The sequence below is a fragment of the Trichosurus vulpecula genome, chromosome 2 (genome assembly GCF_011100635.1).
Source record: "Trichosurus vulpecula isolate mTriVul1 chromosome 2, mTriVul1.pri, whole genome shotgun sequence".
NCBI classification, from domain to species: Eukaryota; Metazoa; Chordata; class Mammalia; order Diprotodontia; family Phalangeridae; genus Trichosurus; species Trichosurus vulpecula.
This window is the reverse complement of record NC_050574.1, coordinates 184,449,227-184,521,315: the sequence shown is the minus strand read 5'-3', so window position 1 is coordinate 184,521,315 and position 72,089 is coordinate 184,449,227.

Genomic DNA, 72,089 nt, shown 5'->3' with positions numbered 1-72,089 from the left:
AACTGTCTTTTGCCTTTGTTTGTATCCCCAGGAATTTGCGTAGTAGGCACTTAATAGATGCTATTGATAACTGAACCACGTTCTCTATGTGTGAGCTCTATGTATATTCACTCTTAGCACTGATTGTGTATATTTGTGGGATAATATGTCCCAGCTTCACAGGCATATGTTTTATTTCTACTTTTTTTATTGAGGTATTTCATCAGATGCCTTTACTTTTAATTAATTCCATCCCTTTAGCTAAATAGCTAAAGTAAATATACCAGCAGGTAGGGTGGGGGCTTACCAAGACAGATGGGGGCATAGTGGGGCACAGTGGGTAGAGCGATGGACTTAGAGTTGGGAAGACTTGAGCTGAAATCCAGCCTCAGAAACTTACTAGATGGGTGACCCTGGGCAAGTCATTTAACCTCTGCCCACTTCAGTTTCTTTAACTGTAAAATGGGAGTAATAATAGCACCTACACCTAGAGTAGTTGTGAGGATCCGATGAGATAATATTTGTAAAATGCCTAGCATGGTGTTTGACGCATAGTAGCATTTAACAAATGTTTATTTTCCTCCTTCTTCCCTACCTCCCTTTCTTCCTTCCTCCCTTTCCTCCTTTCCTTTCTCCCTTTCTTTCCTCCTTCCTCCCTCCCTTCCTTCCTCCCTTCCTTCTATCCTTTTCCCTCCCTCCCTTCCTTCTTCCCTAACTTTTTTCCTTTTTTCATTCCTCCCTTACTTCCCTCCTTCCTTCCTCCCTTCCATCCATCCATCCACCCATCTTTTCTTCTGTCTTTCCTCCCTTTCTTACTTCTTCCCTTCCCTCGCTCCTTCCCTTCCTCCTTCCCTCCTTTCCTTTTTCCCTCCCTCCTTTTCTTCCTTTTTACATTCCTCCCTTACTTCCCTCCTTCCTCCCCTCCTCCCTTCTTTATTTTCCTCCTTCTTTCCTCCCTTCTATCCATCCATTCATCTTTCCTTCTTTTCTTCCTTCCTCCCTTCATTCCTTCCCTCCCTCCTTCCCTTCTTCCTTCCTTCCTTTCCTTCTTCTCTCCCTCCCCCTTTTCCTTTTTTCATTCTTCCCTTACTTCTCTCCTTCCTCCCTCCCTTCCTCCCTCACTCGCTTCTTTTCTTCCTTCTTTCCTCCCTCCCTCCCTTCCTTCCTGCCTTACTTTTTCATGAGCAATGGGTGGTTATGGATTATAATGCATAGAGTATCTTGAACTTGGAATAACTTTGCTGGGAAAAAAAAGGAATGGTATGCTAGGAGTCACACACACATGATCAAAAAAATAAGGCGGACCAGTTTATATAATAAGAATAAAGTATAATAGATGGGGACAGCAAAGGTGTTGTCCTGGTATCGATGAAAATGAAGAGAAATAGAGGAAGGCCTCAAGTACACTGAGGGTTATGTTTCTGTAGCATCTAAAGGAAGACATGGACTAGAATCATTCCAGAAGAGAAGGTACTGATGTGTTCATGATGTGCGCCAGTAGAGAGAGTGCCAACAGTGATGAAATCAGTCAACCAGTCAACAACCATTCACTAAACAGTTACTACGTGCTACGCCCTATGCTTTAGGCAAAAACACCAACCCCCAAGGAGCCCACCTTCTAATATGGGAGACAATGTGTAAATAACTACATAAACATAAGATATGGATGAATTGGATGAAAAGTTTCTCCTGAGAGAAGACATTATCAGTAAGGGGGATTGGGAAAGGCCTCCTGCAGAAGGTAGCATTTAAGCTGGGGCCTTTAGGAAGCCAAGAGCTGGAGGGGTAAGGGAAGAGTATTCCAGGCCTGGGGAACAACCAGCACAAAGGTATGGGGAAGTGAGATGCAGTAACCCGTTCAAGGAACTGCAAATAAGCCAATGTAGCAAAGAAGGGGAGGAGAATTAAAAGATGAAAACCAGTGGGAGCTTTTTCAAGTATTGTAACTGAGGAGGAGAGGAAAGATAATGGTTGCTAATTAGCAGGGATGGTTGGGTTTTAATGATGGGGTAAATAAACACTGGCATGTTTGTAGGCATCAGGGAAAGAGAGTAGATGGAGAGAAATTGAAGGTGGGAAAGAGAGTGGGGACAGTCTGCCGGAGTAGATGGGAAGGGGTGAGATGAGGGAAGTATGTACAGAGGTTTGTATTGCAAAGAGAAAGTCCACTTCTTTGTAAGAGACAGGGATGAACAGTGGAGCCAGCAGAAAGATGGGGTACAGCAGTTTTTTAGTTCATGAGGCTACAGGGATTAACTGGAAAAGTCCCTCTTGCTGTGGCTAAAGGGGCCCCGTACAGGATGGGAGGCATCCCAGCAAGCTAGCAGCAAGACCCACCTCAGCAAACTAGCGGCAGATCCTAAGCCCCAGGGTGGTGGAGCCAGCAAATGCCAACACCAGGCCACCACCACTACCCTGCGTATGCCTTCACACAGACAGGAGAACTGGCAGACACCAGCAGGAAGAACCACCATTTGCAAGGTAGGTGGGCATCTACTAGCGACTGAGCCTACCTGTGCTCTAGTGCAGGAGGCAGCCCCCAGTGCCCGGGCCACTCCCATCCCACACCTCAACCTGCAAGCTTCCGTGTAACCCAGGAGAAATGCAGTAAAACCCCACACAGCATCTGCACACACAAGCCAACACCACCGACTCTAGCTCAGCACCAGGTAAGCTACAGCCTCCAGCTGCTAGAACCCGAGGCCCTGGCACCCAAAGCCAATAACCAGGCCCCCAGCCCTCAGCACAAGAAGTGTGGCTCAGTGCCCACTGTGCCCCAGAAGCAGAGATCAACTTTAAAAGCCAGAAAAAAGCAAGCACAATGAGTAAGAAGTAACAAAGAAAATCAAAGACCATAGATTCTTATTATGGGGACAGGGAAGATCAAAACACAAGTTCAGAAGAGGACAGCATTGTCACTATACCCACATATGAAACCTCAAAGGGGAATAAGAACTGGTCCCAAGCCCAAAAAGCCTTCATGGAAGAGCTCAAGAGGGATTTTAAAAGTCAAATTAGAGAGGTAGAAGAAAAATTGAACAGTTCCTTTAAAAATACAATTGACAAAATGGAAAAAAATACACTGAAGAAAACAACTATTTAAAAAGTAGAATTGGCCAAATGGAAAAGGAGGAACAAAAGCTAACTGAAGAAAACAATTCAATAAAAATTACAACTGGGCAAATGAAAGCTAATGACTCTATGAGACATCAAGAATTAATCAACAAAATCAAAAGAATGAAAAAATAGAAGAAAACATGGAATACCTCATTGGAAAAATAACTGACTTGTAAAATAGATCCAGGAGAGATAATTTAAGAATTATTAGTCTACCTGAAAGCCATGATTTAAAAAAAGAGCCTGGACAGCATTTTCCAAGAAATCATCAAGGAATATTTCCCCAACGTTCTAGAACCAGAGGGTAAAATAGTCATCAAAAGAATCCACCAATCACCTCCTGAAAGAGGTCCCAAATTGAAAACACTATATTATATTATATTATATTATATTATATTATATTATATTATATTATATTATTATATATTATATTATAGCCAAATTCCAGAATTATCAGGTCAACGAGAAAATACTGCAAGCAGCCTGAAAGAAATAATTCAAATATCATGAAACTACAGTCAGGATTATGCAGGACCTTGCAGCTTCTATATTAAAAGATCGGAGGGTTTGGAATATGATATTCCATAAGGCAAAAGAGCTTGTATTACAACCAAGGATCAACTATCCAGCTTTCAGGAAGGGAGATGGACATTCAATGAAATAGAGGATTCCAGACTTTCCTGATGAAAAGACTAGAGCTCAATGGAAAATTTGGTCTTCAAATGCAAGACTCAAGAGAGGTGTAAAAAGGAAAGGAAAGAAAAAAAAGGGAAAAAAAGCAAAGCATGTTATTCAATAAGGGAAAACTGTTTACATCCCTGTATGGGAAGATGATACTTGTAAATCTTGTGAATTGTATCTTTATTATGACATTTAAAAAGGATATATAGAGGGTATGGGTATAAATTAACCAATATAATGATAAAAAACCTAATTAAGGGGTGAAAAAGGATTGTAATGGGAGAAGAGAAAAAGAGGAGGCAGAAAAGGGTAAATTACATCACATGAAGAGGCACAAAAACATATTACAGTAGAGGGAAAGAAGGAACAGAGATGAGCATTTTGTGAACTTTATTCTCGTTGAATTTGGTTCAAGGAGGGAATAACCTATGCAGGTATAGAAATCTAGCTTGTAGGAGGGGAAAGGGGAAAGAAAAGAAAGAGGGTAGTTAGAAGGGAAGGAAAAAGTAGTAAGGGAAAAGGGGAAAAAAAGGGAGAGGGCTGAAAGAAGGGAGGGAAGATTGAGGGAGGTGGTGGTTAGAAGCAAAACTTTTTTGAGGAGGGAAAAGGAGAAGAGAGAAGTAAAAACATAAATGGATTGGGGATAGGATGCAGATAAAGACACAGATAGTAATCATAACTGTGAATGTGAACGGGATGAACTCTCCCATAAAATGGAAGCGGATAGCAGAATGGATTAAAAACCATAATCCTACAATACATTGTTTACAAGAAACACGTTTGAAACAGGGGGATACATAGCATAAAGGTAAAAGGCTGGAGTAGAATATATCATGCTTCAGCTGAAGTAAAAAAAAGCAAGAGTAGCAATCCTAATCTCAGACAAAGCAAAAGCAAAAATAGATCTAATTAAAAGAGATAAGGAAGGAAACTATATCCTGCGAAAAGGCACCAGAGACAATGAAGTAATATCATTACTAAATATATATGCACCAAGTAGTATAGCATCCAAATTCTTGGAGGAGAAGTTAAGAAAGTTACAGGAAGAAATAGACAGCAAAACTATACTAGAGGAGGACCTCAACCTCCCCCTCTCTGAACTAGATAAATCTAAACTTAAAGTAATAGACAGGAATGAAGGAGGAGATAGAGGGGTTAGTTCTCTGAATGATGTCACCAGAAGAAGGGAAAAGGGGGAACTCTCAGTAAATGGTCTCAGTTTTTTCAATAAAGCATGAGGCATGGTCCTTAGTTGAAAGACAGGAGAGTATGCCATGGGAGGCTTGAGGAGAGATGAGAAGGTTTGGAAAATTGTTGTGGTGAGTAGGATAATAAATCAATTAGGACATTGTCTTGTGGCAGTGAAGGCCCAGTTGAGATAGGCATGTTCTGAAGTGTAAGCATATCTGCTTTAAGAAAACCCAATGTAAAAGGAAAATCCATACTAACAAAATAAGCAAATATATGGATATTAATTCATAGCTGTTCCTTCACTTTATAAGAATGATCCACTGTGGGATTCTCCTAAATAGAATCACAGAACTGGCAATAATCTAATGATTTTGCAGATAAAGAAATTGATGCAATGATCTGTCCTAGTCTGAATCCAGAGTTTTTGCTTCTTAGTCCAGAGCTCTCCCTATTGGACTACACTGTCTAGGGTACATCTCTCCATTTCAAATAGGATTAAATTGACAAAAATTCAATTTATATACAACTTGTCTGGAACACATTTAATACACGAAGTAGGTATACTTGTAATAAATAACTGCTAACTGTGAGTTCATCATTACCAATGTGCTCTGAAGGCCTGTTTCTCATTAGCAAATGTGTCATACAAGTTCATAAAGCTTAGTGAGAAATTTCTAGCTGTAAATGGAATATGGGACCATAACAATGTGCTTTTTTTTTTGAGCAACACAAATGGTGCCCATGTGGGGTGGGGCTGGGATGCTGGACCTGGCAGCTCTTCATGAATTCATAGCTCACATAGTTCTTTCATTCTTATTTCATTTTCAGAGTTCCAGACCTTGGAAACAATGGCATCTCCATGCCTTGTGACATTAAGGCATTTAAAATACAGCTAAACCAGACATCAGAAGGTAATTCCTGCTGGATAGACTGTATTTGCTACATGACTTTTTTTTAGAAGATTGAGCAGTTGGTGATAATCAAACAATGTATTATATGGGACAATTCCATCCCAGTAGGAACATGGACTCAGGAAGCTTAATCAAAAGATTTTCCTTCCCCCTTCTCAACTGTCTTTGATTCCTTAACTGTAACAAATGATAGTCAGTAGATTGAGGCACCAAAGGGCTCAAACCAGAGGTGTAGGGAACACAAAGTCAGGCGTTTCATACTGTCATTGTGGTAGCCCCTTTCCCTGAATGTACTGTCCTCCAATCCCACACAATGATTATTATATTAACTGACAGACCAAATGATCTGAAGAAGCAGGATCTTGTCTAATGTTTGTTAGTAAATAAAAGACATGTCAGTTTCTTCAGGAATCCAGCAGAAGGCTACCAGGTTCTTAAAGCAGGGTCTTTCAAAAATAATAGAAGGGTTATATAAAAACACCCCTCACCCCTAAAAAAATAACAATAATCACATATACACAGAAGAATCAATAGAAGCCTAAGAGTCCATTTCAAGATATATTTTTTCTGTTCCATGATGCTGTGTCACTTTGCAACAAAATTTATTAACTTGTCCAAATGGTCAAGTCCAAAATGTACATAGACAAACATTAAATCAGGGTATGAAAGACAGCTTATGTGGAAACTCACAGACAATGAATAGAAAGAGGATCAGGCTTGGGGCCATTCTCATCCATCACAGTCTTGTCAGTCTGGTTAGGGATTGTAGAATAAATGTGTCTAATCACATTTTGTTAAACCAGACTGGAAAACAAAGGTTACAACAGTGTTCTTTGATTACACTGATGATCTGTTCTCTCTGGAGCTTGGGGGTGGGAGTGGCAGACTATATCCATTCTCTCTCTTTCTCTCTCTCTCTCTCTCTCTCTCTCTCTCTCTCTCTCTCTCTCTCTCTCTCTCTCCCCTCCCTTTACATTTTATTGGGAATATAAATGCGCATGACATATTATTGTGTATGGCTAATTTCCTATGATTGAAAATAAACTTTACGTGCATATTGAAAACATCTTTCAGATGTCTGCACACAGCAGTGACTGGTGTAATTCCCAAGGATAGAGTGAATGGCAGCCGGCTTAGTGAAGGCAGCCAAGGATAGATCAAACATGAATGCATTCTACATTAGACAAATACACCTGCTTCAAGCTAAGCCTGGTTTTTTGGCAATAAACTAATTCTTTTATCCTGGACTTTTTGAAGGCACATAGAGCTTTCTCACTGCTAGAAAACTGGGGAGCCCCAAACAATTGTTATGTTGTGCTTCTATATCTTCTTCATGCATAAGAAAAACAGTGCATTTTATAAACAATGGGCATTGAATACTCACATCCTCTTTGTGAAATAGGAAGTGTAGGATTTGGCATAAGAAAGCCTGCAGTTAGATAGAGTTCAAGCTCTGATTCTACTTTCCTTGTGAATCTGGGCAAGTCACAACCTTTCTGGGACTCAGTTTTGTCATATACAAAATGGGGTAATTAAGCAAGCATTATCTATTTCCCAGAGCTATTGAAGAAAGAATTTTGTTCATCTTAAAGTGCTACAAAATGTGAGTTATTGTTATTATAGAAAATGTAGGGACTACTTAGAAGTTCCTGGTCCTAGGACAGGATGTCAGGCCTATTCCTGTCTCTTCATTCTATTCCCTGCTGCTGATTCAGATCTCTCCTGACTTCATTTTTTCTTCTCGAGGTAATCATCCCCTGCCCTTCACTTGTAAGAATGGTAGCAGGTCATCATCTTCAGGCCATGTGACTCTTGTATATGACTGGAGCATATGGATAGATGGGAGAGAAAATCTCCCTGAGTGGCCCAACTTTTTTCCCAGTTCCCATTCAGATAAAAACAGGAAAGGTTCCACAATAGCCACCAACTTCAAACTAGTGTGAGCTACTTGAGGGCAGGGTTGATTTCATGTTCATCTTTGCGTCCCTATTACCTAGCACAGTGTTTGGCATATAGTAGGTAGTTAATCAATGCTTCTTGATAGATTGGTGGTGAAGAAATGTTTATTCTTCTTCTTTAGTTCCCCACTAGATACACCTCCACATACATCCAATTGTGCTATAAACAGCTCAGCTGAAATGCTGTCCTGATTCAGTCTCCCTCTTGCCCTACCCAGAGTGCAAATAGCATCCTCCTTCTGTGACCCTGTAGTGGAAGGTCCCTAAAAGTGCAAAAAGGAAAACACAACAAAGAAAGAAAGGAAGAAAGGAAAGAAGGAAAGAAGGAAGAAAAAAAAGGAAGAAAGAAAGTGAAAATAGTATGCTTTGACTGGTATTCAGAAGACGTCAGTTCTTTCTCTGAATGTGGATCGCATTTTTCATCATGAGTCCTTTGGGATTTGTCTTGGATCATTATATTGTTAAGAAAAACTAAGTCATCCACTGGCTCAGTCTGCCCAAAGCAAGAGGTAGAAAGACAAAGGAGGTTGGTCCATTCACAGTGAGATGGTATGAAGATTCCATGAAGCACATTCTAGTGGCTGTGCTAGTCTGGTGCAGCCACTAGAGCGTGCTTCACTGAATCTTTTAGTCGTAGATATGGCACATTGTCCCAAAAGAATACATCAGGACCCTACACTGGGAGTGGGAATTCATAAGCAACAAAACTCATGGTGGTTAGCATCTAATGAACCCTTTTTGTAAGCCTAATGTAGCTGCTACAGCATCCCACTTTCAATAAGGTCTCTCTCAAATTGCTAAGAATTCATCTTTAAAGTGCTCATAGTCTTTTACTGGGAGAACCACTGAATAGAGAATCGATCATACTAATCTTTCTATCATATAGGCCACCTGCTCTTTATCTATCTCATTGGTGTATGGCTGTGCTGTGAAGGTTAATTGCAAAATGAGTCCAGAAAAGCCAGTCAGCTCCTGATGTCCTTTGAAGATGGATGGTGATGCAATAACATATGTGGGAATTGGGAGGAGGGAACTGTAGTCACCTGCAGACAGCTAAAGTGACAAGAATGGGTTGATCCTGATGTTGAGAGCACCCTAGCACTGACCTCCCTGCACTGCAGCTGCTCCCTGGGTTGATGCATGATATATGCCAGGCCTGCTAGCAAAGTCAGTGAGGAAAGGATGGAATCTACAGCACCAGAAATATTGTTACTTGTGGGGCTCTCAAATCACCCCCTAGGATGTGTAGGGTAGAGACAGGGTTCCTGTTAGAGATGCAGCCCTAGGCTATCACAAGAGGGTCTCATCATCACAGATTTGCCTATACCAAAGACAGACCCCCAGGCAATGGGTATCAAGTATAGCCATAGCACACAAGATGCCCAGGACAATGAGGAAAGACACACACACACACACACACACACACACACACGACTCTCTGGGCTGCTTTCCTTGAGACTGACATATTCTGGAAGAGACCCAGAAACATGCTCAAAAAGTCTCCTGGGATATAATTGGGATATTAATAAAGCTTCCATATCTTTCCCAAATCTTAGGGCCCAAGGTTTGCCTAAATTAAGCTAATCTAGATCTGAGCTGTCTTCCAAAAGGTAGCCCAAATGGCAGCATGGCTCTACAAGAAGAGTCAGTTTGAAACTACTGATGGAACAAAGATATGGTACTTGTTCTTTAAATTGTTCACTGGATACTGCTCCCACATTCCCATAAGGCTAGCACAACACATCTCAGTGGCAGGTTTCTTGGCTGTTGTCCTGCATAGGCCCTTGTCACAGCCCCTGTGCAAAGTGTTAACAACTTGATAGAAGAAAGAAAATTGAGAGATGTGAACAAAAGATCAGGGACAGATGTTAGAACTAAACCTTATCTTTTGCTGCATATAACATTAGGCCTTTCTTCCACAGTGTGCCTCAGTAGTCCCAGGCCACTGATTCAAAGTCGTTTGGACTTCAAAAAATAAACAGATTTGCCACTCTCGTGGAATGCCTTCGGCTCCCTGTTGGAATCACCTCTTGCCCTTATGTCAGCTAATTACTGCCAGGGCCCTCCTGCTGACAGATGCTGGATCTGAGTGCTGGGGAACAGGAGCCAGAGAATTCTGTGGCAGATGATTATCATTGGCAGCCCCTTTCCCTTGTGGTTGGACAAAAGCCAAGTGTGCTAGTGTTCTTTCAGGGCATAGCATAAAGTTTGGTTCCTTTTAGTGAGAACCTTCCTTCCATGTTGGAAGGAGAGGGCAGGAGAGCATGTACATCACTGAGCTCCACGTGATCTTGTCAAGGTAGTTATCCAAATATAATTTTTAAAAATAGCATTGGTTCCTTTTGTCTTTATATCACAGTCATTTCCAGATCTCACTCCCCGCATTCTTTCCCCTGAAACAAAGAAATGAAATCCGTTAAATAAACCCAACAAACACAGCAACCGTGTCTGACAGCACATGCGACATTCCATATCCATTGCCCCCCACCTCCCCAAGGAAAAGAGCGAGATGCAGTTCCTTATCTCTCCTCTACAGCCAAGATTGGGCTTTAAAATTACACAAAATTCAGCTTTGTTTGGTTTTTCTTCCCATAAACATTGTTTGTCATTATGTCTATTGTTTTCTTGTTTCTGCTTGCTTCACTCTGCATCACTTTGTCCAAATGCATAATTGCAGATTTGCTCAATAAGGCACATAAACTAAAATCATAAAATCATATATTTTTGGAGTGAGATCTAAATATAAATCCTCTTCCTGGACTAGAATTTTTTAAAGTAATTTTTTTAACTAACAAGATTTATTTTCTCCCACTCCTCCACTGAAAAGACCAAAACAAACCCCTGGTAACAAATATGCATAACAAACAAGCAAAACAAATTCCCACATTGTCTATCAGACTAGATGACTTTAGAGATCTGTGTTCCAGCCCTTTCATTTTATAGATAAGGAGATTGCACCTCCAAGAGGTGAAACCACTAATGCAAAGTCACTCCACTAGTGAGTGGCAGAATCAGGACTACTTGAGGCAGAAAGAATGATGGGCTTGGAGTCAAAGGACCTAGGTTTGAATCCCACCTTTGCTGCTGCCACCTATGTGACCTTGGGCAAGTCACAACTTCTGTACACCTTGTTGTTTGTCCTTTGTTCTTGAAGAGTACCAATGACATCAGGAGGGTGATGTCTTGACTTGGGCATGAATTGAACTTAAGTGAAGAGGAACTGTGCACAAGTCATCAGCCTCACTCTCTCCTCCAGAGTCATCAGAGTCCAGTGGCAAGACAAAAGTCTGATGATGGTCTGTTCTGTTTGCCTTAATCCACTGGAGAAGCAAATGGCCAACCACTCCAGTATCTTTGCCAGGAAAATCCCATGGACAGCATTGGTGTGTCTACAGGGTCACAAAGAGTCAAACACAACTGAACAACAACATCAATCAATAAACATTCGTTACTTGCCCACTATGTGCTGGACACTGTGCCAGATGTGAGGGATACGAAGACAAAGGTGAGACAGTGCCTGTACTCGAGGAGCTTAAGTTCTAATAGAGACAACATGTACATGTAAAAGTCCTAAAAGTATGAGATGATATTTATAAAAAGCCTTTAGCACAGTACCTGGTAACAAGACAAAAGTCATAGCAGGTGCTATACAATGCTGATTTCCTTCCCTTTTCCTTATTGTTAAAATGAGGGGATTGGACTAGATGATCTTCAAGGACTCTTGCAGAACTAAAGCAGTAATATGGATACGATATCATTTTGTGACAGCCATGGTCATGCTTCTACTCACACTAGGCTAACTCAGAGCATCTGATACTGATCAGAGGAAACCAGATTGAGCTGATTTCCACACATTTAGTTAGTTCTCTGTTAACTGAGTGCTAGATTTTGTGTCACACACAGGTTTCAATGATCTCTTTCATGAGATTTTTAATTATATGGTTTAAAGGAATGAACATTTCTTCAAGAAAACATGCAAAACATGCACTTCCATAACTGTTAGAGATACCACAGTGGCTATTGAAATGGAGAAATCAAGAGTCTCCAGGATCACTCAAGATTATCATCTGATAGGGTCAGCCACACCAAAGTGTACACACACACACACACACACACACACACACAGTGGTCAAAAACAAAAGCCAGCATCAAGAACTGACAAATTATTGCTGTAAGATAGCCTAATTAATCCTCAGAAAGACTTTCAGAGGAACCTCATAGCTGAAGGGGTTATTACTGATTCCTTGACAGTACAACATGGGCTTCTTGAACTTGGAAGAAAAATAAGGAGATCGGTTTAAAAGAAGTGGCTAACAATTACTAAAAGAAAAAAAAGACAATACACAGTCCAGGACACTGAAGATTTGAAAAGGGTCATTTTTATTGACAAAACTACCTTTTCATTTAAGGCTATGACAAAACCATTGTTAGAAGTCTTGTTGCCATCAAGGGAATAATGAACTCTGAGAAATATAATTGATGTACTGAGAAGCAGAATTATTCTGGAATTAAAGAAACTCCCATATGGAGATGGAATATTGAAACAAAACTTGCTACACATCATGAAAGGTTAAGAAATTCATCTAAGAAATGAAGAAAAATATTCAGTGGTCTGAACTTACCTGACCATTGAGACTCTCTGGTTTGTAATGATGGCTAGACTTGGAAGAATGTGCTATTAGTCAAAAGTATGCTTAATATCCAGGATCATATTAGATTGTGATGGAGAATTAAAGAATATGTGTCAAAATCTCATGAACTCAATACCGTTCATATAAAATTAATGATTGAAGAAAAAGAACAAATTATGTATCAAAAGTTTTTTTTAAAGATGTGAATAGCTGTCAGGTTTTTGTTTGCTTTTTTGTTAATTTATACAACACTGTATCTGTTCATGCCCATAGATTTTTAGATGATTTTGCAGTTAAAAGTTAATAATTGCTACCTTTCAAATAGTCAATTATCTGATTTGTTCATTTTTTTTTCTTCTCATCCATCTTCCATCAATTACCCAGAACTTTTCTTTGAATCTGAAAAGTATTTTCTTTATTTTAAAAATGCATTCTACTCAGATCTTTCATACTAAAAGGATTTTAGGGAAGGTAGGGAGACGTTAATCTATTAAAACACCAATACAACTCATTGATGTGGTCAGTTTCATCTTTTTCATGCTAATGAAAAATACACTGGTCAAACTAGTTCTCATATTGCATTGACCAGTTCCTTTAATAGATCAATGATTCCATTAATATGGGTACTCCCTCCAGTGGTGCATATCATAGCCCATCTGCACCTTCTTATCCTATGAGACTCATTTCTGTGTAGAGCCATAAATCCTCTAAGGTGGAGGAGGGGAGCAGAGAGTCTAGGCAGTGTACAGGGGGCTTCCTCTTTATTTCTTTTTTTAATTATAAAACCTATTTTATTACACTTTTTTATAATGCTCCCTAATAATTCTTTTTACATTTGATATTTTTAGTTGATTTCCACAAGATTTTGAGTTACAAATTTTCTCCCCATTTCTACCCTCCCCCCATCCTAAGATGGCATAAAATCTGATTGTCCCTTTCCCCAGTCTGTCCTCCCTTCTATCACCCCACTCCCCCACCCCATCTCTTTTCCCCTTACTTTCTTGTAGGGCAAGATAGATTTCTATACCCATTGCTTGTATATCTTACTTTTTTATACATTTGTTTTTAGAACTTTGAGTTCCAAATTCTCTCCATTCTTCCCTCCCCACCTACCTTCCTTGAGAAGGCAAGCAATTCAACATAGGCCACACATGTATCATTATGCAAAACACTTCCATAATAGTCATGTTGTGAAAGACTAACTATATTTCCCTCCATCCTATCTTGTCCCCCTTTATTCACTTTTCTCCCTTGATGCTGTCCCTTTTCAAAAGTGTTTGCTTTTGACTACCTACTACCCCAATCTGCCCTCCCTTCTATCATCCCACCCTCTTATCCCCTTCCCCCCACTTTCCTGTAGGGTAAGAGACCCAATTGAGTGTGTATGTTATTCCCTCCTCAAGCCAAATCTGATGAGAGCAAGATTCACTCATTCCCCCTCACCTGCCCCCTCTTCCCTTCCTACAGAACTGCTTTTTCTTGCCACTTTTATGTGAGATAATTTACCCCATTTTGTCTCTCCCTTTCTCCTTCTCCCAATATATTCCTGTCTCACCCCTTAATTTTATTTTTTAGACATCATCCTTTCATGTTCAACTTGCCATGTACCCTCTGTCTATATATATGTATATTCCCTTCAACTACCCTAATACTGAGCAAGGTCTCATGAGTTACAAATATCATCTTTCCATGTAGGAATGTAAACAAAACAGTTCAACTTTAGTAAATCCCTTATTGTTTCTCTTTCCTATTTACCTTTTCATGCTTCTCTTGATGCTTGTATTTGAAAGTTAAATTTTCCATTCAGTTCTGGGTCTTTTCATTGAGAATGCTTGAAAGTCCTCTACTTTATTGAAATTCATATTTTGCCCTGGAGTATTATACTCAGTTTTGCTGGGTAGGTGATTCTTGGTTTTAATCCTAGCTCCTTTGACCTCCAGAATATCATATTCCAAGCCCTTTGATCCCTTAATGTAGAAGCTGCTAGATCTTGTATTATCCTGATTGTGTTTCCACAATACTCAAATTGTTTCTTTCTGGCCGCTTGCAGTATTTTCTCCTTGACCTAGAAACTCTGGAATTTGGTGACAATATTCCTAGGAGTTTTCTTTTTGGGATCTTTTTCAAGAGGCAATCAGTGGATTCTTTTGATAACTATTTTATCCTCTGGTTCTAGAATATCAGGGCAGTTCTCCTTGATAACTTCTTGAAAGATGGTATCTAGGCTCTTTTTTTGATCATGGCTTTCAGATAGTTCAATAATTTTAAAATTATCTCTCCTGGATCTATTCTCTAGGTCAGTGGTTTTTCCAATGAGATATTTCACATTGTCTTCCATTTTTTTCATTCTTTTCATTCTGTTTTATAATATCTTGATTTCTCATAAAGTCACTAGCTTCCACTTCCTCCATTTTAATTTTTGAGGTAGTATTTTCTTCAGTGGTCTTTTGGACCTCCTTTTCCATTTGGGTAACTCTGCCTTTCAAGGCATTCTTCTCCTCATTGGCTTTTTGGAGCTCTTTTGCCATTTAGGTTAGTCTATTTTTAAGGTATTATTTTCTTCAGCATTTTTTGGGTCTCCTTTAGCAAGTCGTTGACTTTTTTCATGATTTTTTTTGCATCACTCTCATTTGTCTTCCCAGTTTTTCCTCTACTTCTCTTACTTGCTTTTCCAAATCCTTTTTGAGCTCTTCCATGGCCTGGGACCAATGCATATTTTTCTTGGAGGCTTTTGATGTAGGCTCTTTGACTTTCTTGACTTCTTCTGGCTGTGTGTTTTGATCTTCTTTGTCACCAAAGAAAGATTCTATAGTCTGAGTCCTTTTATGCTGCCTGTTCATTTTCCCAGCCAATTACTTGACTTTTGAGTTTTTTATCAGGGTATGACTGCTTTCAGAGTGGAGAGTGCTTTGTCCCAAGCTTCAGGGGTTTTGTGTTGCTGTTTTCAAGAGCTACTTCTATTCTGAGGTGGTGTGATATTCCTCTCCTGGCCTTTGTTCTGGTCAATGACTGCAGACACTCCTTTCTGCCGTGTAACCACCAGGAGGACTCCTTCTCCCCAGCCACCACAAAGCTCTGCCACACTAGCACTCATTCTCCCCCAAGAACTGCCAACCAGGACCATGGCTCAGATCCAAGCAGGGTAAGGCAAAGCACGAGAACTTTACCTCAGCACCAGCAAAGCGACCTCTGCACTCTCTCTCTGATCAGCCACTTGATTACCCCCACTGTGTTGGCCTGGGGCTCTGGAAGCAGCCACTGCCACCACTGCTGTTGCTGCTGTGGCCACCTCTGCCATCCCACATACTTCCTTCACCTAGATCCAGCAGTTTTCCCACTGACCTGCTCAGTTGTCTTTGACATTTAAGGGTTGAGTGATTCAGGGCCCTGAGGTCTGCTCTGCTTGATCTACTCTGGCCTGGTCTGTACTGGTGAGGACCATGCTGGCCTGTGCTCTGCTCCTAGCATGGTGCATTAGACCCCTCCCAGCGATCATCCAGGCCATCTTGGGTTGGAGACCTGTCTCCCTCTGTTATTTCTTGGGTTCTGTAGCTCTAGAATTTGTCTAGAGTAATTTTTTACAGGTGTTTGGAAGGATTTGGGGGACAGCTTAAGCAAGTCCCTGTTTTCCAGCCACCATCTTGGCTTCACCCCCTCCTCTTTATTTCTTAACCATTGCAGAGGTACCATTTCAGAACACAGGCTATCTGTTGATTGTGCCCTCACCTGCCATGTGATTAGCCCACCTCCTTTTCTGGTCCTGTTTGATGATATCTTTCATACTTCTTTTTTTGCCCATAGGTTGTCATTGGTAACATGCCCCAGCCTATAGACACTCTTTATGAGACTCTCCATTGACTTTGGGTGATGCATAATTTTGATTCTTTGAAGATTGTGGTATTCTATAATTCACAACTGTATATCATCATGAAAAGAATATTGGTATTAAAAACATGGAGTTCTGTTTCTGGGAGAAGTTGACAATTGAAAGCATGTTATAGTTTTAGCAAATGTAATTCAGCCCCCACTACACTCTTCTTCCAACTCAATTTTTGAACTAACCCTTTGTCCAACTATAGTATCTATTCAGGATATAGGTATTGATAGACTAGTTTGATGGGCTGTCGATCCAACTTCATAGTCATTCTTAATCCGTTTGGTTTTTTCCTGTGTAGAAAGGCCAAATTTTTGAGTGACTACGTATCCCACAGAGGAGGTTCTACACTGTTCCAATATATGATACAATCAGCATGATGTCAATTACAAATAGAAGAATATGGAAGGTTTCACTATCTATAGGGTTGCCATTTGCATTCCACGTTAGGCATCCTCCATTACAATGGCAAACAATTTTTGTGAGGACATATTTTCCTGTTTTGTGTTTTATTTGTTATAAATAATCAGAATATTGTTGAACAAAAAAACTGCTGTGTGTTATTGACATAATCTTTTATAATCTTAACATCTACATGTGAAATACCTTGTGGGAAGAGAGCCTTTAAGTCTGAATTTTGCTCTAGCAAATAAAATTCTTTACAGTCAATATGCAATAAGCTCTTTGAGATATGCACTTTTCAATCAGTTATGTAAGACATGATCCTTTTTTTTTTTAAATGAAAGTCTTCCTTCTCCTATTTTCACCAAGGCTATCCTGGATGCATTTGTAAATGATTTTCATAATAATTTAGTAGATATGAGAAAGTAGACCTTTGGAAGCCTATAGACTTCTCAGAATAGAGTTTGCAGAAAAAAAAACTATACTTGAAGGAAATGCTAAATTTCAGGTAGAAGTTAGTGAAATAAATAAAATTATATTTTTTCCATCCAAGTTTGTGACCCCTTGAAATCTATAGGTTAAGAACACCAGTTCTAAAGAATAGATTTTTAAAAATTCAAATTCAGAATTTTGTATTTATCTCTACTAAAGTTTATCGTATTTATTCTGGCTAGCGAGGTGGTATAGTGGACAGAGTGCTGGGTCTGGAATCAGGAAGACCTGAGTTCAAATCTAGCCTCAGATACTTACTAGCAGCTCTTCACTTAACCTCTGTTTGCCTCAGTTTCCTCAACTATAAAAGGAGATAACAATACCACCTACCTTGTAAGATTGTTGTAAGGATCAAATAAGATAATATTTGTAAAACACTTCATATAGTGCCTGGTACATGGTATGCATTATGTGAATGTTTGTCCCCTTTCCCTTTCTGCCCTTCATTCCAGCCTATTCAGATCTTTTTGGTACAGATTATGCAGTAAATGATCTATTCCTCCCACCTCCATGTCCTAGTTGTTCTCTGATCTCCTATCCTTTCCCAAGTCCATGCTCTATCTGGAGCACACTTACTCCCCTTGTATCCATACCTATCCATAGCTGTATCCACACCCATCTTTTACTCCAGGATCTAGCTCATTTGCCACCTTCTCAATGAAGCCTCCTTATGTTCTAGTTGAATGTGCTCTATCTGTCCTCAGACCTGTGGCATGCAGTGGCCATGCCCCACCAAAACCATCTATGCAGATGCACCAAACCAGGTTGAGGGTAACCGATAAGCTTCAAACACATCAGTGAGTTGGGGGAATGTCTACCCCAGGCATGTGAAGACTTCCCCCAGCAGAATGGGTAGATGAGAACAATTTGTTTCAGTGTTCATTAAGGTGACTGAAGCAGGTTCTCTGGAATGCTTGGTCAAACATCAAAGACACCAAGGTTTTCCAGTGCACTCTGGGCCATTGCCAGTCATCTTGAGTTTTGTCTTGCCACTGGATTTCAATGACTCTAGAAGAATGAATCTGACAGCTTTGAGAAACTCTGCTTCACTTAAATCCAATTCACATGCAAGTCAAGACATCACCCCATGATGTCACTGGTCTTCTTCAAAAATGAAGGACATACAACAACATCTGTCCTCACACTACTTATGGCTCTTTATCTAGATACAGGGTGGGGAAGCTGTGGCCTTGAAGCCACATGTGGCCCTCTAGGTCCTCAAGTGCAGCCCTTTGACTGAATCCAAACTTCACAGAACAAATCTCCTTAATAAAAGGATTTGTTCTGTAAAATTTGGACTCAGTCAAAAGGCTGCACCCAAGGACCTATGTGACCTCAAGGCTGTAGGTTCCCCACCCATGATCTAGAGCTTTCTTTTGCTGTAAGCATATTCTACCTTAGCTGATACTCATTTCCCCCAATTTTCTTTTTTTATTATGAACTGGAAAAACATGAACAAATATGAACATTTCTATACACCAAGAAGAATAGAACAAGAAGATTATGTATGAAACCATGAATCTCCATTATGTATCAGTAATTTCTTTTCTTTTTTATAGATCTAATTTAACAATAGCAGTACAAACACTGTTTGTCCTCTTCTGAATTTTCTTCTGCGATCTTGAATGTGTTTATCATATTTATTTGTGCATGCTTTACCACATTAACAATTTTTGTGTTGGGCAGCCCCCTCTTCCTATTAGTTTATAAATTCCTCAAGGGTAGGAACTGTGTTGTTTTTTTCACCATTGAATTTCCTACAATGCCTAGCACTATGCATTATAAAGCATAGAGTAGGTACTTGCTAAATGTTTGTTGGCCTTAATGAAATTCTTCAATGTCTTCAAACTGGATGAGGCCCCAGTTGCCCTCTACTGTCTAGTTAATTCTTTCTCCCAAAGGAACTAAACCAATGGTTTCATCTTCAAAGCAAAAAAAGTTTCATTTTAAAAAATATCTAAAACTGTCCCCATTTGTAAATCATCCACATGAACAACTTCCCCACCCACAAATCTGTGAGCCTCAGCCAAGCTTATAGAAGCTTTACCTTTTAATTGGGTTTTTGTTTCCCAGTAATATGACCATTTGGAACAGATGGTTGCAATTGCCTATAATAGGCAGCTGAACCCATCAATTAACACCAGCAGTCTTTGGCAGGGTATTCAAACATCTTGCTGTGTGTTACTGAAAAAAAGTGAATACTTCAACATCAAAATGCTATGGTAGGTATTCCATAAAAGCTGGTGGTGGTTTAAAATTTGAACCACAATGTAAAATCAGTGCAGCCAAGCTCCAGTGCCCAGAGAAGAAATCAAAGGAATGATTTTGTTTGGCAGTTCTTCCAACTCGGGCCATGTTACTAATGACATGGGGAAGTAGACCACGCTGAATTAATAATCTGTTTAAAAATGATTACGGTTGCAAATGTGCATATTTTACTTAAGAGTTTTATCAGAGAATTTAACCTCTTACATCTTAATGAAAGAACATTTCAAAGCATTAACTTTGTGCCAAGCACTGTGCTAAGTACTAAAGGTACAAATTCAAAAGTAAGACAGCCACTTCTCTCAAGGAGCTTACAATCTAATAGAAGGCAACATACATGTAGGAGCCTACATGGCATAAGTGGTGTCCAGGAAATAGGATATCTGGTGAGTCATGGGGATGATGAATTGATCGATTGGGGCCATCAATTGATATACCCCAAAACAAGAAACAGTAGGAGGTGGGGATACGTGATAGCAAGATGGATGGCAAGATGACCAGGTGGATAGGATGTGAAGCTTATCTGGTCCAGTGACCTGGGCTGGCTAGATACTGTGAGCTCATTTACTCATTCACCAGTCTAGACAGCAGCCTTCTCCATCTCTGTCAGTCCTTCCTTCCCTTCTCATTGGAAAAACAACTGATTTGTAGAACAAATTGAGGAGAGACAAAATAAGAATTGTCAGACTACCTGAAAGTTATGATTAAAAAAAAGAATCTGGGTGCAATATTATAAGAAATTATTAAGGAAAATTGCCCTGAAGTTCGAGAACAAAAAGGAAATAGAAAAAAAATCTGTTTATCACCTGAAAGAAATCCCAATAGGAAATCTTACAGGAATGTCATAACAAGTTTCAAAACTTCCAAATTAAGGAGAAAATATTACAAGCAAATAGAAAAAAACAGTTTTAATACTGCCTAAATACAGTCAGGATTTCACGCAACCTAACAGCTTCTATACTAAAAGACTGTAGGTCTTGGAACATTATATTTCAAAGAGCAAAAGAGCTGGGGTTATGGCCAAGAATAACTTATCCAGCAAAATTGAGTCTTAATCCTGAATGAAAAAAAATGGACATTTGACAAACTGAAAGACTTTCAGGTATTTGTAACAAAAAGATCAGTCCTTCCTTCCCTTCTGAGTCCTACTAGCCAATGAGCATTCATCTCCACCTACGGTGGGGAATCTTTACAATCTCCCCTCCCTGCTTTCATCTTCCAGGGAGAAAGGTTTCCTTTTAGCACTCTGGTCTATTTTAGGGATCCCTCAGAGCATACACACACACACATATACATACATATACATGTATATATATATATATATATGTACGTATGTATGTATTACCCATATCAATGAAGGCTGTATAAGCACCTCTCTTTAGCATATCATTGCCTCTCTGTGGTTCTGAGGAGAAAATAAGGATGAGAAAGGCATCATAGAGTCATCTAGCAAGAAAGAGATCAAATGTCCTTTGGTGAATCACTAAGGCCTAAAAACAATTCAAGGAGAAGAAAATCTTGTGAGCATTTGATACAAGTAAATAAATGTTAAGTGCATTGGTTATATGCTGGGGAAGAGAAAAAACTTAGAAAAGGCTTAGTCCCACCCCTCAAGGAGCTAATGATGTAGTAAGGAGATAAGAAACAAACATATCACTATGATAGCCAATATTACAAATAAATATGTCGAGTACGAAGCAGAGTACTTTGGGAAGTCTGAGAAAAGGTTATTACTCACAGGAAGGATCAGGGAATTTGCAGAATCACAAACCTTCAGTCCTAAAGGGGCAAAGAGGCCCCCTCATGGTGCACAAGAACAGCCCTTCAGTCATGAGAAAGTTACTACCTTCCACAGCAGTCCATTCTACTTGGGGGCAGCTCTAATTATTGGGAAATACATCTTTCCAACCTGCCAGAATCTGTAATTATAATCTCTAAAATTTCTACTATGAACTCCTTGAAGGCAGGGACTGTCTGTTGCCTTTCTTTATGCCTGGCATATAGTAGGTGTTTAATAAATACTTGTTCATTGATTACTTAGTTTGGGCCTTTAGATGGGGAAGAGTTTATTCTTTTTAGTTGAAAAAAAATTTCCAGGAAGAAACATGATGAAAGACCAAGTAAAGTATAATTCCTTTTTTTAAAAAAATAAGTTTTGATAGATGTCTTTTTTTTAACATCACCATAGTTTTCCCTAGTCTCCACTTCCCCCTCCCAGAGAGAGCCATCCCCTTTAACAAATAGTGATTTTTAAAGACAAAAATGAAAAAGAAGAAAAAAATCAGCAAATTGATTAATATGTTGAAAAAGTCTGAAAGCATGTGTCATGAGCAGCACCTGGGGCTGACCCCTCCACCAAGGGGGTGGGCTGGAGGTTTCCCCTCATATCTCCTCTTTTAATCCTTGCTTATTCTTCAGAATTTTGCAGCACTTGCTTTTGTGGGTATGGCTTCTCTTTCGATTTGCATTGTTGTAGACAGTGTGTATATTATTTTCTTGGCTCTTCTTTGTGAAGTATAATTTTTTAAAGAAAGGAGATAGGAGGAAACACAATGCCCAAATTTAAAGACGTTTGCCTCCTCCCTTTTCTACACCTCTCTATTCACCCTGCCCTCATTGCCCAGTACCTCTTTTCCATCAAAAGTGACCTGGGTCAAAAGAGTCTGGACTACAAAAGGCCAAGTCATTCCCATTAGGCTCATTAACAAACAACCTTTCTTTACTGACTTTGCTTTAACTGATGAGAGCCAAGAGAGGACCAGACTGCTGGAAATATCAGTTACAAATGTTGTGTTAAATCTCCAAAGGGAATTTTCTGTTTATTTTGCTTATTCATTCATGCATGCCTCCAGACAGACCCATCTCTTGTTCTTCACTTCCAGCCTCTGTACCTTTCCCTCAGTTTCTTCATGGGCCTGTGATCTTTTCTCCTCCACCTGTTTCAATATTGCCCATTCTTGAAAACTCAGCATAAGTCCTTTAAATTGCTGTAAAACCTTTTGCAACATCCAACTCAACAAGCATTTATTAAAAGCCTACTACATACAATATGTGCAAGACACTATGCTAAGTGTTTGGGATATAGAAACAAAACAAAATAAACCAGTCTATACCCTCAAGGAGCTTATTGTCTACTAGAGCAATATAATATATACACAGAGAAGTAAATGCATGATTACTTGAAGAGGCAGAGTACATGAACAGGTAGGGGGAACCAGGGAAGGCTTAGTGTCAAAGGTGACTCCAGCTGAGTCTTGAAAGAAGCCAGGGATTCTGAGCAGAGATGAAGAAGAACTACATGCCACACACTGGGGACAGTTTGTGCAAAGTCAATGAGGCGGGAGAGATGGCAGTCCAAGTTTGAAGAACAAGTTGGCCAGTTTGGCTGAAACATAGAGTGCTTAATGGTGGGCAATCTGCGATGAACTGGAAAAGCTACTTGGAGTCTGATTTCGAAAGGCTTTAAAATATGAAGCTGAGGAGCTTGTTTGTTAACATAGGGACAAAAGGGAGTCATTGACACTTACTGAGCAAGATTATTGTGTTATTTATAAGGAATGATTAGAGAAGGGAGTGGGAGGTCAATAAGGAGATTGTCGCAATGATCTAGGCAAGAGGTAATGAGGGCTTTCTCTAGTAAGATCTTCCTCTAATTGTCCCCTTTCTCTTACACATCTTTAATCCATCTCTTACTCTTCAACATCTGACTAAAAACATGCTCAGGTTTCCCAAATCTGAAAAGTCTTTTCTTGATCTTTCTACAGCAAATGTCCAATTTCCTACCTGCTATTCACTGGTATAAGAAGACTGCAAAGGTTGGAGGTGGAGGATGGATTGAAGTGGGGAAAGATTATTTGTCAATGTCATTTTAAAAATGTGGTACCCAGAAATACACATACTACTGCAGAAGTTTTCTAATCGATAGTAGGATTCTCACCTCACCTGTTCTAGAATGCCTGCCTCTCAGTGCAGCTTAAGGTCGTATTAGCTCTTTTGGCTACCATCTCATAGTGTTGACTATGAAGTTCACTCAGACCCCCAGATCTTTTTCACATAAACTGTTGTCTAACCATGCCTCCTCCATATTGGACAATTGATGTGCTGAACTCAATCATTGAACTTTTATTTTTATTAACATTAATCTTATTAGATTTGGACTAATGTTTTTATCTATCAAGAATTTTTTTGAATATTACCTCTGTCATCCAAAATGTTAGCTATTCCTTCTGGCTTCATTTCAGCTATGAATTTTATGAATATCCCCACCATATCTTCCTCCAAATCAGAGGTAAAAGAAGTGTAATAGCCCAGGGCCAGCAACAGAGTCCTAGGATACTCCAACAGGGATTTACCTCCTGGATTTGGAGTCAGAGGACCTATTTTTGAATTTGAGCTCCACTACGTGTTGTTTATTTGGCTTTGGGCAAGTCAATTGACCTCTCTGATTCTTACTTTATTAAATGAGGTAGTTGGAGTAGATGATTTTTCTGGCTTTAAATCCTATATTCCTATATTAACATCAACCTATTAATGGCTTTTCTTTGGATCTAGTCATTCAACTAGTTCCGAATTCACCTAATATCTAGTTCATATTTCTTGCTCAAATGTTTTGTGAAAATTACAGTATGCTGTCACTACGTCTTCCTCCTCTCATCCAGTCTAGTACGCCTGACCAAAACAAAGGAAACAAGCCTAGTCATATCTTTTTCTTGATGAAGCCATGCTAGTTTCTCTTAGTGATCACTGTTTCTATTTCTAAATGTTTACAAACTATCCATTTAATAATATCCTAGAATTTTGCCATGAATTGATGTCAAGCTTGCTGGCCTAGACTTTGAGTGTTGTATTCTCTTCCATTTTCTGAAAATAGGGCAACGTTTGTCCATCTCTAACCCTGCAGAGGTAGCACCTCTCCTATTATTCACAATTTCTATAAGATTAACAATGGCTTCACAATCACATCTGGTACTTCTCTTAGTACCCTGAGATGTCTGATGATTAGAACTCACTGAGGTAAGCTGTGATACTTAAGTAGCCAGCTATTGCTAGAAAAACCCTGCCCCCAGCCCCTAACTACAAACCCCAGTTTTGCATACTAAAGAGTGGACTCAGACCTTTTGGAGTCTAGCAAACATCCCTGGGCTCTGTGACTCCTCCAAGGAATGTCAATAGATAAGGTTATCCCACTTAACGATAACCTGTCAGAATCTGTGATCTGTCAGGGCCTTTGTTCCTGTACCCCCAGACCACCCTGTGACCTGGCATGTAAATTCCCTACATAAACTACCCTGTCGCTTCAAACGTGGCCATTGATTTGTGGTGCGGTACGCCAATGGCCGCCGGCCAATAAATTCTCCACTTAAAACTTATACTCTGTGGCGTGTCTCACTCGCTTCTGGTATAACAAAGCTAGCTGCTACCTTATCACCTCCTCACTTATCTAGAATTTCAGCTTCCTTTTAACCACTTTTGTTTTTCTTCAGAATCAGATAATTATTCTCCTTGTAGGAGAAAATGGAAGCAAAAAATGTTGGGTCCTCCTGCTTTTTCTCTGCAGTCCATTATCAGCTTCTCATCCCTCTTTTTATCTTCCTCTTACCTGAAATATATCTAGGAAAAAGCACTTTTTGTTATACTTGGCGATCCTTTCTTTGTATCCCCAGCATTTAACACACTCCCTCAAACGTAGTAAGTGGTTAATAAATGCTTGTTGACTGGTTGACTCAGCTTTTTCATTGACAACAATCATCCTGAGCTTTAGCATTTTTGGTGTTATTCTTCCGGGAATGTGCCACTTAAAAACTATTAATCCTCCATTATCATACACATGTCTTTTGACCAGCAACCCTGAGGGTCGCCCCTTAGCAATTCAATTTTTTTTTTAATTAAAGGAGCCATCCCTTGACTCGCTACTTAAAGAGGCCTATTCACCGAATGAGTGTTACCTCACTCACAGTGAGAACCTGAAAAGACCTTAGCCTGAAAGGGCCAGGGTCTCCCAATGCTTCGTGGGCCATCTCCAGTCGTCCTGGTAAATATCAGGCCACTGGACCCAGATGTCTCTGGAGGAGAAAGTGAGGCTGGTGACCTTGCACAGCCCTCCCTCACTCAAATCAAAGTCAATTGCAAGTCATGTCATCATGTTCCTGATGTCACTGTCCTCTTCAAAAAAGAAAGACAAACACAACATATGTCTTTTAAAAGCCAAAGTTAATTGATGAACTGCGTGTCCATATGGCATTTTCAGACAATTCTCTTTCTTATTGCTTTGTATTTATGTTGTTAGAATTTGATTTTTGAGAATTGCCCATTGCATTTGGACTAATGTCCCCTGCAAAATTTTGGACCATGGGATACTACCTATGAGTGGGTAGGGACCACTCTACTCTGCCTTTGTTAGTAGTTTATTCATTTTAGAGTTCCACAGTTTAAGAGGATCAATGAAAAGCTGGAAAGTATCCAGAGCCCATCAACCAGGATTGCAAAGTGGCCTTGAGTCCGTGACATAGGAGGATCAGTTTGAAAAATGGAGCACATTAGCCTGGAGAAGAGAAAATAGCTGTTTTCTGCTATTTGAAGGGATGTTTTGAGGAAGAGGAATTAGGCTTGTCCTGTTTGATATAGGAGGATGGAAGTAGAAGCAATGGGTAAAAGTTACAATGTGGTCAATGTAGGCTTGATGTCAGGAAAAACTCCTTACCAAATCAAGGTGTCCAGAAGTGCCCTAGGCTGCCTCAGGAAGTCCTGAGCTTCTCCTCATGTGAGAGCTTTGATTAATCTTGGGACAACCAGTTGTCAGAAATTTTATAATGAGGTCTCAGGCTTGGACTAGATGGCCACTCAGCTTCTTTCTAACCCTTGAGCTCAGTGATTCTATCTTTTCTCTAGATTCTTCGAAATATACTCCCTCAAAATCTAGGTTGTATTTCAGACTCTGTCTGGCTTTTCTTTCCTTGACTGTCATGAATCCTAAGAGGGAATGGCAGTTCCCGTCCAAAGTCCCCATAATTTCTATTTCAACAACCAATTCTTCCTTCTTGATAAGAATGAAATTTACAATAGCAGTTCATCTTGTTGCTTCCTCCATCCTCATAAAAGTATCACTAAATAAATCAAGAATTTATCAGTTGCTACACTTTTGATAGAGGGAAAAAAAGTCAAAAAGATGTCTAGATAATTGAAGTTCCCCATCATTGCTATAAGGGCAGCTAGGTGGCACAGTGGGAAAAGCGCCAGGCCTGGAATCAGGAAGACTCATACTCTTGAGTTCAAATCTGGCCTCAGACACTTACTAGCTGTGTGAACCTGGGCAAGTCACTTAACCCTGTTTACCTCAGTTTCCTTATCTGTAAAATAAGCTGGAGAAGGAAATGGCAAACCACTTTAGTATCTGTGCCAAGAAAACCCCAAACAGGATCAGAGTCAAATATGATGGAAAACAACTGAACAACAGTGATCGCTGCTATAGCGTGTTTCCATGTCATATTCATGATTCCAGCCTAGCAGTTTAAACTTCCAAGTCTAGCTGTTAACAACATAATGGAAGCTTCCAGTGACATGTTTTGTATTTAGACTAAAGCTACTTAATATTTTATTGGCAACATGAATGAATGAAACATTAATGGCATGCTTATAAAATTTTGGAAGGGATAGCCAACATGTGGAAATTAAACCTCAACAGTTTGGAAAAAATAGGATGAATCTAATGAGAAGAATATATTAATTAATACTTAATGATTGGTTGAAAAAAACCCCCACCAATTTACAAGTAGATATGGCTAGAGAACAGCTTATGTTAGAACTACTTCAGGAAAAAAGCAAAAAACACTTTCTATTTTTACATGACAAGATTGTTTTATCTACAAAATCAGAGACTTGATAAAATTAATTGATATGACAAACGAGGTATCATGGGTTTAAAAAAACCCTCCAGATGATCTTATTACAAAAAAAAGCAAATGAGAGGAAATCAGTAACTACTAAACCATATGCCTGTTTTCTTATCTCTGTAAAATCTTTATGAGAATGCATTTCTCAAGGGTATCCTTAATGAAAATGTGAGAATAAAACAGGCAGATTTTTTAGCAAATAATTTTCTACAGCAGGCTATAATCTTCATAGTTATACAGTTGCCTGAAAGGTAGAGAGAATATAAAATCCTGCTGAGTTTATTGTTTGCTGATTATAAAAATTCATTTGGCTCAGTAGAAAAAATTCAACAAATTAAAGGCTCTTCTCCAATGAGGTGTCTCCCATGAATATGCTAAGGTCATAGAAGGTTCTTCCATGCCTTTGGAAGGGAAGGACTAGTCTTGGTAGTCTTCAGAGTTATTTGGTTGGACTAAAAATGAGCTGTAGGAGTGATTTATTGAAGAGAAGTCCAAAGATATGAATTTGGGCCCATGTGGACCAAGAACTGTTTAGGACCAATGGCTACATACAATTTGGAAGTGGTGGAAAAATTAGCCAAGCTATATATGACTGGAAAAAGAGGTAAACCAATCCCATTATGAAAGCAAAAATGATAACAAATGAACAATTGGAGTACTATACTACTGTCCATGGAATGGCAAAAGATTTTGAGGAAGGTATCCAGCATATTAGGTAGCCTTCCTATTAGAAGATGTGGATGAGAGTAGCTTGAGATGAGAAGGCATAAATGGGTTCTAAGCTTCACCTTTGGAAGGAGCACCCATATCACAGAGACCACAGATGCCTTGAATTAATAAATTAGCAAAGATATTGGGATTTAAGGTGGACTCTTAGAAACAACCCAAAAATGTATGGTTGACAATGTGGTGTAATTGCTGAGAAAGCTTATACATTCTTGAGCAATATTAATAATAATAATAGTTGTCACTTTTTTAATTGCATATTTTATTATTTAATATTTTTTAGTTTTCAGCATTGATTTCCACAAGATTTTGAATTACAAATTTTCTCTCCACTTCTACCCTCCCCAACACTCCAAGACGGCATATGTTCTGATTGCCCTGTTCCCCAGTCAGCCCTGCCTTCTGTCACCCCACTCCCCCCCCCATCCCCTTTCCCCTTACTCTCTTGTAGGACAAGATAGATAGATTTCTATACCCCATTGCTTGTATATGTTATTTCCCAGTTGCATGGAAAAACAACTTTTTTTGAGCATCTGCTTTTAAAACTTTGAGTTCCAAATTCTTTCCTCTCTTCCTTCCTCACCCACCCTCCCTAAGAAGGCAAGCAATTCAACATAGGCCACACATGTATCATTAAGTAAAACACTTCTACAATACTCGTGTTGTGAAAGGCTAACAATATTTTGCTTCATCCTATCCTGTCCCCCTTTATTCAATTTTCTCCCTTGACTCTGTCCCTTTTCAAAAGTGTTTGCTTTTGATTACCTTGTCCCTGTATCTGTCCCCCTTCTATCGTCTCCCCTTTTTTTATCCCCTTCCCCCTACTTTCCTGTAGGGTAGGATACCCAATTGAGTGTGTATGTTATTACCTCCTCAAGTCAAATTTGATGATGGCAAGATTCACTCTTTCCCTTTCACCTGCCCCCTTTTCCCTTCCAACTAACTGCTTTTTCTTGCCACTTTTATGTGACATAATTTACCCAATTCTATCTCTCCCTTTCTCCCTATCTCAATATAGTCCTCTCTCATCTCTTAATTTGATTTTATTTTTTTAGATACCATCCCTTCATATTCAACTCACCCTGTGCCCTTTGTCTATATATATATGTGTGTGTGTGTGTGTGTGTGTATGCATATACATATATATATACACATACATATACATACATATATATATATATATATATATATATATATATATATATATATATACACATACCCTAATACTGAGGTCTCATGAATTATACACACCATCTTTCCATGTAGGAATGTAAACAAAACAGTTCAACTTCAGTAAGTCCCTTACGATTTCTCTTTCTTGTTTACCTTTTCATGCTTCTCTTGATTCTTGTGTTTGAAAGTCAAACTTTTTATTCAGCTCTGGTCTTTTCACTAAGAAAGCTTGAAAGTCCTCTATTTTATTGAAAATCCATATTTTGTCTTGGAGCATGATACTCAGTTTTGCTGGGTAGGTGATTCTTGGTTTTAATCCTAGCTCCTTTGACCTCCAGAATATCATATTCCAAGCCCTTTGATCCCTTAATGTAGAAGCTGCTAGATCTTGTATTATCCTGATTGTGTTTCCACAATACTCAAATTGTTTCTTTCTGGCCGCTTGCAGTATTTTCTCCTTGACTCTGGAATTTGGTGACAATATTCCTAGGAGTTTTCTTTTTGGAATATTTTTCAAGAGGTGATTGGTGGATTCTTTCAATTTCTATTTTACCCTCTGGTCCTAGAATATCAGGGCAGTTTTCCTTGATAATTTCTTGAAAGATGATGTCTAGGCTCTTTTTTTTGATCATGGCTTTCAGGTAGTCCAATAATTTTTAAATTACCTCTCCTAGATCTATTCTCCAGGTCAGTGGTTTTTCCAATGAGATATTTCACATTGTCTTCCATTTTGTCATTCCTTTGGTTCTGTTTTATAATATCTTGATTTCTCATAAAGTCACTAGCTTCCACTTGCTCCAATCTAATTTTTGAGGTAGTATTTTCTTCAGTGGTCTTTTGGACCTCCTTTTCCATTTGACTAATTCTGCCTTTCAAGGCAGTCTTCTCCTCATTGGCTTTTTGGAGCTCTTTTGCCATTTAAATTAGTCTATTTTTAAGGTATTATTTTCTTCAGTATTTTTTTGGGTCTCCTTTAGCAAGTCATTCACTTGTTTTTCATGGTTTTCTTGCATCTCTCTCATTTCTCTTCCCAATTTTTCCTATACTTCTCTAACTTGCTTTTCTAAATCCTTTTTGAGCTCTTCCATGGCCTGAGACCAATTCATATTTTTCTTGGAGGCTTTTGACGTAGGCTCTTTGACTTTGTTGACTTCTTGCTGTGTGTTTTGATCTTCTCTGTCACCAAAAAAAGATTTTAAAGTCTGAGTCTGAACTTGAGTCCATTTTCAACTGCTTGGCCATGTTCCCAGCCAACTATTTGACGCTTGAGCTTTTTGTCAGGGTATGACTGCTTGTAGAGACAACTTTGTCCCAAACTTTAGGGGCTGCGCTGCTGTTTTCAGAGCTACTTCTACACAGCAAGCTCTGCCACACCAGTGCTCCTCCTCCCCCAAGAATTGCCAACCAGGCCTGCAACCAAGATCCAAGCAGGGCAAAGCAGGCTCTGCACTCCTGCTCTGATCTGCTACTTAATTCCTCCCACCGGGTGGGCCTGGGGCCAGAAGCAACCGCAGCTGGAGCTCTGGAAGCAGCCTCATAGCTGCACCACTCTGCAGACCCTGGGAGCTGGGACTGACCATGTACTCCTTTCACTCTGATCCAGCAGTTTTTCTACTAACCTGCTCTGTTGTCTTTGGCGTTTGTGGGTTGAGAAGTCTGGCAACTGCCACAGCTCAATGATTCAGGGCTCTATGGCCTGTTCCACCCGGCTCCTGGTCTGGTCGTTTCTGGCGCGGCCCACGCTGGGCTGTGCTCTACTCCGCTCCCAGATCCATGCGATAGACCCTTCCGAGTGACCATCCAGGCTGTCCTGGGCTGGAGCCCTGCTTCCCTCTGCTATTTTATGGGTTCTACAGCTCTAGAATTTGTTCAGAGCCATTTTTACCGATGTTTGGAGAGACCTGGAGGACAGGTTAAGCAAGTCCCTGCTTTCCAGCCACCACCTTGGCTCTGCCCCCCATAGTTGGCATTTATACAGCAAGTTAGGGTTAGCAATATTAGGGTAAACCCTAATATCTCATTTATTAACTTCATTTTGTAGATGAGGAAGCTGAGGTTCAAGGCCAGATTTGATCTTCGGTCTTTCTGCCTCCAGATGCAGAGCTTTATCCACTGCACCAACTAGTTAGCTGCCTTAACAGAAGAATAATGTTTAAACAAGTAGGTAGTAGTCCTGCTCTAATTTGCACATCTCACATATGGTGTTTACTTCTGGGTACTATATCAAGGGAGGGACATTGGCAGGATGGAGTATGTTCAGAAGAGGCTAAATGTGATGATTAGGGGACTCACAATCATAACAAGTGATAATTGTTTGAAGGAATGAGTCATTAACTTAGATAAGAAATGAATTAGTGTGTACATAATAATTGTCTTCAAATATTTGGGGCCATCATGTGGAAGGATTGGGTTTAGTGTTTTGTTACAGAGTACTGAATTTGAGCCCATGTGTGGAACTTTTAAGGGAACAGATCTCAATTCAACATAAGGAAAAGCTAGCAATTAAGTGTTTCTGAAAATGGAATTACCTGGGTAAGTAATGAGCTCTCCATTACTGGAGGTTTTTGAATGGAGGCTGGATGACCATTTGTCCAATATGGTATGGAGGTAAATAATACTGTAGGTAGGTATTATTAGGTAAATAATATCTTAGGTAGGCATCTAGTCTATCAGACTAGATGATTTCTAAGGTCTCTTAACTCTAAGATTCCCTGAATCTAATAAATGTGTCACTGTATCCTCCTCTAGGGCAGCTAGGTGGTACAATGGATAGAGTTCCAGAAAGATCTTGCCTCAGACACTTACTAGCTATGTGACCTTGGGCAAATCATTTAATCCTGTTTGCCTTAGTTCCTCATATGGAGAAGGAAATGGCAAACCACTCCTATATCTTTGCCAAGAAAACTCCAGATGGGGTCATGAAGAGTCAGACACAACTGAAATGGCTGAACAACAAAAATCCTCCTCTCTATTTACTGTGTATATATATATTATTCAAAGCTCTTTGATGGTGGGTCTAGGTACCAGCAAATTTCTATAGGCAACAAGTCTGAGGGAACACAGTCATGACTAACACTGAAGCAGGTCCCAAATTCTATTGCACACTTTTCACCACCCAGGGTTACTTCTCTGCTCCTTTGCCTAGCCATGTGCCAACATAGGGGTCCCATGGACACTCTGTTGTCTTCTTCCAGCCCTGATTCTTCTACTTCCCTCCATCTACCTTCTGTAGGACCCTTCTGGTGAAGTTTTAGGCTCTCATCTGCTCTTCTGAGCTATGGGAGCAGCTTGAATCCACACTTCTTCTGCTCCCTTGCTTCCCTCTCCAAGAGATTCATTCATCAAGTACCTACTATATATCAGGCACTGTGCTAAGTACCAGGAATACAGAGGGAAAGTGAATTAGTCATAGCATCATAGGATCCTGGATTTAGACCTGAGGAGGACCCTAGAGATCACTAGGTCCAACATTTTACAGAAGAGGAAAATAGCTTATATTTTGTTGGGAGAATACAACATGCCCGCATACCTATTAGGAAAGACAAACTATGTACAGAATAAATACAAAGTCATTTCAGGCATTAACATCTGGGGGATCAGGAAATTGCTTGTGTAGGAGGTGGCCCTTATCTGAGCTTTAGTGGAATCTAGAGATTCTAAGAGGCAGAGGTTAGGAGGAAGCGCATTCCAGGCCTGAAGGATAACCTGTACAAATGTACAGCAACAGGAAGTAGAATGACACACATGAGGAGCAACAAGTTGGCCAATCTGGCTGGAATGTGAAGTGCTAAATGGAGAATCATGTATGATAAGCCAAACTGTCAAGGGATTTAAATGCCAAAATGAGGATCCTAAGGCAAGAAGGAGCCATTAGAGTTTCTTGAGTAGGTGAGTGACCTTGAGTAGGTCAGATCTGAGCACGGCCAGAACAATTTAGGAACTGGGGGGATAAAATAGAAGTAAAGTGATGGTGGTGATAGTAGCAAAGACTTATAGCCTGGGATAGGTAGGTGGTGCAGTGGAGACAGTGCTAGACCTGGAGTCAGGAAGACCTGCATTCAAATGGAGCCTTGGATACCTACTGGCTATGTAACCCTGGTTAAGTCATATAACTTCTCTGTGCCTCAGTTTCCTCATCTGTAAAGCGGGGATAACCTGCCTCCCAGGGTTATTTGGAGATAAAATGAGGCAACATATGGACAGGTTTGTAAACCTGATAGTATGTAAATATACATAATATAGTATGTAAATATATGTATAAATGCTATCATTATTATTACTAATAATAGTAATAAAGTGGCTTCTAAAGATTATACCACAGCAACTATGCATCTGATCTATTTAACAAATAATACTGAAATATATGGAATTTTGCCTCCCTTACATATAAAAAATATAAGCTCCTGGAGCCATTATCAGATATAACTGCCTTTGAAGATGTTAGGTAAAATGACTGATTAATGAAATCAGGACCTGGATTCTGGTTGTAAGCACTTGCAATAGAATCCTGAGGTTTGGCATAGTTTCGGCATAATCCCACACATCTCTTTGCAACTACGTTGGCTGAATGATTTTTTTTCAACAACCTAGACTTACCTGAGTCCCCTTAGAAAACATAAAAATATCTTTGATGCCTATTTCATATCCTGCTTTCTTAACACTCTCTGATCTTATGGGAAAATGCAGTGGAAAAAAATATCCTGGTGTATGTCTGTTAAATCTTCTTGAAGAGTAAGACCCTGCATTTTGAAAGAACCAACAAAGTTTAAGAACATTTCAGGAGAGATCTATTTTCAAAACTGCAATAAAAAGATACAGAGCAATGAATTCTGCTTTATATTTTTATAACTCTTACTTTGTTCAGGAAATAAATATTTCTTAATGGATTGTGCACCCTAGTACCCATTTATATTCCATTTATGTTCAAGTGAATTCTTAAAAGTCATCCATCAAGATTTCAGAAAATGATTCCAACATGTGATTTGTCAATTTCAGAAGCTAGGCACTAAATATGTTCACAGAAAAGGGAGAAAAGAGTCTGTTCAATCTTAGTGCCTTTTAAACGTGGGGTCCCAAGGTAATTGTAATGGCTCTACAGTAATAAGCTTCAAAGTGCCTTCTCCTTACTGGAGAGCCAAATGGCTCCCAGCCTTCAGCAACAGAAAACGCAAACTTCAAAGTGACTAGTCATTTTCAAGGGCTGAACGTGAGTCAGTTTCTGACACCAGTGTGCTGAAGCAGAGATAAAGTGAAGATTTTTCTAGCTGGAACTGTCAGTCTAGCACATTTCTCATCCACTCAAATCTCTTACATGAAAATACTTGTAGCCTTTCAAGAACACTTAACGGTTATGGACTGCTTCCTTTCATTATGCATATGAGAACAATAAGCTTGGTGTTTATTAAAGGTTCCTAGTGGTTGGGGGTTTTTTTGTAACATTTTTATTTAAAGTTTTGCATCCCAATTTCCATCCCTCTCTCCCTCCTTCCACTTCCCCTCCCTGAGACAGTAAGCAATCAGATATAGGTTATACATGTGCAATTATGTAAAACATTTCCATACTAGTCATTTTGTACAATAAGACTCAAATAAAAGAAAAAATATGAAAGAAAGTGAAAAATAGCATGCTTCAGTCTATATTCAATCAATATCAGTTCTTTCTCTGGAGGCAGATAGTATGCTTCACATTAGTCCTTTGGGATTGTCTTGGATCATCATATTGCTGAGAATACCTAAGTCATTTACAATTCTTCATCAAACAATGTTGCTGTTACTATGTACAACTTCTCCAGGTTCTGTTCACTTCATTTTGCTCATGTAAATCTTTCCAGGTTTTTCTGAAATCATCCTGCTTATCATTTCTTACAGCACAATAATACTCCATTACAGTCATAGTAAAGTTTCCTAATGGTTTGTGTTGGTAACCAAAAATGGGCTCCTTAGCACTTAGTTCACCAAGTGCCCTTGAATAGTTAGGCTTTTGTTCCCTTTGAGTAATTCATTGAGCCTTACTAGGTGCTAAGCCCCAGGCCCAAACCCCTATTAGGTGTAAAACCTTAGTGAGTGTGGATTGGCAACTAAGGTGGGACCCAAGGTGGGGCTAACTCCAGGGAGGGCCTAGTTTACATGTCTGAGAGAGCAGAGGCTTTTAGACCACATGGGTTTAAGTCCGCCTCTTTGTGATGATTCTAGGTCACGTGGGTGAGTTGCATGTGTGACTCACCCCTGATGCTGAAAAAGATATAAAAACCAGGGGTTGGCTGTCTGTTCCTTGGAACTCTTTGCCACAGCACTGGTGGCATGCTTGACTTTGGGCCAGCCCTTGTTCTGAGCTCCCGGGCTGAACCTAGATGTTGGTAACTATGAATTTGTATTGGGTCTATCTGTTGATGTTTGTAATTTGTTTGTATTTTGCTCTGAAGTTCAGTGTGCTGGTTTTTTCCCCTGAACTAAGTGAATGCTGTCTGTATGTTGGATTAAAGTAAACTTGTCAACCCCTTCACCTTGCTTTCCTTAGTTAAGCAGATCAAAAGAACCTGTGCTGTTGGCAGCTTTCCGGGTGCTGGCTGTGGGTGGATCTTACACCCCCACAGAAGCTGCTAGCCAGATTGTTGAAACATGGTTTTAAATAGCTATGTCTTGTGAGCATTAGAAGACACTGCTAAGAAGGGACCAGGTCAGATGGTACCATTCTACCTCTAGAGACTATGTTGGTTCTCAAAACTCTCAATTCAGAGGCTTCACCACAAGTGACTCAAAGCCAAGAAGTCAGGCCTAAGATGCAGACTATTCAAATATCACCTGGAAGGCTCAAGGAGAAATCTCAAAGGCCTGATCGTAGCTTTGTATACAAGTTATGGTTTGTATCTATACCTAGAGCATTATCTCCAGCTCTAGTCAACACTAGCTCTCACTAGTCAACACAGTTCTCTCTCCTCTCTCTCTCCACACATGCACACACACATACATAATATATATATACATATAATACATTATATACATAATATACATATACACACGTATATATAATATACATAATATATATAATATGCATATACATAATACCCCTTTCCACCTTTGCTTTCTTTCTCTCTATATATATATTACATATATATACATATACACATATATACATATATCTATATATAATACACACATATACATATATGTATATATATATGTGTATATGTATACACATATCTATACAGAGAGAGAGCAAAGGTGGAAAGGAGTATTATAAGGACAACTAAAAATGATCAAGGAAGAGTGGAGGGGACTCTCTGTTGGGACAGATCAAGCACAGTAGAATGCTTCAGTTTGAAAAGATAAAGGCTAGAAATGAGATCGGAATTAGTAACATCATTACCACATATGTAGAGTGAGCAGACTTGTTTACCAATTTCTGTGATAGACTCACAGAATGTTAAAACATAGAAACATCTCAGTTCAACCCCTGCTACCTCTCATGTTATAGATTAAGAAACTGAGGCCCAGAGGTGTAAAGTGAAATGCCTAAGGTCCTACAGCAAATTAATAGTGAAACTAGGGCTAGAATTCAGGTCTTGACTCTAGATTCCACTTATAGATACGCTGGAGCCAGCTCAAATTGAGTTTCAAGAGCTGATTGTCAAATTTTCAGTCTGAGTATTAACATCTTAGAAATTGGTAATTAACACAAATCCAGACTTGATTTATTGTTTTGTTGACTGTACAAGGCTTAAGAAAGTGATGGAGAAAATATTAATGATGAAGATTAAATTTGAAAGTGCGCATAAATTCCGCCCCCCCCAACAGTTTTTAAACATGTACTGGCATATCACTGTACTGTAGTTTCAACTCTATCACTAGTTCCAGATGTGTAAGGTTATCTCACCCTTCCCCTATTACGCCCCCACCTTTGAAACTTGAAGAAGACAGTATTAGGGTAAAAACATGCATAGCTATGTATAGAGGATCTTCAAGGTCTTGTTAAATTTTAAATTCTATGATCCTATGAATATATGAAACTCACTACTTGAAGAGGTTGTACAGGATAAAAAGAGATGAGTCTTCCTGACTCCAGGTCTGGCACTCTATCCATTGTACTACCTAGCTGCCCTTTAAAAATACATTTGATAATTTCCCCAGGAATTGAATTTAGCCCCACAAGGCTCTAGTTTATTTTTTGTTTTGTTTTGTCTTTGAAATTAGGAAAATACCTGCCCATCTCCAGTCCCACAGCACACTTTCTCTTGGTAGCTCAGCAATTACATTTGACTTTTTTTTCTAGTAGTTCATCCAGGCCTAGTGGCTTGAACTCATTGAGGACAGCTAAGTGCTCTGCTACCATCTCCTCAGTTATCTAGAACTCCTAGATTTAAAAAAAAAATAACTATTTTTATTCTCTACTTTTCTATCCTATGATCATTCTCTTTGGCACAGAAAACAGAAGCAAAATAGGAATTGAGTAGTTCATCCTTCTTTGCATTATCATCATTTAGTCAACACTTAACAGTTTTTTCCTTCTTGGATCCACAACATAGAATTTTTTTAAAACACTTTTTTATTCTTAACATTCATTATTTGTCTTAGGTCTTTCTCTCATTTTTTTCTCATCCACATTCATGATTTATTTTGTAAAGGGAACTTCCAGTGTGGAAACTCTCTCTAGTGATTCAAATATAATAAATGTTCTGCAATTTATGGTCTTCAAGAGTTGCCTGGTGACCGGAGAGATTGTGACTTTCCCAGGGTCACAAAGTCAGTATGTATCAGAGACAGAATTTGAATCCAAGTTTTCCTCACTCACAAGACTACTCTCTAGCCATTTTTTTACTCCATTTTTTTGCCTCATTTCTTACCTAGCTTTAACCACTGAATGGACATTGCCTTAGACAAAGTGAGACCTGGGAAAGACCTTAGCTTAAAAGGGCCAAGATCTCCCACTGTATCTGGGGCCATCTCCAGTTGTCCTGATCTATGTCTTGCCACTGGATCCAGATGGGTCTGGAGGAGAGTGAAACTGGTGAATTTGTACAGTCCTGTCTCACTTAAACCCAATTCACTTGTAAGTCAAGAAATCACCTTCCTGATGTCATTGGTTCTCTTCTAGAATGAAGGACAAACAACAACAGGATAAAAACATGATTAGCTAAAAGAGGGATTCAAACAAATTAATAGATGTCACTACTTTAATTGGTCTTGAGAAGGGAAATAAGAATAGAAAAGATAGGTCACTGAAATAGTATTCCTATGGATAGAAGCAAATAAATGATTTATTTCACTTGTACCTAAGGGGTAAGCTGTTCTAGTTTAGTCTGGGGCCATTATTAGTAGTAGATGGATTGTTCTGGATGACTGAGACAGGCTGTATCAGTAAGGCAAGTGCCACAATATCGATGGTGACCATGAATATGCCTGTATAGTTCTGTAATGCAGAATATAAGAGACTCTCCACATAGAAGGCAGAAGAAGCAAAACACCAGAGGATCATAGCCCAAAACCAATAGCTCCAATTCAACATAGCAGCAATTATATCCTGAAACCAGTAAGCCCACTTTATCATAATGGGAAGGAACTTAAAACACAATATCACAGCCATCCCATAACCTTCCCCTCTGCTGGGGCCTTCCCATAAGCACTCATTCATAAATCCTAGCTCTCTGCTTGCCTGCATCCTCTCCTCCCTCAGTTCTGAAAGAGCTTAAAGGCTACTCTCAGAGTATATACACCCTTTTTAAAGCCTGAGGGCTTCACAACCCTCATGACTAATTAGCAGAAGGATGTGGGCCTTTCTACAAACAAGCCTCTCCTAATCAAGCTTCCCTTAACTAGTTCCACCTGAGACCTGTTAATGGGATTAATGGATGGGGAAGATCTTTAATCACATTAACACCACTCAGACTGAGAATCTGGAACTCATCTGTAACCCTAAGTGCAGCTGCCTCTCGGAAGCTCCAGTTCTTTCACCTCCTATAAATAGAGCACGGAAACATCAGTGGGAGGAACAGATGGGTCACCTGGTTTTGTGTTACTTGGGAAAGTAACAGACTGGGGGAGATTAAGACCTATCCTGTGACCCTTATTTTGAAATAATATGCAATGAAATAAACATTTTTCATTGATGACTTTTGTTTTCACATCATAGTCTTTTACATGTGTGTGAAAACCATATAGATTGAACCATCCCTTGGAACAAAGGAAAGAAAAAAAATATGGTACATGTTCAATAATCTATACAACATCCTGCCCTAGTAGATCTCTGCCTCTCTGCATGAGGAGATAAGTATGTTTCATTAGCTCCCCTCCAGGACTATCATTGTTTTTTTTTATATTACTCTAAATTCCTTTTAGTGATCCTTTCATTACATTATTGTAGTCATTGAAACTCCCTTGGACAGCAAGAAGATCAAGTCAATCAATAGTTAAAGAAATTAATTTAGACTATTCACTAGAAGGTCAAATACTGAAGCTGAAGCTTAAAAACTTTGGCCACATAATGAGAAGATGGGACTCATTGGAAAAGACCCTGATGTTGGGAAAGATTGGAGGCAAGAGGGAAAGGGGGCAGCAGAGTATGAAATGAATAGATAGTGTCATGAAAACAATGAGCAAGAACTTGGAAAGATTTCAAGAGATGGTGGAGAATAGAAGGGCCTGGCACATGGAGTCACAGAGTTGGACATGACTGAGCAACTGAACAACAAGTCACGGTGTTCTCTTGATTCTGCTTATCTTGCTCTGCATCAGTTCATATGAATTTTCCCACGTTTCTCTGAATTCTTCATATTCATCATTTCTTAATATTTCCACTCAATAGTAGCCTGTTACATCCATTTACCAGCCTATGCTATTTAGTTTAAAAAGAAGGTTTATCTTTGAAAAACAAATTATTGCTACCTTTTCTTTTTCATATCATAATTTCCTGGTGTCTCTCTTTCCCCACAAAGAACCCTCACCCAAAACAAACAAAAGCAGTTCAGCAAAGCTCACTGAGAGAGACTGATCTGAAAGAGTGTGCTCCAATTTCTCACAGATATTGGCCTACCCCATCTACTAAATGGAGGGAAATGTGCTTCATTATCTGTCCTCTAGGACCAAGACTGGTCAGAGTATTTAACAAAAGGACTTTTCTTAAAGAACACACAGGTAAAAGTCCAGTAGGCCAAGATTCTTCATGTTTTCTTTTCCACTCTTCCCTCACATCCAGTTTATTATTAAATCTCATTTTTTCTACATAGTGTACCTTGGGTCATTCTCCACTGTTCCTGAGGCTTCCTTATTCCAATCACTAATTATGTACAGGCCTAGATGACTGCAATAGATATCCTAACTGGCTCCTTGCTTTCAGCCCCTCCCTACTCCAGTCCTTCCTATAAAGCGATGTTAAGATAATGTTACTTAAAACCCACTTTCATCATGTCGTTCTCTACTCATAGACCTACAGTAGTTTCCCAATCTTTTCAAATCCAAATTCCTTTGCCTCATATTCAAATCTCATTAACAAACCAGTCCCTGATCTTCTATTCCCCTATAGAGGTTTGAAAGGGCCTCCAGAAGCAGAATTGGGGCCAAGCATGGGCAAGTTAGACAATTGCCTAGGGCACAACATAAAAAAGGGACTTTTAAAAAGTATTTGATATATTTTGTTTTTACATGGCCTTTATTTACAAGTATCCCTCCTCCCCTGTCACTTATACGTTGTTATTCCTTTTTATTTTGTCAAAGAGAAAAGAAATAAGAAAATAAATGATACAGCATATTTCCATACCCCTCTCTCCTACATTTCATGACACTTCTCTCTCTGCTGATTCTCTTCCTACCTGTCTAAGGGCTCCTTTTCTGTCTCCTTTACTGGGTTTTCCTCCATGTCAGACCTGCTAACTGTGGGAATCTGACAAGCCTCTGTTCTAGCCCTCTCCTCTTTTCTCTGTACTCTTACAATTGGTGATTTCATCAGCTCCCATGATTCCAATTATCATCTCTATGCAGATGACTCTCAGATCTATTTGTTCAGCCCTAATCTTTCTGCTGACCTACTATTCTCACATCTCCAGCCATCTACAAGACATCATGAACTTGGTGTCCTGTAGATGTCTCAAATTTAACATGTCCAAACCTGAACTCATTATCTTTCCTCCTCAAACTCTCTCCTCTTCCTATCTTTCCTATTATTGTCAAGGGTACGACCATCATTCCAGTAACCCAGGCCTGAGGGCCATCCTGATCTATATCTGGCCACTGGACCCAGATGGCTTTAGAAGAGAAAGTGAGGCTGCTAACTTTGCACAGCCCTTCCTCACTTAAATCCAATTCATTTGCATGTCACGACATCACCTCTCTGCTGTCATGGTCGTCTTCAAGAACAAAGGAGAAAATAACAACCAGGCTAGGTGTCATCCTCATGCCTTCTCTCTCACCACCCTCCCACCCAATTTGTTGTCAAGGCCTTCATAGCATCTTTATCTTCAAAATATTTTTCAAATATGTTCCCTTCTCTCCTTTGATCCTACCACTACTCTGTTGTAGACCCTCATCACCTCATACCTGGACAGCTGCAATAGTCTACTGGTTGGTCTGCTGGCCACAAATTTTTCCCCATTCCAATCCATCCTCCACTCAGCTGTCAAATTGATCTTTTTACAGGACAGATATGACCATATCACCCTCTAGTCGATAAGTTCCAGTAGCTCCGAATTACCCCCAGGATAAAATATAAAATGCAGTGGTGTTTAATCCCTCATAACTTAGCCCCTAACTACCTCTTCAGTCTTCTTACACTTGGATCCCCTCCATGTGCTCTGTGATTCAATGACACTGTCCTCTTTGCTGTTCCTTGCACGTGGCACTCCATATCCTGACCCTGGACATGTTTACTGGCTGTACCTCAAGGCCTGGAACACTCTCCCTTCTTGTCTCTATCCTGGCTGGTCTGGCAGTTTCACCTAAAGTCTTCTTTCTACAAGAAGCCTTTCCCAGTCCTCCTTAACCTTGGGACCTTCTCTCTGACACTCCCTCCAATTTATCCTGTATAAAACTTATTTGTGCATAGTTGTTGTCTCCCCTCACCCCATTAGGCTGAGAGCAGGGACAGTTGTTTGTCTTTCTGCATATCCCAAGGGCTTAGGAACAGTGCTTGGCACATAGCTGATTGATTAATAAATGCTGATTGATTAATAAATGCTAACTGACTTACTACCTCCTACCTCAATAATTACCAAGGGCTCAGACTTTTAGGACTTCTCAATTGACACAATCAATCAGAGGTATCAGTTAGGTGTGAAAAGCTATGAATCTACTCAATCAAAGGCATTAGACTGAGGTATAAACAATTAACCAAATAGAAGAGTAGAGAGAACTTTGGATCATTGGATAAAATGTAGTGACGTGACATTGACCAGTGCATCAGAAGTAATATTTCTCAATTTGTGATTCACCCATTTCTGGTGACTCAAGTGCTTTGTTCTCTTGCCAAAAGACATTCATATCCAATAGCCATTGGTTGGTCCCTTAGTCCCCATACTGGGGCTGATGGGGGAAAGATGCTGTAGCAAAAAAGGATTGGCCACTAAGCCTGGAGAAACTAAAATTCTTCCCCTTCTCTCTTCTTTTTCCATGTATTAGATTATAAGCTCCTTGAGGGCGGGACTGTCTTTCACTTCTTTATGTATCCCCAGAATCTAGCAGAGTGACTGACATACAGTAGGTACTTAATAAATGTTTATTGACTGACTGATAGTATGGCTTGGGACTCTGATAGCTCTCCTTTGGACGTTCTGATGGGAGAGAGGGAATTTCTCTCCCTAGCCCTCACCAGAAGTAATAGTGATGACTGCATAACTATGGCAGAGAATGTACGTGTTAGACTTGGGTGAGCCTGCAAATGGATCTCCAGTCCCCCATTGCCTCTTCTGCTTTGTCTCTTCCCTGAGCACAAGATAGCAAACCACAATCCTGAGATGGATACTCCTACTGTGGCTTCTACCTTGTAAATTCAAGAGGTCCAAAGCCTTTGAGAGATTCAGGTGCTGCTTTCCCAAAAGAAGTCTATGTGTTTCTCAGAGGAGAAGATGACTTCTGCCAGGCAGATGAATCATGCATGAATGGTGACCAGAATATATGGACCTTGAGTGACTAGCACAGACAGCATGCCTCTGAGGCAAAAGGGAAATGTCTGGTCAGCAGTCTCACAAAGTATTTCATGTTTTAAATATCAACCTCTTGGGATAGGATATTGGGAGTGATAGGTTACTATTACATGTTATAAATATTTGTCAGTGTGCACTTATTAATCTTTTGTGTTTTATGTTGGAAAGAAGTAAATAGCTCTCCTATATCAGATACCTACTTCTTAGTAATTGACTGACTTTCTGTTCCTGGATTCATCCCTATTACAGAGACTCTAGACATGAACCAAGTTTAGAATCTTGATTTCTCATAAAGTCACTAGCTTCCACTTGCTCCAATCTCATTTTTGAGGTAGTATTTTCTTCAGTGGTCTTTAGGACCTGCTTTTCCATTTGGCTAATTCTGCCTTTCAAGCCATTCTTCTCCGCATTGGCTTTTTGGAGCTCTTTTGCCATTTGAGTTAGTCTATTTTTAAGGTGTTATTTTCTTCAGTAATTTTTTGGGTTCCTTTAGCAAGTCATTGACTTGTTTTTCATGGTTTTCTCACATCACTCTCATTTCTCTTCCCAATTTTTCCTCTACTTCTCTTACTTGCTTTTCCAAATCCTTTTTGAGCTCTTCCATGGCCTGAGACCAGTTCATGTTTTTCTTGGAGGCTTTTGATGTAGGCTCTTTGACTTTTTTGACTTCTTCTGGCTGTTTGTTTTGGTCTTCTTTGTCACCAAAGAAAGATTCCAAAGTGTGAGTCTGAATCTGAGTCTGTTTTAGCTGCCTGTTCATGTTCCCAGTCAACTTACTTGACCCTTGAGCTTTTTATCAGGGTATGACTGCTTGTAGAGTAGAGAGTACTTTGTCCCAAGCTTGAGGGGCTGTGCTGTTGTTTTCAGAGTTATTTCTACACAGCAAGTTCTGCCACACCAGCGCTCCTCCTCCTCCAAGAACTGCCAACCTGGACCTGTCTCAGATCTAAGTAGGCTCTGCACTCCAGCTCTGATCTGTCACTTAATTCCTCCTACCAGGTGGCCCTGGGGCCAGAAGCAACTTGTAGCTCTGGAAGCAGCCTCAGAACTGTATCACCTCCGCTGCCCCCAGGGTGGTGGCTGAACCATGAACTCCTTTCACTCTGTCCCAGAAGCTTTTCCCACTAACCTTCTCTGTTGTCTTCGGCATTTGTGGGTTGAGAAGTCTGGTAACTGCCACAGCTCACTGATTCAGGGCGCTAGGGCCTGTTCCTCCTGGCTCCTGGTCTGGTTGGTCTGGGTGCAGCTCACACTGGGCTCTGCTCCACTCCACTCCCAGCTCCAGGTGACAGACCTTACCCAATGCCCATCCAGGCTGTCCAAGACTAGAGCCCTGCTTCCCTCTGCTATTTTGTGGGTTCTGCAGTTCTAGAATTGGTTCAGAGCCATTTTATAGGTGTTTGGAGGGACCTGGAGGGAAGCTCATGCAAGTCCCTGCTTTCCAGCTGCCATCTTGGCTCCGCCCTCTGCACTGCTGTTTTCAGAGCTACTTCTACACAGCAAGCTCTGCCACACCAGTGCGCCTTCTCCCCCAAGAACTGCCACCCAGGATTGTGGCCCAGATCCAGGCAGGGCAAAGCAGCTCCGTGCGATAGACCCTTCCCAGCAACCATCCAGGCTGTCCTGGGCTGGAGCCCTGCTTCCCTTTGCTATTTTGTGGGTTCTGCAGCTCTAGAATTTGTTCAGAGCCATTTTTTTATGTGTTTCAAGGGATCTGGGGGTGGAGCTTAAGTAAGTCCTGCTTTCCAGCCACCATCTTGGCTCTGCCCATGAATCAAATTCAGACTTTACAAGGATATTCCCTGGGATCCTGGGCTGAAGAAGTAATGATCCAGAGAGTATGAAAAAAAAAATCCTGATCCCCTACCTAGAGATCAGGTTCCCCTAGGATTACATGAACTATGAGCTAGGGCCCCATTGTAGCAGCAGGAATACTCTGGGCTATAGTTCTTTATACCAACAATAGTGTTAAAAAGATGAATTTTGTGTTAGGGAGTAGCATAATATTATTCAAAGAAATTAACAGTTTCTCAAATATAATCCAATGTGCTTTCTTCTTCTTTTTCTACTCTGGGCCCAGCTTACTGTTTTGTATGATGCCTGCCCTATGTATATATTGACTCAGTAGACTGCCCCACCAACTGCATGTTTCAGCCTAGGCCGCAAGTATTTTTTTATCCATTTGCATTTCTCTGTATGGGTTGTTAGGAGGATGCCAATCTCTTTTGAGTGGTCATGGATCTCACTGCGGAGATTCTATAATATTTTGAGGCTTGCTGTATTCAGTCTAATATCATCCACAAACAGAAACACCTGGGGGACTTCTCCAACAACAAGGAATTCTTCTTTAATTTGGATTCTGCACAGGAAATTTTCATGACAGAGGGGATCACCTTTGTTAAGCACAGGTCTTCTTGTTTTTAATGCCTCACTAGATAACAATCAGGGTTGTTGAACAGAGTTATCCCTGTGGTTGCATCTGTCATGGAATTTTGTAGGTCTTAACTCATGCATGAGAGATATGGTGTTGGACATGAACCTTTAAGGCTTCCTATTACTCCACCAATGCTTTTAGAGTAACCATCAACAGTAGTATCATGTATTCCCTACACCTTTAAGTCAATTGCAGAAAATTGTTTGTGAAAGTCTGACTGTTCCCTTTTCATACTTGAATTAAGGATACCCTCCATATGTATGTACATCATTCTCAAAAAGATGTTTTATAAAGATGGGAAAGTAGGCATAGGAGTTACTAGTTATTGGTATCCTTTTGATTGTCTTTTTTGAGTAGTAATATCATCTTTTAGTTTCTCTATAGATTGCTAGTTATGGATCAGTTACAAAATTAATTTAGAGGAAGAAAATATGAACAACTGGGAAGACCTCATATGGGAGGTGGGACTTGAGCTGAACCTTGAAGGGAGCTTCTTTTTCTAAGAATGGAGGAAGAACACAGGAAGGTGAGATGACTCTGAAAAAGAGAAAGGTTTTCAGTCTGTTGAAGGTCAAAAGGCCATCTTGCTTTGCTTGGGCCCTAATGGCTCCTAACATTAATGACAAGCACAAAAGAAGATGAATTTATAGTGGAGGCCAAAGTGGGTAGTTTGTCATTTTTGAAGTTGTATATGGAAATGTGGAGGAGAAATGTTTGTGGCATATGAGCACACTATAACACAGCCTTTGAAAACTAGTCATCTAGGAGTTCAAGAATGCTGAAAGTGGTAATGGAGCTGGGCTTTGAATGAAGCTAAGGATTCTGAGAGATGCCAGTGAGAAGGGAGTGTATTATAGGCATAGGATATTATTAGTTCAAAGGCAGGAGAGAGAATGCCAGGTTCAAAGAATAGCTATCAGTGCAGTTTGGCTAGAATATAGACTGCATGATAGGATATAACATGAAATAAGTCTGGATATGTAGGCTGGAGACACATAGTACCACACTTTAAGTGCCAGAATAGTTTGTCATTTATCCCAGAGACAAGAGGGAGTCTTTGAAAGTTGTTAAGCAAGAGAGTGAAATGGTCAGACCTGTGCTTTGGGAAGATTGTTTTGGTGACTGCATGCAGGATGGATTGGAGAGAGTAGAAAGCCAAGACAGGAACAACATTCCTGACAAGTCATGTAGCTTCTGCTTGAAGATCTTCTCTGGAGAGGAACCCACTACCTACTAAATCAGCCCATTCCTCCTTGGGGCAATTCTAATTGGTATTTTTCATTTGACCCACCCTTAGCAAGGAAGATGAAAACCTCTCATGGCGCTTTACAGGTCACTTTTGCAGGCTCCACTTGGCTTGACTCCTCCCTGGTGAAGTCAGTATCCTGTAATATCATTGAAACTTCAACTAGGAAACATACTCTGGTTTGCACAGAGACAAGTTCCCCCATGGAACCCCGAAGGGTGAGGAGGCAGAATGTCTTAGGGGTTGTTTCTCCCAGTATCCATGGCCCTGTGTTTCTAAGGTAACTAGTTATTGAGTATATATTAAGTATTTCCAGTGGCCACAGAGAGAAAAGGACTATAAATATGTTTATGTGTACATGGTCATCAATTAGTCAGACTTTGTCAGACTGGAAAACAATAATCACATATGTAGGCAGTCTGAGGTTGGCATTAGTTTAAGATATTTACAGAGACATAAACAAATGTATTAAAATAAATTAATGCAATACACTCTTAATCCAAAAGGGCTTGCTAAAATAAAAAGAAAATAAAGATAAGAACTCATGTACATGGCAAGAACTACTATATATATATAATATAAAAATAAATACACATATGTCAAGAACTATTTTATACACATACACACACATACACGGGAAGAGTGCATATATATGGCAAGAGTGCTACCATCTTCTGTAGAGGTCTCATGATGCAGACTAACAGATATGAGCACAATGTTGGTGGCACAGATATTAAATTCTGGCAATGACAATACACTGATGCCCTGGCAGATGGTTCTTTCCTATCCCTGGAGGTGAATTCACAGCTCACATGTCCTTCAGATGAATGAGCTTTACCCCCAGCGAAGAAAGCCTATATGAAAAGTCAGTTGATATTTTTTAAATCAATTGAATAATTTGTTAGAAAAAAAGGGATTTTAAGTCAATGTTAATGATTGGTATATTAGAGCATGTAAATCACTTTGATGGATCATGTCAAGGAATTGAAGAAGTAATAATAATTAGAACTAATATTTGTAAAGTGCTTTAAATATTACAAAAATATTATTATACATAATATTCTACTTTGAGCCTGTGACAAAAGTAATATGTATGTTACCCTCGTTTTACTGATTGAAGAAAATGGGACTCAGAGTTTAAATGACTTATGTCTGTGTCATGCAACTAGCAAATATCAGAGGATGAAATGAATGAATGGATGAAAAAGTATTCATTAAGCACTTACTATGCACCAAGCACTATGTTAAACAGAAACATCAAAATAGTCTTTACCCTCAAGGAGATGATACTTGAACTGGGGAGACAACATATAAAAGAAAGTTCAGCTCTAAGGTAGATGGGAAGAATCAGAAGTCTCAAGGGTTCAGTGCTGGAGTGAAGGTAAGGCTCAGGCACAGGCCATACGTGTGCTTACATAGGATTAACTTACATAGGTAGTTAATAGGACAGAGCCAGAATACAGGAAACTGAGCCAAATGTATAAAAATAAGAGCCATTCCCCAATTGATAAATGGTCAAAGGATACAAATAGGCAGTGTTCAGAAGAAGAAATCAAAGCTATCAATAGTCACATGAAAAAAATGTTCTAAGTCACTATTGGTTAGAGAAATGCAAATTAAAATAACTCCAAGATTCTACCTTATACTTATCAAATTGTCTAACATTGACAAAAAAAGAAAATGACAAATGCTGGAGTAGGTGTGGAAAATTGGGATACTAATGCATTGTTGGTAAAATTGTGAACTGGTCCAACCATTCTGGAGGAAAATTTGGAACTATGCCCAAAGGACTATAAAACTATGCATACACTTTGACCCAGCAATGCCACTACTAGGTCTGTATCCAAAAGAGATCAAAGAAAAAGGAAAAAGACATACATGTACAAAATATGTATAACAGGTATTTTGTGGTGGCAAAGAATTGGAAATTGAAAGGATGCCCATCAATTGGGTAATGGCTGAACAAGTTGTGGCATATGATTGTGATGGAATACTATTGTGCTATAAGAAATGATGAGCAGGATCATTTCATAAAAACCTGGGAAGATTTAAATGAACTGATACAAAGTGAAGTAAGCAGAACCAGAAAACATTATACACAGTAACAGCAATATTGTAACAATGATCAACTATGAAAGATTTAGCTGCTCTGTTGAATACAATGATCCAAGACAATTCCAAATGACTCATGATACAAAATGCTCTCCACCTCCAGAGAACTGCTGAACTCTGAGTACAGGTTGAAGTTTATTGATTGTTACCTTCTTTATTTTTCTTGCTTAAAAACTTTTTTTTAAGCAATATGGCTAATATAGAAACATCTTGCATGATTTCACATGTATAATGGGTATTATATCTCTTCTTTTCTCAGTAGGTGGGGGAGGGGCACCAGGGAGGGAAGAATTTGGACCTCAAAAAAATTTTTTAAATGAATGTTTAAAATTTTAAAAGAAGCAGCAGCAGAAGAAGGATAGTGCCAGGGAGACTACAAAGCATAGAGACAGGGAAGATGATAAGGCCTGGTGGTCCTTGATCTCATTAGAAGGAATGCAGCTATTGACTTCCATCTCATCTAATCCCTGGGAGCTATTGTCAAGCAGCCTTGGCAAAGGGAGAAGGCAAAGTGGGAGGGTGACCCTGGTGATGGCTCTTCTCTCCACTTATAGATGGGTTCTGGAACAACTCAGGGACAGGTGACAGATAAGAGGAGTGAAGCAAATCTAACATTTTGTCTAGTATACCAGGCTTCCTTCAGTACAAAGAACTCTTCAAATAACTCATTGGATCAGAAATGAGAGCTATTTTTAGGTGAATCCCCTTGCAGGGAACTGAGAAGTATGAGAAAAAGAAACTTTACAAGCTGTTTTTAAACAATGACTATTGTCCTAAAGATACGTATAACCTCAGGAATTTGGGGGACTGTGGTTCTATGATCTATGCCGCAAGGCAGTAGTGGATAGAGTGCTGGAGTTGGAGTCAGGAAGGTCTGGGTTCAAATCCCATCATTGATGCTTTACTATCTGTAACCATGGGCATGCCATTTAACTTCTTTGAGCCTCAGTTTCCCTACATGTAAAATAAGGATAGTAATATCTATAGGGCCAGCCCCATTGTTTTGAGGCTTAAAAGGAAGGAAGTAAACAGGTATTTATTAAGCACTCAGTATGTACCAGATACAGGGTAGCTAGGTGGCATGGTGGATAGAATACTGGGATTGGAACTAGAAAGACTCATGTTCCTAAGTTCAAATCCAGCCTCAGATACTTACTAGCTGTGTGACTCTGGGTGAGTCATGTAACCCTGTTTGCCTCCATTCCTCATCTATAGAATGGGCTGAGAAGAAAATGGCAAACCACTCTAGTATCCTTACCAAGAAAACTCCAAATGAGCTTACAAAGAGTTGGACACAATTGAAATGACTCATCAACAACAACAGAAATATACCAGGCACAGTGCTAAGCCCAGGGGATATAAACACAAGCAAGTGAGCCCTCAAGGACTTACATGGTTTTTAAGAAGGAGGAATAAAAAAGCTAAACTAAGAGGAGGACGAAGGCTATCTAGCCTCAGCCCTTCCACAAAATGGAGGCTCCAGGAGCAACTCCCAAAGAGAGATGGACCTTTTGAAGAGATAGTCTGTGATGAGTGGAACACAGGGGTGGTAGGCTATTAGAGGGTGGAGAAACCCCAAGTACTGAGGGAAACTCCCGGATGAGCCAGTCACAGAAGGGGGTGTGTTTGAAGTCAGAGGACATCAGGACGTGGACCAAGAACAGAATGAAGGCAGGCCAGCCTTGCACCCTCCACAAACCTCCAGGAAGATATGGTCATCTTCACTGAAACAATTATATCTTCCCTTTCAAAGGTTCTATAGAAAGTAATTTGGTGGGAGAAGGGCCAGGTTCCCTAGAAAGCAGCAGAGGAGATAGAGATTGTGATGAGAGATTCTTCATAGAAAGTAAATAAGACAAAAAGTGACGGTAAGGAATTTTAATGCATTTCAATGATATTCATGAGCATCATCAACATTATTTTGACCTACCCAGGGACCGTCAAGGTTTACACATGCTGTGTGAGACTAAAGGTAAGATTAATTTAAATCACTCTGAAATCAAAGCTATCCCAACGTTGCAGGAAAAAAAAATAGGACTCTATGCAGCTCTAGTCCTGAACCTATAGGATGAACTGTATTTTATGGGAATCTATTTACGTATTAAGGAAGCTAGGTGGCACAGTGAATAGAGGGCCTGGAGTCGGGAGGACTCATCTTCCTCAGTTCAAATCCAACCTCAGACAATTACTAGCTGTGTGACCCTGGGCAAGTCACTTAACCCTGTTTGCTTCAGCTTCTTCATCTATAAAATGAGCTGGAAAAGGAAATGGCAAACCACTCCAGTATCTCTGCCAAGAAAACCCTGAATGGGGTCATAAAGAGTCCGACATGACTGAAATGACTGAACAACACTGAGGCAGGGTTTACTACATTGATAGGACGTATAGCATAACTTGTCTCAGATATTAGAGAGTTTTGGTGGAAGGTCTGGAAACCCCATGTGATGAACGTCATGACAGCTTTGATGATTCGGATCCATAGGATGGTCTAAATACTCCTACTGCTCATTATACTATGTCATCTTTCTAGAACCCGTATTGCTGGCAATCCAATGTTCACTCCTTCAGAGTTCAATGGAGGACCACAGAATGGCATTAGCTAATGCTGCTCCTGCAATACTTGGCAGCTGTCCATCCTTCACTCTTATCACATGACCAGCCGGCCTCCTTTTCAGGAATCATATGTCCTGAACATTTCTTCTCCTGTTCAAGTTCAAGGTCATGTGTTATAGCCTACTTCTGTCTCTAGTCTTTGATTGGTGGGTAAGTCATGATAACTCAACCTTTTCATCTAAATGACCCATTCTTTATTATCCTGGCTCATCACTCAGACATAGGCACTGCAAACTGTACCCTTGACAGGCAGCTAGGTGGTGCAGTGGGGTAGAGCTCTGGGTCTGGAGTCAGGAAAACCTGAGTTCAAATCCAGCTTCTGACACTTACTAGCTCTGTAACCCTGCGTAAGTCACTTAACCTCTGCTTCCCTCAGTTTTCTCCACTGTAAATGAGGGATTCTAATAGCACCTACCTCCCAAGACTGTTGTGAGAATCAAATGAAATAATATTTGCAAAGTATTTAGCACAATACGTGGCACATAGTGCATATTTAATAAATGCTCATAATTTTTCTCCCTTCAAGATTAGACTGGCTAACCTATGACAGAGAGTGGTCTTGGCTCCAGCCCCTGGTCTGCCTTTCTCTTAGCTCCATCATGGGCAAAGTGAGGGAAAACAAAACAGACTGCCCTGATGAATGACTAAAGCAGAGGAGAGAAGACTGCAGGAGTTGAATTTAAAAAAAAAACTGAGGAAAATGAGGATCCCTAACATGGATTTTGAAGTCTATGAGTAACATGGCAAGGGACATGTTTTGATTTATTTTGACACTTCAAGGATTTGTGATTTTATTGATGTGAAAACTTCTACTTGCTTCCATGCATGTTATAAGCCCCCCCAACCCCACCCCCCACATAGTGCATAATTATAGTAATAAAAGCTTGCATTTGTAGAGTGTTTTAAGGTATGCAAAAACACTTTGCACATACTATTTCATTTAATCCCCACAACTACCCTATAAGATTGGTGTTATCACTATCCCCATTTTAAAGACGAACAAACTAAGGCTGACCATAAGTTCACTTATTCGTACAGCTATTGTGTCTGAGACAGGATTCAAACTAAGCTCTTCCTGACGCAGTCCAGTTCTGTACCTCAAGTGCCAAACCTCAAATCTCTCTCCACTCCAGTCCATCCTCTATTCAGCTATCTACAGTCACCTTCCTAAAGCAAAAGTCTGAATATCTCTTCCCCTGCCCAATAAACTACAGTGGCTCCCTATTACCTTCAGGATTAAGTAGAAACTCCTTTATTTAGCTTTTAAAGCCCTTGTAACCTGGCCCCTTCCTACCTTTTCAATCTTCTCATATTTCCACATACAGTGGACAATCCAATGACACTGGCTTCCTTGCTGTTCCTCACAGGAAACACTCTTAATTTGCATCTAAAGGCATTTGCACTGACTGTTCCCCATACCTGAAAGGCCCTCCTTCATCATCTCTAACTCCCAGCTTCCTTAGCCTCTTTCAAGTCTCACCTAAAATCCTACCTTCTGCAAGAAGGCTTCCCCAATCCCCCTTAATGCTAGTGCTTTGCCTTTGAGATTACTTCCCATCTGCCATGTATATATCTTATACATAGAGAGTTGTGTGCATGTGGTTTCCCCCATTAAATCATGCCCCCTCCTTGGGGACATGGACTGTTTGTTTAGTCTTTCCTTGTATCCTCAGAATTTGGACAGTGCCTGATACATGATAGGCACTTCATAAATGCTTGTTGATGGTTGACTGATTGGCTGACTGACAATATCCAGCGTGTCACCTAGTTGGATGGTTTTTAGGAGTTGCTGTGACTGAAAAATTTATCACACTATAGATAATTTGGTGATGAGCCTCTCCAAACATGTCTAAAGCTAGTCCTCATGTGATGTATTTTTTAAAAAAACAGGGAACTCAAATATATTTAAAGAACTTTAATTTGAGCTACATGTACCGTGAACTGTCCAGGAAACAATTCTGGAGGGACATTTAGGATAAAAAGGAGTCTATTTTGTCAACTGTATGTCAGGATGAACTACTCCTTTTTCGGTATCTGAGTGCAACTGTTATAAATTTTTTCCCCTCTCCCCTTGTTGGCCAAAGGTAGGAGAGATATCTTATTGGCTAAATAGAGATGTAACTTTGGGAGGAAGCAAAACAAGCATTCACATAGTGCCTACTATGCAGTATTTTTTTTGTAAATATTACCTCATTTTATCCTTATAACAATCCTAGGAGGTTGGGGTTATTACTGTCCCCATTTTATAGTTGAGGACATTGAGGAAAGCAGGTTAAATGAACTTGCCCAGGATTACACAGGGTCAATTTGAGGCCAGATTTGAACTCAGGTCATCCTGACTCCACACCCAGCACTTTATCTACTATGCCACTAGCAATCTCTCATGGTACGGCACCAAAAGCCCACCAGCAATCAGCTTTCTGATCAGTTGAGAATGAATTTGGGACTGTAAGTCAATAAATAACCTTGGTCTAGAAGGACCAGGGTGGTGAACTAAGTAATAACATGTCACATGGCTATTGTGGTATGAAAGATGACATTGTTGGGGAGCGTAGAACAGGGATGGCATGACCTTCAGGCTTAAGCAATCACCCACACCATTTCAGCTTGGATGGTTGGCTCTCCTTGATACCTTCACCAAGCTCATCAACATGGTTCCTGCTTATTCTATATTGATTCCCATTCATAGACTAGAAATCATTTGCCCCAATTCCTCCTGATGTCCATTATTCTTGTACTATATATCTCAGGGGTCTCTTTGAGAGGAATTTCCAGTCATCCTGTGTGCCATTTTGTGGTACCATCTTGTCTGACTACACTTTATCTCGCAAGTATTTCAATAACGTAGACTCCTAGTTGGCAGCCATCTATCTTGTCCTGGGGATCAGAAGAGAAATTCTTTGTGTCTCATCTGGATCTCCACTATTTATCAAGGTCAGATCTCTCTTCTTTTTCTCTCTCCTCCTACCCTAGGTCCTGATTAGACCTTTTTGTATATATTAATGTTCAATTAAGAAGTATTATAGAAATGCTTTCTTAGATAGGCTTTATTCCCCCCCTCATTAATAATTTTTATCTATGTCTTTTTAATGTCAGAATCTCTCCTTGAAAAAAAAATTAAGTAAAGCTCAACTGAAGCAATTGTTTGTGATAATATGTGTCATTCCATACCTGTTGTCCACCACTTCTCTTTCAAAAGAAGGGAGGTATTTTTCTGTCTCTTATCTCTAGGACCAATATTGGTCAGTTCAATTGAATTTATTCAGAGTTCATTAAGTGCCTAGTATATTCCCAGAACTGTGGTAGGTCCACAAATCTTACATTTTGCTGGAAACAGCATAGATAAGGGGCAAGATGTACACAAAATAAATATAAATTAATTTTGGGAAGAAGCACTATTGGGGAGAGTAAGAACAATTCTCATGTTGGTGGTAGTTTTTAAGTTGATTCTTGAAGAAAACTAGGAATGGGGACAACCTGCATAAAGATACAGAAGTAAGAGATGGAGAGTCACATGCAAATAATGCAAGTAGACTTTTTTAGCTGGAATGTACAGTTTGTGAGAGGAGGTAATTGAAATTAATCTGACTTTATTAGTTTTTTGGAGTTGTTTTCATTTAGATTATTGTAATCCTTATGAATTGGGCAGCTGGGTGGCACAGTAGATAGACCTATGGGCCTGGAGTCAGGAGTACCTGAGTTTAAACCCAGCCTCACACACTTATGAGCTGTGTAAACACTACCTCAGTTTCCTCAGCTGTAAAATGGGGACCTTGGAGAAGGAAATGGCAAATTACTTCAGTATTTTTGCTAAGAAAACCCTGTAAAAATGAGGTCAGGAAGAGTTGGACGTGACTAAATGATTTCACAACAATAAACAATATTATGAATATCATTTTCTTGGTTCTATTTTCTCATTCTGCATCAGTTCATACAAGGCTTCCCATATTTCTCTGAATTTTTCATAATCATTTTTATAGTGCAATAACTGTCTCATTACATTTATATGATACATTTTTGTTGAGCTACTTTCCAATTAATAGCCACCTACCTTGTTTCCATTTTTTTTTTTGCTGCCTCAAAGACAATACCTTGAGTGAATGAGTGAAAACTCACTTATTAAGCACTTACTATGTGCCATGCTCTCTATGGCTGGAGCACTGACCCTCTTCATCTCTGCCTCCTAGCTTCCCCAGCTTCTTTTAAGTTTCAGTCAAAGTCTTCCCTTCTGCCAGAAACCCTTCCCAGTCCTCCTTAATCTTAATGCTTTTCCTCTGAAATTATCTCCAGTTTATCCTGTACGTATCTTGTTCATGCATAATTGTTTGCATGTTGTCTTCCTCATTAGACTATGAGATCCTTGAGGACAGGGATTTTTTTTTCTTTTCTTTGTATCTCTAGCACTTGGTACAATGCCTAGAACAGGGCTGTCCAACCTTAGGTTTTTATTGAAACAATAGACAATATATTTTGATTTGCCATTTTAGTGAGAGCTCTGCAGTAGCTTGGCTTCGTTCACTAAAGCATTTATGTAAATTTCTATGCTTGTAGGCTGGCCGCATAAATCTCACACACACGGGCCACATTTTGGACAGCCCTGGCCTAGAACATGGGTAGGAGTATAATAAATACTGGTTGACTGAAAGACTGACTAATGGGAAAGGTAACATGTATGGGTGAGTGCTGGCCAGAGAAAGGTGTTTTGGTCTGAATAGCCACAGAGATAGTAAATGGAGTCATAGAGTAATTGGTCTTTCCCAGGAACGGTAGTTTTATTTGATTATTGCTCCCAGAACTACATTAGAGAAGATGGGTAGAAGTGAGGTTTGAAGTGGTGATGTCATTTGAAGATGGCCAGAGGACTATATGGGTCCCAGAGATCTAGAGAAGTGTAACCAATCAGGAGTCCTAAGGTAGGCACTGGAGGGAGGAGGCAGAGCATGAATATTTCCAGAGAGAGCATGGTGGATCTTACATGAGTATTTTGTTACTTATGAGAACTTTCTTTTATTTTATTTGACCTCTGGGCTATTTGTCCAGTAGTAAGATGACTGGGTCAAAGTTTATTTTGGTTTAATTTTTTGTTGTTGTTTAGTTTTTTTTAGCAGTGTCTGACTTTTCCTGATCCCCACCTTGGGGGTTTTCTTGGCAAGGATACTGGAGTAGTTTGCCATTTCCTTCTCCAGATCAATTTGTTTGTTGTCCTTCATTCTTGAAGAGGACCAAAATGACATCACTATGCTTGAGTCAAGATTCAATGTGTCCGACTGTGGCTGATCAGGCCAATATGAGCTCAGAATGCTCTACCACAGGCCAGGCACAAATAGTCCAAGTGAACATTTGGGGTGGATACCCCAAACTTACACATCCTGTGTTTCCTTTGAGCTGTTTTAATTCTGATTTGCTCATAGAGCATAGCACCTTCTCTGATGTGGGCACGCCATGCTGAGTGGGCCTGTACTAATATCTCCATAGTCGCACAATGGATTCCAAAGTTCTTGAGAGAGACTTTGAGAGTGTCCTTGCATCGCTTCTTCTGACCACCATGTGAATGCTTGCCCTTTGTGACTTCTCCATAAAATAGTCTTTTTGGCAAGTGTACATTTTGCATTCAAACAATGTGGCCTGTCCATAAGAGTTGCGCTCTCTGAAGCAGAGTTTGAATGCTTGGCAGTTTAGTTCGAGTAAGGAACTCAATGTCTGGCACCTTATCCTGCCAGGTGACCTTCAGAATATTCCTAAGACAATTCAAATAGAAGCCATTCAGTTTCCTGGCACGGCGCTGGTAGACTGTCCAGGTTTCACAGGCACACAACAATGAGGTCAACACCACAGTTTGGTAATCAGTCTAATACCTCTTCTCTCCCATCCATTCCTTTGGAGCCTCCCAAACACTAAGCTAGTTCTGGCAATGAATGTGTCAACCTCATCCCTGGAAAGTACACTACCAAAGTAAATGAACTTACCCACAGCATTCAAAACTTCTCTATTTGCTGTAATTGATGGTTCCATGTATGGATGGTGTGGTGATGGCTGATGGAGCACCTGCGTTTTCTTGGTGTTAATTGTTAGGCATTTTATAGATGAGGAACCTGTGGTAAATGGAATTAAGTGACTTGCCCAGGGTCATACAACTTGTCTGAGGCCATATTTAAACTCAGTTCTTCCTGACTCTGTAATGTTGATGAAGGGGTGTAATATCTTCCCTGCCCATTAATAGGCCTCATGTGGAACCCACTGAGGGAAACTTGCTTATAGGAAGGCTTGCACACCTTTTGTTAATAAGCTAATTAGGCACTGAGTTGGTTGTGGTGCCTTCTGACTCTGAGCCTATTAGCTGAAAGAGTATATATTGTAAGAAGTGACCTTTTGCTTTGGGGGTTCCTTATGAGAAAGATGTTGTGATTCCCTGGTTGAGAGTCTCAATTCAGTGGTGGATGTAAAGCTTTGATTCAGGCAGTGGAGTCCTGTCTGTTGGTCTTTATTTCCCTACTATGTATTTTCTGTTTGTATTTTATGTAATTAAAGAAGATTGTTGACTCCTTTTAAGTTGCTTTCCTTAGTAAAGCAGATAAAAGGAACTGTACTAGCAGCCATCCTGAGTGTGCCAGTGTGGTTATGTTTACAGACCCCAGGCCCAGCACTCTATCCATTTTACCACCTAAGGGCACATGCCATTTAATTATTTTTTCTTATATAATTCCAAATTGTTTTCCATAATGGTGACTAATTCACAGCTACACAGTGTATTAGTGTGCCAGTTTCCCCACAGCTACTATAACATTTACTGTTGCTTTTTTAAAATCATCTTTGCCAATTTAATGGGTGTGAGGTGAAACCTCAGAGTTGTTTTTAATTTTTTCCCATTTTCCCCATTCTCATTATTTGTGATTTGAGAACATCCTTTCTTATGGTTAGTGATAGCTTACATTTCTTCTTTTGAGAATTTTTTTTTTGCTTATATTCTTTGACCACTTGATTTATAAATAGTATTAGACTGGAATCTAAAGTTTACATTTGAATGAATAATGTAAAAAAGTATTTATTGAGGGGTAGCCAGGTAGTGCAGTAGGATAGAGCGCCCTCCCTGGAGTCAAGAAGACCTGAGTTCAAATCCAGCCTCAGATACTTGATACTGTAGAGGGAGAAATGAACCCAGGGATGCAGAAATCCCAAACCAAAATTCCCAAGGCAAGGCTGCCTAGAATGAATTCTCGGACCCAAGCATTCTTTAAGTCAAGGAGGCAAAGATTTATTATGCTTTAATAAAGCGGGCAAGAGTTCTTAGGGAACCTGCAACCATACAGGGCTACAGGGAAAGTTTAAGTACAAGATTTAGGGGTGAAATCTGTCAATCAGGTGTGTTGGGGTGGGATTAGGGAGTGGTCAGGGCGTGATTAGGGGTTGGTCAGTTCTTAAAGGAACATGCACTTTTTGTATCTATTTCGAAGGTATCTTACCCAGAGTTCACTGGGAAATAGCCCTGGGGGGGGCCAGGAGGAGGTGTGGTTTTGCCTGTGAAACATCACTAAGTCACCAGGAGTTTAGGGCTAGCTGGAGATACTGGCTAGGTTCCATCAAGTGCCTTGTTGGTCAAGATTAATGTAAGGGAGTATACATTTGAACTATGTCTAGGATACATGTTAGACTCAGTATGTGGTCCGTTATCAACACCTGGGAATCAAACTATAATTGGGCATAGCTGCTTACTAAGGAAGAAGCGGAGATAATTTTGGGGCACACTGCCCTTTAGCTCAAGAGGCTGCCTGGGAAAGAATGTTTGAGAACTAGATGTGTTCTGAAATTGGAATTCTGCCACAGGCACAGGCACCCAGGCAGAGGCTAAGGGGAAATGTGATGTTAGAATTAGGGTCCAAGCACAAGCACCCCATCAATACTTACTAGCTGTGTGACCCTGGGCAAGTCACTTAACCCTGATTGCTTCAAAAAAAAGCCTTTATTGAGCACTTACCATGTGCTAAGCACTGTGCTAAATGATGAGAATGCAGATGGAAAAAGCAGTTCTTGCTTTCTAGGGATAGCTCAGATTCTACCTGGAGAAGATAAAACATTACAAGAGAATTCAACTATAAAATGGGTGGAAAAGACCAGAAGTCCTAAGGATTCAGATGGGGTCCAGGAATCCTTAAGCTGCACCAGCAGGTCAGAATACAGGGCCAGGGGACCTTAACACACAGTGGCAGAATAAAGATAGTAGTTCTACAACTCACCAGGAGGATTAGTGTTGCTGACTCCAAACTTATCTACAAGCAGTGTGAACAGTTACCACCCCATGGTATCTGGATGCCCTGGGAGTTGGGGGGAGGGGGCAGGGAGAGGTAGCCTCCTCGAGGGTAGGTTTTCCTGCCACCTGGCTGCACTTGACTGAAAAGGGACAAATACTTTTCCAAGGAGTAATTGAAAAATTGTCACAGTCACAGACAAAAGCAGAAAGGTTATCCAATCAGTCAGAGAGTCTTTCTTCTTGTCCACATGTGTTGGTAAGCAAAATGGCCTTTGTTTTCTTTGAGTAATCCCTACTAGGTGCTAAGCCCCAGGCCCAACGCCTATTAGGTGTAAAACCTTAGTGTGTGTGGATTGGCAACTAAGGTGGGGCCCAAGGTGGGGCTAACTCCAGGGAGGGCCTAGTTTACATGTCTGGGACAGCAGAGGCTCTTAGACCACATGGGTTTAAGTCGCCTCTTTGTGCCGATTCTAGGTCATGTGGGTGAGTCGCATGTGTGACTCACCCCTGACGCTGAAAAAGATATAAAAACCAGGGGTTGGCTGTCTGTTCTTTGGAGCTCATTCCCACAGCAGTGGTGGCATGCTTGACTTTGGGCCAGCCCTTGTTCTGAGCTCCCGGGCTGAACCTAGATGTTGGTAACTATGAATTTGTATTGGGTCTGTCTGTTGATGTTTGTACTTTGTTTGTAATTTATTCTGAAGTTCAGTGTGCTGGCTTTTTCCCCTGAACTAAGTGAATGATATTTGTGTGTTGAATTAAAGTAAGCATGTCAAACCCCTTCGCTTTGCTTTCCTTAGTTAAGCAGATCAAAAGAACCTGTGCTGTTGGCAGCTTTCTGGGTAGTGGCTGTGGGTGGATCTTATACCCCCACAGAAGCTGCTAGCCAGATTGTTGAAACACCACAACATTATTTTAAATACTAAGACCAGATGAGTGTCAGATGATTCCATCTTTGAAATGATTTTCTAAAACTCTTCATAGGGTACAAATAAAAGCAAGGCAAATATTTTCTTGTGAGAAAATGCATTTCAATTTTTTGTACTTTGAATGTACCTTTTAGCACCTCTCAGTTTATGTAAGTCTCAGATGCACCTGGCATGACTCCTGGATTCTCCAGTCCCATGGTGATGTGAGTGCAGTGGTAACAAAGTTGTTAGGGAAAATATCTTTATATGAATTCAAAAATGTGGATTACTTAGGATTGGTTATGGGCCATTTTAATTCAAGTAAATAAATGGACAAATCATTGATTAAATCTAATAGAATTGATGACATCAGAAAGGTCTGTGAAGTTTTGTAATTGCTTCCTTAGTGAATGGGGAATTCTTGGTACATGACCTCTTCAAAACACTTACGGGAAAACAATGCCCTAGTGTAACTATGAGATGGTAATTAAAAGTTGTTGATGCATCCAGGCATCCCCATGCAACTTTCTTTGCTCTTTTCAGGCACTGAAGGAATGGTATGAGTGTTTGCATTCTTTGATTCCAAGTTTCCATGAACAAGATCTATATTATGTTTTTCCTTGAGAATAAGATCTATATTGTATTTCCCCCTGTATGGCATAATAGCTGATTAAACCTTAAAGTTTAATGGGCTTTATATACATTATTTTGTTTGATTCTCACAACTCAGGTAGGCACCATGATTATTATTATGATCTGCATTTTACAAGTGAGGAAATTGAAGCTCAGAGTTGAAGCCACTTGCCTGAAAGAGGTTACAGAGCTACTAAATGATAGAAATGGGACTCAAACCTAGATCTTCCCAACACCAAGTCCAGGACTGTCCAATATACCACACTGCCTCTTACTCCCTCCCAGAGATTTGGAGAAATGTAACCAATCAAGAACCCAGGGTCCTAAGTGCACTGGAGGGAGGAAGTGGAGCATGAATATTTCGAGAGAGTAGCATGATGGGTCTTATATGAGAATTATTTTATTTATTTATTCTTGTAAATTTTTTTATTCTTGTAAATTCTTAAGACAGTGTTTACTGCTTCACCTTCAGCGAAGTTGAACAACAAAGGTGTTTGTTATATTGAATCGTGCATCTTTTACGGGGAGCGGGGTCTGTGGCCGAAGTGAGGTGGAGGAGAGTCTAATTTAAATGCTTTTCACTCAAAGCTCTTTTTTGTCTATTTCTCTCTTTTAAAAGGGTTGCTCTGCATCATTTTTCCAGTTTACTGCCTTTGGGTCCTCGTGCTTTGGAGGATTAAAGGGATAGAGACTGGCTCCACCTTTTAATGAATATGCAGCAACTGCTCAAGAGGGGGTTGGGAGAGAAGATGAATAAGAAACTCAACCTGCCTGTGAATGAAACTCTGGATCTGGCCCTGCAACCCCCCAGCCTCCACCCCACTGCCTTTTAAAAAACAACAACACCGTCCACTGATGGAGCCTGGGAAGCAGAAAAGAGCCGGGGGCCAGCCCTCAGGGATTTTTAGCCTCCTGTGAAGTTTGACATTTGGAGGTGCCCCAAAAAACTTATTTTGAACTCTGGCTTGGAAGAGATATTTAAGTAGTTTTAACACTCCAGGAGAAAGTTGCCTCCAAACTTCCTAACCCTTTTAATATGCAAATGAAGAGGGTCCTGACTGTTGCAGACCAGGAAGATGGGATCCCTGAAATTTTAGTTTAGTAACTAAAGTCCCCATTTATTTCTTTGGGGGGGGGGTGTTAGTGTGTTTTTCTTCTGGTGTTGAACTCCAGCTGGGATGGATGGTTAATTCGCTCCAAGGATTTACCCTTTAAGCCAGGAAGAATGCTGAGAAAGGTAAGCCGGGCCCCCCTCCTCTTTTAGCAAGTTGGAGGTGGAGTAGAGTATACAAGATTGCTCTTCAATTCCATGCTGCTGGCCAGATGTTTGCAGAGAGAGAGAGACAGAGGAGGGAGGGAGGTGGTAAGTGAGAGTGCATGCACGAGAGAGAAGGCCAGAGAGGCGGAAATGATGGTGGGATGAAGGCTAAGAAACCCGGGCTCTTGCAGGTGCACAATGGGCTGCGGGCTACAGCCCCTCCTGAGGCTAGTAGCGCTGCCTTCCGCTCCCCAGCCACAGCAGCACAGTGCTCTGGCTAAGGGGAACCCGCCCGCTGGTTGCCTTGGGAACGGAGGCAGGGTGGGAGGGAGGAGGGGAGCAAAGGGAGTACTTTGAAACTATCAGCAGAAACTTTGTTTCCTTGCTGACTCCCTGGAACAATTTAACTGGTTGCCAGGTGACTAATGGCGCTCTCCAGGGCTGGTAAAGGCTTTGGGAATTCTTCAGCTTTACATCTCGAACCTCTAAATGGATGATGAGCAAAAAGGCTTCTTGGAACAATCGTCTCAGTCACCCTTAGTTAGCTCAGAGGAGACACATCTCTTTTGTGTTTGCTGGTGGATGTTTATGCTTTGCATCGTTTCCTGAAGGCTGCTTTACTTGGGGAAAATCTCTGCTTCTCTGATGGCGGTTGTGAACAGCCTTTTTTTTTTGTTTTTTCTTTTGAGTCTTTCATTCCCCGAGTATTTTTAAGCCCCTGTTATTTGACAAGTACTTTGCTAGGTGTGGGACTTGCCATTTTAAAGTCTTTTTACATTTTATCATCACATTTTTCAAAGTTGCCTTGTTTCTGAACGTACGGAGGCATATTCCAAACGGAGACCTAGCCAGTCTTCATCGTCAAAATTTTTATTTGTATTAGTTGTACAGGGCCCTTAAGTTATCAGGAAGAGTGGTATATTCAAATTCTGACATTTTTCTGCTTATTTCTCAAGAGATTCCAAAATGTTTAGAAAAGATCGTAAGACTAGAGGGTCAAAGATGTAGAAATGGGAGGGTATTTAGAGTTCATCAAATCCAAACACTTTATTTTACAGATAAGGAAACTGAGGTTTCAGAGAGGCTAAGTGACCCAGGTTATCTTATAACCAATGTGTGACAACATCAAGGCTGAAAGACAATCAAAATCCCTTTTTTTTTAACCATAGTGGATACATCCTTATGTGTGAAACAAACTTACTAATGGTTTCCTTATCACTCATTTTAGACACAAGTGAGGGTTGTTTTCATGTATCCATATATCCATCCTTCTATCTATCCATCCATTTGCTTGCTATAATTATTCTCTTTTTTTTAAACAATGGTTGAAAGCTATAGTTTATTGCTTTATTCCTTTGATATTTGTCCAGGACAACAGGAGTCGTTGTGGGATTTTGATTTAGGTTTCTTTAGATAAAAAAAAAAAATCAGGCCAAGCTCTAGCAGGTGCTTTGGGCAGTAGCAGCCTATTCCCCCCAAACCCACCAGGCTGAAGAAATGAAGTTTGCCAAAGATGCTGCCCCTGTTTTTAACCAGGTATTTTCTTCACACTCCAAGCCATTTCCACCTCCAGATCCATTATCTTTAATACCATCAACATAGCCAGAGCTCAGACACTGCCAATCATTCTCAGAAACATAAAACTTTTCTTTTCCTATGTCCCTGTGGACCAGAAGTCCCTTCTGCACATTCCTCACAGTCACATGTGCATTAAAAATAATCTGGTGGTTTCACCTTGGTCAAATCGTTTTTAAGATCAAGCACCAAAGGAACTCTGATAAGGGGGAACTTTTTATAGCCTCAGGCTCCTGCTATACCTTGACCTTGTTCTATACAGTAGATGCAGACCGCTGAAATATCAGGATGTATATAGGTTCTTGAAAAGTTGTGGGAAAATGAGGCTTCCTAAAACCAAGTTATACTTTGAATGCATTGAGAGCTGTCTCATTAAAGGACTCTGATTTATCTCTTTTGTAAACATAGATATTCACATACAGTATGAGGTTGGTTTGAAGTGAGATAGCTCTCTCATTCCATTTTCTTTCTTCTTTCTTTCTTTCTTTCTTTCTTTCTTTCATTTAGCCTTCTTTCAGTCAAATTCTTCAGCTTTGGCTGGCAGTTTGCTGTGAGAGAAATTGCCCTCAATTTCCTGTGCCTTCTCTCTCGCACTGAGTTGGTCCCCTCCTCTTATTCTCCCCCCACTCCATTAATGCCTGTGGCTTATTTGATCCTATGTTGTGGCCTGTGGTATTCTGCACTCTGATTATCGTTATGGGTAAAGCACATTTTGTTCTATTAACTTTAGATTCCAAAACTCATGTGTATTGTATTGTTCTCCAACTAAATCATGAAATTTTTGAGAATAGACGGTCTTTTATTTCAAGTCTTTCATATCCTGTTCCCTGCTCCAATTTCACCTCAGTGGGTGCACCTAATGCGAGGTCCCTCTAAATGTTATTTTTTAAAAAAAAAAATTATTTAAGGAAAAATATCATACCAGGCCAATGTAATAGAAAGCAGAATTAATCACTTATAGTATATACATTTATATTTCTTTATAATTGTTCATTAATACTAGCTAATTATTTATATTTGTGATATCCCTCTAAGATAGATATACATTAAACCTAATATGTCCTTTTTCCAGATGGGAAAACTGAAACATATTGGATTTTGTGTAAAGTAAGACAATTATTGGTAGAGCTTATACATTCCTAGATATTTCTTCTTTTTCTGAAACTGAGATGGTGATAAATTATCCCTAACACCTTAGCATAGTGTCTCCCAAAGAGAAGATATTTTAATATTTGTTGGATTAAACAAAATTGAATTAGAAGAATTCTCACCCTCACCCTTGCCTCAGTCGGTCAATTAAATATTTACTATGCTTCTATAATGTACCAGGCAGTGTGCTAAATACTGGGGATAGATATAAAAAAGGTTGTAAGACAGTCGTTGCTCTCAAGGAGCTCTAATGGAGAAGGGAATAAGCATTTATATAGCATCTAATATGTGCCAGGCCTAGTGCTAAGCATTTTTAAAAAAATTATTTTATTTGACCCTCACAACATCCTTACAAGGTAGGTGCTATATCATCTCCATTTTACAGTTGAGGCAACTGAGGCAAACATTAAGTGAATTGCCTGGGATCACACAGCTAGTAAGTGTCTTAGGCTGGATTTGAACACAGGACTTGCTGATTCCAGGCCCATTGACCTAACAGCAACCAGCTGCCTCCGGGAGGAGGCAAGCAATTATGTAAAAATAAGATGATTTCTCCTAAATCAAATGTGATACTATATGCAAAGTGCTTTGCATACCTTACAGTTCTATAGCTGTGGTCAGGGTAGGTGAACCTCCTGCTTCCCTTTCCCATCACTCTCCTGGGGTTTCTAGCCCTAACCTGATCCAAGTGGTCAGAAGAAAGAAGATGGAGTTTCCAATACAGAAAGGAGGCTCTGGCCTCCTTTCTATGATGGTAACAGTTGAGGAGACTCTAATACTAAACAAGGACTCGAAGAGGGAAAAATTCAGTAATACGGTAAAAATTTTGTAGATTCTTTTTCTATAATGCAAATTTAGTTGTAATGTACAGGTTGTCAAGCAAAATCACTACGAAGTGTAGTTCTTTTTCCTCCTTACTCAGACGTGTAGAAGCTTGAGACTTAAACAATACCAAAGGCACAGTTTTCGTAACCATTTAAATTAGGGCATCATTAGTTTTAACTAGAATATGTTTGTAACACTAATTCCAAGAAAATGAAATTAATAGTTTTAAAAATTGTAATTGAGCTAGTACTTAGTGCTAAAACTGTCAAATTGTAAACTTCAGAGGGGTTTAAAACTTAGAGAAATACAAGGGTTTTGACTGTATAGAGCTTATAGCATGTGTATGCATACATATACATGTGTGTATACATACATGCATATACACATAGAATATATACATATGTGTATATATACATGTGCACACATATATACTTACACACACACACACACACACACACACACACACGGTTTTTGGGTGTGGAAAGGGCACTGAACTGGATAGCAAAAATTATGGCTTCAGGTTTTAGCTCTTCAATTTTACTAAGAATATGACCTTGGGACAATCAGAAACCTTTTTCCTTATTTGTAAAGGGAGGATATTGGTCTATGTGATTTCTAAGGTCCTTTCCAACTATAACATCCTATGATTCTTTCTTCTCTTTTTTCATTTCCTTTTATTTTTCATTCCTTTTCTATACTTAAAGGCAAAGTGGAGGTTGGACTGATTAAAAAAAGAGATGGCATTTAAAAAGGGGATGAATGGAATCAGGAAAGGGCTAAGATCAAGCAAAATGAGGGATAGGAAAAAGATTGAAGTAAAGGAACTGTAAAGGAGCAATGTGGATGAAAGGAAGCAACGCTTCTTTGGATACAGGAGGGAAATGAAGCCCCTTGAGCATGGAAGTTTCTGCTCCCAAATCCTTTTCTTACTCTCTAGTTACTGCTGGCTTATCCAATCCTTAGAGCATGCTTCAGGTTTGAGAAAGGTCAGCAGAGGGAGATTGAAGCCCTGCTCTCCAGCCAGTAACTGCCCATCTCTTTGGCCCTCTTGCAGCTGTGGAATGATTTGAACCATGTTAACTACCAGTACAGCATGAAAAAGTCTGATAAGGAATGAAATGGCAAAGCCTCAAGGACAGTGAAGCATGCATTCTTACAAGCCTTAGTCGTTAATTTAGGATAGGGTAACCTGCCTGGCTGGTATTTTCAGGCTCATATCTAGCTATAGAGATCTTCATTATTTGAAGATACCTGGAATTTATAACAAGCCAACGCTGAACATTCTCCTTGAAGAACTGAGCATATGAAGAAACAAGCCATAATCAGAATTGTTAGCAGAGCCTGAATCTCTCAAAAACATACCATGGCAAAATAACCCAAGGACTGGAAGTGCCTTCCACAGATCATCTGCTTGGAGGGAGTGGACGTGACTCTTGTTCATTTGAGGACCCCAGCTCACTTGATGAAATTACAGAGCCTTCAAACTTTGAGTAGCTCTAGTTAAAGTGTTGTTGTTCAGTCATGCCCTACTCTTCACGACCTCATTTGGGGGTTTCTTGACAGAAATACCATGACCTCATTTGGGGTTTTTTTGACAGAGATACTGGAGTAGTTTGCCATTTCCTTCTCCAGCTCATTTTATAGATGAGGAAACTGAGGCAAACAGGATTAAGTGACTTGCTCAGGATCACACAGCTAGTAAGTACCAGAAACCAGATTTGAATCCAGAAAGATGAGTCTTCTGGACTTCAGGCCCAGCATCTATTCACTGTGCCACCCAGCTGGTGTAGAGGACTAACACCTCTGCTGTGAGTACTTGCTGAGCCCTTTTCAGGTCTGCTTATCCACTTTAGGTCTCCACCTTCACCTAAATCTCACCTGTGGCTTCAAGAAGCTGTAACATTCACAGCGGCCACACCCCAGCAGGTCTCAAACCCATAGTGAATTAGGGCATCCCAAGCATGTGAAGACTTCCCCTAGTAGAAGGGGTGAATGATAACAATTTGTTCCAGTGGACCTAAAGGCAGCTGAAGCAGGCACTGTGGAGTGCTAAGAGCTTCTGCTTGGAAGATGCCAAGGTCATCTACTGCATCCCAGGCCATCACCAGTGGTCCTGACTTTTTACCTTGCCACTAGTCTTTGATGACTCTGGAAGAGAGAGTGAGGGGACTAGGTGCAACTCTGTGTCACTTAGATCCAATTTATACACGTCAAGACCAAACCCTGTGATGTCATTGGTCCTCTTTGAAAACAAGGGATGAACAACAGCTTTATTGAGGGATGTAAGAGGTCTTCTGCTACTCTCTCCTCCTGTATTACTGTCTCACATGATGAAGTGGCCAACCATTCTACTTGTCCATTCCATTCAGTCTCCTCCAACAGATTGCCCCCTCCACTATCCCCACTCTTTAACTTATTTTCAATTTCTCCCTATCTATTGTCTCATTTCCTACTGCCTACAGACATGCCCATGTCTCCCCTATCCTGAAAAAAAAACTTCACTTGATCTTTCAGTCCCCATTAACTATCATCCTATATCTCTTCTGCCCTTTAGAGCAAAACTCCTCCAAAAGGCCTTCTACAATAGGCGCCTCCAATTTCTCTCTTCTTACTCTCTTCTTAACACCTTACATTCTGGCTTCCAACCTTGTAATTCTACTGAAACTGCTCTCTCTAAAGTTACTAATGGTCTCTTAGTTGCCAAATCCTTTTGGATTTGGCCTTTTCTCAGTCCTCTTTCTCCTTGACTTCTCTTCAGCCTGTGACACTGTTGATCACTCTCTCCTCTTTAACACTTTTCTCTAGGTTTTTAGGACACCATTCTCTCCTGGTTTTCCTTCTACCTATGTGACTACTCCTTCGCTGGATCCTCCTCTAGATCATACCCTCTAACTGTGGATATCCTAAGGATTCTGTCCTGGGTCCTCTTCTCTTCCCCATCTATACAACTTCATTTGGTGATCTCATCAGCTCCCAAGGATTTAATTACCATCTATATGCTGATGGTTCTCATATCATATCTTTCCTGCCCCAGTCTCTCTGCTGACCTCCAATCTCAAATCTCTGTCTACCTTTCAGACATTTTGAACTCGATGTTTAGCAAACATCTTAAACTCAATATGTCCGAAACAAAACTTATTAACTTTCGGTTCTTGGGGCGGAGCCAAGATGGCAGCTGGAAAGCAGGGACTTGCCTAAAGCTCTCCCCCAGGTCCCTCCAAACACCTATACAAATGGCTCTAAACAAATTCTGGAACTGCAGAACCCACAAAATAGCAGAGGGAAGCAGGGCTCCAACCCAGGACAGCCTGGATGGTCGCTGGATAAGGTCTATCACACCATGCTGGGAGTGGAGAGGAGCACAGCCCAGTGTGGGCTGCGCCCAGACCAACCAGACCAGGAGCCGGGCGGAACAGGCAGTAGTGCCCTGAATCAGTGAGCTGTGTCAGTTACCAGACTTCTCAACCCACAAATGCCAAAGACAACAGAGAAGGAAAAGCTGCTGGGACAGAGTGAAAGGAGTTTTCTGTAGGCCACTACCCCGGGGGTGGTGGAGGTGGTGCAGCTTTGAGGCTGCTTCCAGAGCTACAGCTGCAGTTGCTTCCAGCCCCAGGACTAACTGGCGGGAGGAATTAAGGAGCGGATCAGAGCAAGAGTGCAGAGCCTGCTTGGATCTGAGTTGTGCTCCAGGTTGGCGGTTCTTGGGGGAGGAGGAGTGTTGGTGTGGCAGAGCTTGCTGTGTAGAAATAGCTCTGAAAACAGCAGTGTAGCCACTCAAGCTTGGGACAAAATACCGTCTACTCTACAAGCAGTCATACCCTGACAAAAAGCTCAAGGGTCAAGTAAGTTGGCCAGGAACATGAACAGGCAACGAAAATGGACTCAGATTCAGGCTCAGACTTCAAAACCCTTCTTTGGTGACAAAGAAGACCAAAACATATAGCCAGAAGAAGTCAACAAAGTCAAAGAGCCTACATCAACAGCCTTCAAGAAAAACGTGAATTGGTCTCAGGCCATGGAAGAGATCAAAAATGATTTGGAAAAGCAAGTAAGAGAAGTAGAGGAAAAATTGGGAAGAGAAATGAGAGTGATGTGAGAAAACCATGAAAAACAAGTCAATGACTTGCTAAAGGAAACCAAAAAATTACTGAAGAAAATAACGCCTTAAAAATAGACTAACTCAAATGGCAAACGAGCTCCAAAAAGCCAATGAGGAGAAGAATGCCTTGAAAGGCAGAATTACCCAAATGGAAAAGGAGGTCCAAAAGACCCCTGAAGAACATACCACCTTAAAAATCAGATTGGAGCAAGTGGAAGCTAGTGACTATATGAGAAATCAAGATATTATAAAACAGAACCAAAGGAATGACAAAATGGAAGACAATGTGAAATATCTCATTGGAAAAACCACTAACCTGGAGAATAGATCCAGGAGAGATAATTTAAAAATTATTGGACTACCTGAATGCCATGATCAAAAAAAGAGCCTAGGTATCATCTTTCAAGAAATTATCAAGGAGAACTTCCCTGATATTCTAGAGCCAGAGGGTAAAATAGAAATTGAAAGAATCCACCAATTGCCTCCTGACAAAGATCCCAAAAAGAAAACTACTAGGAATATTGTAACCAAATCCCAGAGCTCCCAGATCAAGGAGAAAATACTGCAAGCAGCCAGAAAGAAACAATTTGAGCATTGTGGAAACATAATCAGAATAATACAAGATCTAGCAGCTTCTACATTAAGGGATCGAAGGTCTTGGAACATGATATTCCGGAGGTCAATGGAGCTAGGATTAAAACCAAGAATCACCTATCCAGCAAAACTGAGTATCATGCTCCAAGGCAAAATATGGATTTTCAATAAAATAGAGGACTTTCAAGCTTTCTCAGTGGAAAGACCAGAGCTGAATAGAACATTTGACTTTTAAACACAAGAATCAAAAGAAGCATGAAAAGGTAAACAAAGAGAAATCAAAAGGGACTTACTAAAGTTGAACTGTTTTGTTTTTATTCCTACATGGAAAGATGATGTGTATAGTTCATGAGACCTTAGTATTAGGGTAGCTGAAGGGACTATACATACATACATACACACATACACACATACACACACACACACACACACACACACACACGGCACAGGGTGAGTTGAATATGAAGGGATGATGTCTAAAAAAATCAAATTAAGGGATGAGAGAGGAATATATTGGGAGAGGGAGAAAGGGAGAGATAGAATGGGGTAAATTATCTTGCATGAAAGTGGCAAGAAAAAGCAGTTCTGTAGGAAGGGAAGAGGGGACAGGTGAGGGGGAATGAGTGAATCTTGCTCTCATCAGATTTGACTTGAGGAGTGAATAACATACACACTCAAATGAGTATCTTACCCTCCAGGAAAGAAGGAGGAAGGAGATAAAAGGGGGGGGGGGTGATAGAAGGGAGAGCAGATAGGGGGAGGAGGTAATCGAAAGCAAACAATTTCAAAAAGGGACAGGGTCAAGGGAGAAAATTGAATAAAGGGGGACAGGATAGGAGGGAGCAAAATATAGTCTTTTACAGCATGAATATTGTGGAAGGGTTTTGCATAATGATACACATGTGGCCTATGTTGAATTGCTTGCCTTCTTAGGGAGGGTGGGTGGGGAAGGAAGAGGGGAGAGAATTTGGAACCCAGAGTTT